We start from the raw sequence: 52,109 nt of genomic DNA, 5'->3' as shown, positions 1-52,109 counted from the left end.
TTGTTCTGCAAATTATGCCAAATTTCTCCTGCCTAAATTAAAATCTCTGATCTACTCCCCTAGTCCAAACTCTTTGAATTGATCTACATAATTTCCTTTTCTTTCTTACTTGGTTAAAGAGCTCTCTTCTTTCATTTTGCTCGTTGATCCTTTTTCTATAGAAGCCAAAAGTAGGATGTTGGTCACCATTTAAAAAAAAATTAATAATGTCGGAGATTTTTCCATGTATTGTTATCTTCCCTTCCTAGATACCTAGAACATTGGTCTCTCAGAACACTTGCAATTGTGGTTCCTCTAGTACACATCTCCTTTCTATATACTTGGACCAATCCGGGGCTTTTTCTGTCTTTGATCTCTTCAGTGACATTTCTGTTTCTATCAACAAACACATGAAAAAAATGTTAACAATAATTAATATAAATGGAAATGGAAACAGAAACAACTGAGATATTACCTTATACCCATAGAATTTGCAAAGAGTAGAGAAACTTTGGGAAAACAAGGATGCTAATTAACTGCTGGTAAGATGTATATTGATTAAACTATTCTGATAAACAAATCTGAATGATTCAAGAAAAGATACTCTTGGCTAGGAGCCCCACTACTGTGTTTAAACTCCAAAGAGGAATTGGCCTCATTCATATAAATGGAACTATCTGTAACAGTACTATTTGCAATAGCAAAAGGCTGGAAATAAACTTTGTGCCCAAAAGTTTGATTATGGCTGGACAAATTATGGTATTTTAATATAATGGGGTTTTATTGTGCAGTAAAGAATGATGACCATAAAGAATTCAGAAAAAAAGGGGAAGATTCTGATGAAGTGAAATCACGAGACTAGAAGAAATAAAAATAATTATCTGAATTTTCTATTCAGAGTAATATGCTAACAAACCAAAAATGTAAGAGGAGGAAGGAAAATCCTTCAAAAATATAAAATAGGGGCAGCTAGGTGGCGCAGTGGATAGAGCACCAGCCCGGGAGTCAGGAGTACCTGAGTTCAAATCCGGCCTCAGACATTTAACACTTACTAGCTGTGTGACCCTGGGCAAGTCACTTAACCCCAATTGCCTCACTAAAAAAAAAAAAAAAATATTATAATTAACATAAGACCAAAATCAAAACATGCATCCTTTCTTTTGTTACGTAGTAAACTGGAAAATTGGAATAAGCTATCAGATACAATCACTATCACATACCTTTATTTGATTGTTGGGGGGATGTATTTTGTAGAGGCAATGTTTTGAGCATCTGTGAGGAAATGTCTATTGAGTCAAAACAAAATATTAAAAGGAAAAATCCCCTCACCTCTAGCCGACTGCATAGTAAAATTATAGGCAGTGAGTTGCTTGTATAGTAATGCTCCAATAATAGCCAGTAAGGTCTCTATACAACCTAGATGAGTCATTTTTCTACAGTCATTAAATTTATAAAAAATTTACTTGAACTAAATCCTTCAATACTGAAAAAGGAGTAACCTCAAGCTGACTCAGAAAAAAAAAATTTTTTTCACTAGTCCCTATAATTGCTGGCTAAATAATTTCATAGACATGCAAGCCCTAGTATTGCAAACCTTTCTCTGAGCATGGAATATATCATATATATATATATATATATATATATATATATGTACACATATATATGTACACATCATACACACATACATATATGATAAAAAGGACCAATTCAGGGAGAGCTAGGAAGGCATGTAAGAGCTGATGAAGAATGAAGTAAAGACACAGGGGAAACATTATTAATACAATCATCCCAACATGGTAAAAGAAAACAAGTGAAAAGTTAAGGGGGCAGCTAGGTGGCCTCATTGCCCCACAAAAAAAAAAACAAAACACAAAAAGAAAAAGTTAAGTTAGATAAGGCAATGACCAATCAGCACTCCAAAACAATGATGAAATATGCCTCTCACCTTTTGGTAGAGAGGTGATACACCACTGTGCCACCTAGCTGCCCCCTTCTTCACTAACTTCTAATATACTTTAATAAATACTTAAAAGCCTAAACTGTTGCCGAATTTATCAGTAAATCTTAGCTAGTCCCCCTCCCCTACACTGGGGTGGGGGGAGGTAAGGTGAACACACATTAGATTTTAAACATCACAATCATCATCATTATTACTTTTGCGGGATGAGGGTTAAGTGACTTACCCAGGGTCACACAGCTCCTAAGTGTCAAGTGTCTGAGGCTGGATTTGAACTCAGATCCTCCCGAATCCAGGGCTGGTGTTTTTATCCACTGCACCACCCAGCTGCCCCATAAACATTTATTATTAAAACACATTAAATGTTAGTAAAGAATTGATGTGTGGTATTTAACAGAAGCAGAACCCCGCCCACCCCCTCAACCCCCCAGCCCCATATTGACTCTAAGAGAGCATGTGGCCTGAAGCACAGTTCAGAAGCCCTACATTACCTACTCTGGTCTAAGAGGATGGTGCTCACCAACAGACTGAGGGGCCAAACCAAAAATGAGTTCCAAGATGGCGCTTGGCCAGGAGGCTCCTGTGCTCCTTTTTTTTTTTTGGAGAGGCAATTGGGGTTAAGTGACTTGCTCAAGGTCACACAGCTAGTAAGTATCAAGTGTCTGAGTCTAGATTTGAACTCAGGTCCTCCTGAATCCAGGGCCAGTGCTCTATCCACTGCGCCACCTAGCTGCCCCCTTGTGCTCCTTTTAATAGAGGCATGTAACTACACAGTGACCAAAGCTACCTGGTCAGTGTCATTCAATTCCATTGATTGACATGACTTGAGGGTGCTCTGTATAAAATTAACTCTGCCACGATGACATCAGGGTCTAATGGGAAAGACCCAGAGAAGCAAGAGCTCATTCATATAGGTGTGGTTTTAATCCCCTCACTTCACTGGCCTAGACACAAAGAGTCTTATCTCCATCCCTTGGACAGTCTTGACCTCTATCCTAACATTTACCTCTGAAGTGGAGAGAGTTAGAGAAACTCGACTAGAACTGGGTCCCTGGGTTGCCCCCCAAAATCCATTATTAATTATTTTCTCACAATCCTCCATGAGATTCATTGAGAAATGGTGTCCTCAAAGAATCAAATTAATATTACATATAATTGGGGCAGCTAGGTGGTGCAGTGGATAGAGCACCAGCCCTGGATTCAGGAGGACCTGAGTTCAAATTCGGCCTCAAACACTTAACACTTACTAGCTGTGTGAACCTGGGCAAGTCACTTAACCCTCATTGCCCCGCAAAAACACAAAAACAAAAAAAAATTTATTACATATCATTTACAAAGGGTTCTTAACAATAGGGCTTATGATGATTAACAATGTGAAGGGGAATGAAAGGAAAAAAATGAGCAACATATTGACAAAACTAAAGGGGGCAGTCTCCTTTAGGAGGTAAACATTACAAATAACAGGGAAAAACGAAACAAAAAGGAAAATGTCAATTTAAGTCTCTGGAAGCCTCATCTCCTAAAGATGATTCTTGGGACATCCATCTTGACAGAGCTCTGTATTCCGGGCACGGTCTTAGGTGTGATTGCAGAGAAGTCTTCTCAGGCTCTTTGGATGTTCTTCCTCAGCTGGAAAATCTCTTCACCTGGAAAGTCCCCTACAAAACTGAACTTAACACAACTTTAAATAACTTTGCCAATAATCAAATTAAACAATGATGTCTAATGAAATTTGGAACCTTTTAGAGATTTTACAATTATAGATTGTAACATTATTTCAATCCCCTATGTGGAGGATGAGATTCCCACTAAGGAATTTACTCTGATACAAAAATAAAATCATAAAAGTTGTCAGATTAACTTCCGTTGTAATAACCCCTAACAAAAGCAGATGTCTCATTAAGACATTTGCAAAAGAGTCCACGTTATGCTGATATACTCTTCTTTAATACAGTACTGAGACAATTGTGATATTAACTAAGAAAAGGATTCATATCCTGGTTTCATCACTCTTTGCATCATTTGCCTAATTATCCCCATCCATTATGAGAAATTAAGGAATCTAACATAGCTGGTAACGTGTAAAGGCCAAATCCAATACTGTGTTCATCATATGACTTCTGAGATGATTGCAGGAAGTTACCAAAAAAGAATAAGGAAGCAAACTACATTAAGAGAGGATAAATCATTCCCAAACTTCATGACAGTTCCAGGCAAAAGTTCTGCAGACAGCCAGGTGTATTGGGTCAGGCTCAAAGTCAGAGAGGTGAGATGTTTCCACTCCATGTGTCACATTGGAGAAATTAAGTCGGGAGACTCCTACCTCAGCCCTTGCCAAAGTTGTTTTCCCAGCCTTTCCCATGACAGTCTGCCATCTGCTATTCATGCATGTCAAGTCTCTCAGGATTGTGGCACCATGACTCACTGGCTCAACAGTATTGTAGTATTTCTCTGATGATAATACCTGGTAGTCAGACTCAGTAATATCAACAGTCCCGAGGGGGTAGCTAGGTGGCGCAGTGGATAGAGCACCGGCCCTGGAGTCAGGAGTACCTGAATTCAAATGCGGCCTCAGACACTTAACACTTACTACCTGTGTGACCCTGGGCAAGTCACTTAACCCCAATTGCCTCACTAAAAAAACAAAAAAAAATATCAATAGTCCCATAATGTCTTAAATAGTAAGTTCCAATAATCAGAGTCTCATGTGGATTTAACTATTGAGGATAATGATGATAGCAAAGAATGTGAATTTGCCTCTTGACTCAGGATATAGTTATAATATACAATCCCAAACAATATTCCAAGTATATAACTACAATCACATAGACAGTCAATGACAAATATGAATGACAACAACATTATTCATTACTACATGATTTACATCAATATATAAATAATTAAAATCACATTACCTTGGGAATCAATGTACTCTGTCCACGAATCCCTTATGTATAAGCTAAATCTATATAATCATCAACACAGTCTTTATCTGCAGCATGCACTGGCAAAAGAACATTCCAACACAACAGTTAAAACACAATCTGAAAAGAATAACAATTGAGGCTAGGTTTCTGGTGCTGAGTAGTGCATGTGTCTCTTTTTGGATGGTCCTGTTTGTTCAGCCAAAATGAAGTTCAATCCCTTCATGACCTACGACTGCAGCAAGAACCACAAAAGACACTTCAATGCGCACTTGCACATTTGGCACAAGATCATGTCATCCCTGCTCTCCAAAGAGCTGAGGCAGAAATACAATGTCCACCCCATGCCCATCCATAAGCATGATGAGGTCCAGGTTGTTCGTGGACACTATGAAGGCCAGCAAATTGGCAAGGTAGTGCAGGTTTACAGAAAGAAATACATCATCTACATTGAGTGTGTACAGTGTGAAAAAGCTAATGGTACAACTGTCCATGTGGGAATTCACCCTAGCAAGGTAGTTATCACCAGACTAAAACTGGACGAAGATCAAAAAAAAGATTCTTGAGCATAAAGCCAAATCCCAACAAGTTGGACAGGAGGTCAAATATGAAGAACAAACCATTGAGAACATGCAAGAATAAAATGGTCTGTTGTACAGTTGTAATTAAAAATGAAAACTTAAAAAAAAATAACAATCCCTATGATAATAAAAACCCATTTAATTCATTCCAAATGTGGATGCAATAACCCAAAAGAACCTTTATGCAGCATCTGAGTTGGACATTCAGAGTCGAGTTTACTCACTAGTAGTATTCCTCTGAAGGAATCTAGAACTGTTTTGGTTTCACCCCCTGCTGGGAGCTTCTAAAGTCCCCAAATATCTCTCTAAGATCTTGCTGCCCTTTTTTAAGCTCCTGCAAAGTATGTGCTGGCCTGTGGGAGCAGTAACGAGTTCATGAGGGCTGATGGTGAGTTTCTGTCACTTAACTTAGATTTCTAGATATCTCCTGTAGAGAAGCTACAATCCTTTGGATTGTGTTTGCTTCCTCAGTGGTAGTGGTGTTTAGTACCTGTTTCTTGTCTCGCAACTCTTTATTAAGCTTAAGTCTCTCCTCTATAATCTCTTCCATCTTTTCTTTCTCCATGACTGTGCTGGTTGAACCTCCCCTAGACTCAGATCTGGATGGGGTCTCTGGGTTGCTTGTTCTGGGCAATGCTCTGACCCTTTCTACTAATGTGGGACTGGGATGTTTCACATTTGACCTTATACCTACCCAGCTTATCTCTGATCCACACTTCCCCAAGATTCCAGCAATCTTTTTTTTTTCAGGGCTATGGGGGTTAAGTGACTTGCCCAGGGTCACACAACTAGTAAGTGTCAAGTGTCTGAGTCTGGATTTGAACTCGGGTACTCCTGAATCCAGGGCCAGTGCTTTATCCACCTAGCTGCCCCCTGCAGTTCTTGACCAGATCTAGTTTATAGTGGATTTGCTTTGATCTTATCATTGTTCCTTCTGGTGTATTTTTAGAGCTTTACTGGGTGGATGGGGGTTCTGCTATCTAACCCATGCTAACACACTACCATCTTCCCAAAATCCATTATAAATTCATCTCAGACATTTTCTTTAAAAACAGAAACAACTTGAGGAAAAAAAAATCTCAGAAAGAAAACCCCTTTCACCCAATAAAAATAACCTAAATACACAAGAATCCATCCTTCTACTTTCTTGGGTGAAATTTTCTTTTATAGCTTTCCTCAAAGTAGCTTACACAAAAGTATGGCAGGCTTGCCTAAATTTCCTACTAATATCAATTAAAGTAGATGAAGAGATTACCTCCTACATACCGGTATTGATGAATTACTTTTGGGGGGGGGGCAGGGCAATGCGGGTTAAGTGACTTGCCATGGGTCACACAGCTAGTAAGTGTCAAGTGTCTGAGGCTGGAGCTGAACTCAGGTACTCCTGACTCCAGGGCTGGTGCTTTATCCACTGTGCCACCTAGCTGCCCCCGGCCCTGGAGTCATCCATGACTACATCTATTAGCATGTTCAACATCCCATGCCAACTATCTATCTTTCAAATGAAAGAAAGATTATTTATTTCTTCATCTCTTCTCCAGGGGTAAAGATTGGTCATTATAATTACACGAAGCATTAAATTTTCAATTGTTTTTGCCATTTATATTGCTGTAGTTGTATTTATTTTCTTGGATCTACTTACCTCATTTAGCATTTGTTCAGACAAATATTCCAATGTTTCTTTGCATTTGTAATCACCATTTTTACAAGGCAATAATATTCCATTACATTTATGTACCATGATCACTTAGCCATCCTCAGTCAATCTACATGTACTTCTTTGATACCCACAGTGGTGCTATAAATATTTTGGTATACATTGATCCTTTCTATTCTTGACCTCCTTAGCCTAACAGTAATAACTCTTGGTAAAAAGGTATGAACATTTAAGTCACTTTTTCACATAATTCAAAATTTGTTTTACAGAACACTTGGAACCATAGTTCCACAAACATATTATCGTGTCTCTTTTCATAGTCTCTCCAACATTGACTATTTCCATCTTTTGTCATCTTTACCAATTTGCTGAGTGTAAGGTGAAACCTCAGATTATTTTGACTTGCATTTCGACCTATATTTCTCTTATTAGTTATATGGAACATTTTTTCCACATGCTTTATAATAGTTTGCAGTTCTTTTGAGATCTTTCTCCATACCCTTTGACCACTTATCTAGTAAGGAATGGATCTCAGTCACATACTTGTGCCAATTTCCTATTTATTTAGACATCAGACCTTCATTAGTAATATAAGCAAGGGTATTTACCCCAATTGAGTTACCCTTTATAGTAGATGCATCAATTCTGTTTTCTATTTCACTTCTATGTTTCTATTTTCTACTGTTATGATTTTAGTTAGGAAAACATTTCTATTAGAAGAAAAGATATGAAATAACCACACATTACACATTTTGAAGCTGTCTCCATTTATATTATAGTAATCAACATGCATAATATTCTTTAGGTTATACTTTTTTTCTTCCAGAACTTCACAGAAGTTTTTGCATATTCTCTGAATTCATCTACATCTATATATCAATATCTACATATCTATATATACATATCTCTTTCTATCTATATATAGACAGATCTATAGACATCTATATAGATAGAAACAGATATGTAGTTTTTGCTCTTGTTAAAAGTGGCCCAAGTCTTATTCTTCATTAACTTTCTTTACGGCTAAGGGGGTCCTTCAAAAGCTACCCCCTATGCCTGCAGATATAGGCTTCTGCAGTCCTCTGGCCCAAATCCCATACAGTATAGAATTTGGAACTAGGAAAAACTAAAAAGGATGCCATAGCCCCTGTGAGGAAGCAAGAATTTCCCCATATATGAGGAAGTAACAGCAACCTTTCTTTGGGCTACTGCTTTCTCTGTGGACCTATATCACAGCGACTGGCACTAACCTGTTTCTAGATCTCGATGTAAAATCAAGAAGTCAGTTAACTGCAGCCGAAAATTTCAGCCCAGTAAACGTGGCTTAAATACATTAGTTTTGTGCATGAGCTATCCTTCATCTCTTTGTTGTGGCTGATGAGTTTTCATAAAATTACCCCTTTAGAAAGCATTTACTGCTCAATGGTGGGGAAAATGAAGATGAGACTCCTGTCCTAGCTGCAACAATATTTTTTGATGTATTGCTTATACTTTCAGGGTTACTCTACAACATGAGTTTTCTTGTACCAAATAAGGGATAAGCTTCAAATGAATGCTGTTCCACATTCAGAAATCTTCCTAGGATGAACATTTTGTTAGCATATAAATTGTGTTCTCTAGCCAAAGGCTTTCTAACACTGATTACATTCATAAGATTTCTTGCTAATATGAATTTTCTGATAGTAAATAAGGCATGTTCTACCCAAAGAAAGGCCTCTTCATATTTATTAATATTTCTCTCCAGTATGAATTTTCTGGTGGTAAATAAAGGATGAATTATATCTAAAAGCTTTGCCACATTCATTACATTCATAAGGTTTCTCTCCGGTATGAATTCTCCTGTGGGTAGTAAGTGGTGTGCTCTGGGCAAAGGTCTTCCCACATTCATTACACTCATAAGGTTTCTCTCCAGTATGAATTCTCTGATGGGAATTGAGCTGTGTTTTCGACCTGAAGGCCTTCCCACATTCACTACATGGATAAGGTTTCTCTCCTGTATGAATTTTCTGGTGGTAGGTAAGAGATGAGTTGGACCTAAAAGCTTTGCCACATTCAGCACATTCATAAGGTTTCTCTCCAGAATGAATTCTCAGGTGTGATGTAAGTTGTGCTCGGAGAATAAAGGCCTTCCCACATTCTTCACATTCAAAAGGTTTTTCTCCAGTATGAATTTTATAGTGATACCTAAGAGATGAGCTGCAGGTAAAAGATTTCCCACATTCATAACATTTATGAAATTTCTCACCGGTATAAATTCCCTGATACCTAGTAAGATGGATGAAAGCTTTCCTATATTCATCATATCCATAAGTACTCTCTATAATATCTGTTATATCATCCTGGAAAAGGTTTGAATTATAGTGAGATGACTCTCCAAATTCATTATGCTTAGAAAATTTCTTAACATCAAAATCCCAATCTTCTTCCAGTGTGGAATCCTGGTAACTATTTGTTGGGCATTTTTCCAGGGATGGTTTATTTATATCAATGTCCAGCTGTAGAACTGATTCCTTTGTTTCAAGTTTAGTTTCCCAACCTGAAATACATTTAAAAAAATCACTATTCCATTTCCCGTCAGAAGATTGTTTTGAGTATTCAATTCTAGAAGAAAGCATATTGTACACTCAAATCTATTCCTTCTTGGGGTACCTAGGTGGCACAGTGCACAGAGGACCAGCCCTGGAGTCAGGAAGACCTGAGTTAAAATCTGAGCTCAGACACTTACTAGCTGTGATCCTGGGCAAGTCACTTAACCTCAATTGCCTTAAAAAAAAAAAATCTGTTCCTTCTCACCGAATATAATTATCTTCAAACACCCCTCACACTTACAACTGTGTAGTGATTATAATTTATAAAGAACTTTCACATATTTGTTTCTTTCAAAACCGTAGTAGGCAGGGCAGGTATTATTATTAAAGTGATTTGCCAAAGACCAAAATGGTAGCATGGGAAGACTGGGACTATCACTGGGATCGTCTGACTCTTTCATCCATTACTCTTTCCATAATGGGACATTGCCTCTCAAACATCCTATGAGGAAACTTGAGTCTTGGGCTGAGAGATGGTATGATGTAACGATTGGAATGATGCCACCTGCTGGAGACTTACTGTAGAAGAGTTCCGCCCATGAAGCGAAGGTCTTTGAGGGCAAGACCAGGAGTCTTCTTTGGGCATCAGGAAGTGACGCTAGCTAGTGGGAGGAAGAAGGAAGAGACTAGCGCTCTGTCTGGCTCTTTTTCCTGGGGACTCTGGCAGAGAAGGGAGCTAGGAACGTGCTCTCCCTTTAATAGATAGATGAATGTAGGCCTTTTTCTCTCTTTACCAAATTCTTATTCTCCTTAATAAATGCTTAAAAGTCTAACTCTTGCTAAAGCTTATAATTTATTGGTGACCACTCATTAGATATTTTAGACAGAATAGCTAGAATTTTAGCCCTTAACAATGAGAATACTTAAGTAACTTTAATGAGGGCCAATATCTAGACCTCACACATATCAAACCTGTGGCCAAGTCCTGTCACTTCTACCTTCATGACATCTCAGCTCAATGTCCTTTTCTCCACTTGCTCAGTCACCGCCTCGCACAGGTCCCCAGCGCCTCATCCCTGAACTCTCGTAGTTTTTCTGGTTGGTTTCCTGGCCTCGAATCTTCCCCTCTCCAGTCCATCCTCCAATTACAGGTCAAGAGTGACCTTGCTATGGCCGCCTGGCCATGTTGAGCCCCTGCTCATACACTCCAGTGGCTCCATATGAGGTCCAGAATCAAAGGTAAAACTGTCTGGCTTTTCAAGCCCTTCTGAACCTTAAGGGCCTCCTGCCTTCTTACCCTTCTCTGTGTTCTCTCGGATCCACTTACACCGACTGACATGTGACTCCCATCCTCACGCCTGTTCACCGGCTGTCCCCCATCTCTGAAGGCCGCCCTTTGCCTCTGGCTGCCTGCGAGACTGCTAAAATTGCAGCTCCTATGAGAAGCCTCTCCCGGTCCTCCCCTTCGTCTGCCCCCTGCCCCACAGGCCTGTGACATCCCTCAGAAGTGACTTCCTATTTATCCTGCATGAACCTTATGGGTAGAGTTATGTGCCCTGTCTCAGCCAGGACTGTACATGGGCTCCCTGAGTGAATGTGGCTTTGCCTTTTCCCCCGGTATCCCCAGCACTTAGCACAGTGCCTGACACGTGGAAAGGGCTTAACAGATCCTTCCTTCCTGACTGACCAAAACGACATGACAGAATACTAATAATAGTGCTTTATACAGGGCTTATGGGGGGCAGCTGGGTGGCACAGTGGACAGAGCACTAGAAGACTCACCTTCCTGAGTTCAAATCCAGCCTCTGACACTCACTAGCTGGGTGACCCTGTTTGCCTGTTTCCTCATCTGGAAAATGAGCTGGAGAAGGAAACGGCAAATCGCTCCAGTATCCTTGCCAAGAAAACCCCAAATGGGGTCACTGAAAGTCAGACAACTGAAAACAGCTCAACAATAACAACAGCAATAATATAGCACTTTAAAGTTTGCAAAGTGCTTTATAAATAAAATTTCATTTGATTCTCAAAATGTGCCTGGGAAGCAGGTACTACTATCAGCCCCATTTTCTGATAAGAAAACAGAGGCAGGCAGAGGTTAAATGACTTGCCCAGGGTCATGCAGCTGGTGAGTATTTCTGAAGCCAGATTTGAACTCAAGCCTTCCTGATTCCAGGTCCAGCATTTTGCCTACTGTCAAGGAGAACAAGGAAGGTTCTGTAAAAAATGGTGAAAGGCAGATGGGAACTGGATTATGAAAACTACAACTGGACGGAACGTAGAACAGTGATGTAGAGAAAAGAGAGGAATGTTGGTTTGGGAATCAGACAAGAACTAGGTTTACTTTTAGTTTCTCTTTTTTTTTTCAGGGCAATGGAGGTTAAGTGACTTGCCCAGGGTCACACAGCTTACTAGCTTACTAGTGTCAAGTGTCTGAGGCCGGATTTGAACTCAGGTCCTCCTGACTCCAGGGCCAGTGCTCTATCCACTGCGCCACCTAGCTGCCCCTACTAACATATTTTTCTAAATCTTTCATGATAACCTTGATGATGAAAGATGAATGAGTTACTGGGTGTCTGATCAAACTCTTCTAGCGCAAGATTGAAGCTTAAGGGACTGATATTAACTTGGTGAGAGGTCTCTGGTGCCTTCTGTACTATGATGCCCTTGTTCCCTCTGCTTCAATATTTTTATCAGATGACTTTAGAACAGAGAGGACAATGCTTATCAAATCTGCTGATGACATCAAGCTTTGAAGGGTAGCTACTACTCTAGGAGACAGAATCAAGATCCAAAGACCTTGACTGGAAGGAATTTGGGGCCCAAAGTCATCTTCAAGTACTTCCAAGATGTGTGATTTTCTCTGCGTGGGTCCTTGTTCCAAAGATCACTATTCCCTTATAATTTAGTAGATAGACTCCTAGCTTTGCTATGGCCCAAAACTTCATCAGTCCAGGGCTACTTTGAGTATCATCCTTTCTGAACTTGCTGGGTGGGTCCATTAACAACAGATATAATGGACTAATATAATAAGGCTTTTAAGCTTGGCAATACCCGTTATAGATTATAATCAATCCACTAACATAGCCTTTGACCATCTAGGGTCCCTACTGCGTTATAAGAAAGAATGGTCATTTGCCCTTTCCTGTGTCTGACTTAAGTTTCTTTCCTTTTTTTTTTTTCAGAGTAATGAGGGTTAAGTGACTTGCCCAGGATCACACAGCTAGTAAGTGTCAAGTGTCTGAGGCCATATTTGAACTCAGGTCCTTCTGAATCCAGGGCCAGTGCTTTATCCACTGCACCACCTAGCTGTCCCCAAGTGATTTGCCCAATGTGGCGCAGCCAATAAATGTCTGAGGTCTGATTTGAACTCAGGTCTTCCTTTACTCCAAGGCTTGGGCTTTAATCCGTTGTACTACCTAGCTGCCCTCTGTCTTAAGTTTGTAACTGGACACACACACCCCCCAAAGTGTGAAAAATATTTTTTTCTTTATCTTGGATCTACAGCAAGTCCCAGGACAGTAATACAGATCTGCTAGGAATGATCAGGGAAGGAGGAGTAAGTAATGCCTGCTGTGTGATGCCACAGAAATATGAGAAAGAGATTTCTCTTGCTAAGGACACTGTTTTCTCCAATAGAGGCAAACATGAAGGAATAATTCAAGAAAAGTGGCTTGTTAACAGTCTGACATTCACTGAAGGGAGCTTGTGCCAAATGTCTTTGGCCTTTCTACAAGCCGGGGACTTGGAAAAGACTTCCCCTCCTGACTAATGACTGACATAAACAACGGCTCCTGTCCACCTAGTTCCCATGCACTTACCCATATAGGGGCTCCTGTAGTCTTCTCTCCCCAGTATCCATGGCGTTTTCCTTTGTTCCAGCTGGGAGATCACATCTAGTTTGGAAACAGGATATTCTACTCATGAAAAATGAAACAGTATCAAGTTTGGAGAATCACTTCAGATTCCATTATAGCCCACTCTTCTCCAGGAAAAGGAAGGCAATAGAGGATGACCACAGGGTGACACCAAGACCCTCTGAAGGTTGCTCCCAGGGTACAGGTCTGTTTATGTTGTGGGTTGGTTTTTTTTTGGGGGGGGGGCGTCTTTTTGGGGAATGGAAGGATGTTAGAAGGGAGGGGAACTGCTGTAAAGCTCACAATTTGAGTTTGGAATCAGAAAGAAAATAACTTCATTTGTCGTTTTTCCTATCAAAAGAACAGGATCCTCTACATGTTTAGATATCTACCCTGGGGTATTATCCTTAATCCAAGGCAACAAAAGATAAGGAAAAGGCTTTTTTCCAATTTTCTAAAGTAAAAACCTGTCAACTAAGAATAGGAAGTGGAAATATTAGGGTTCTCTGTTCTCTCCATTATATCAAACAAACATTGTTCAACACTCTAATGGATCACAGCAAACATTTTTTTGAGTCACCTAGGAAGACCAGGTTCCTGTAGTTCTCCAGCATCACGTCCCTGTATAATTCCTTCTGAGAAGGGTTCAGGTGCATCCACTCTTCCTGGGTGAAATCCACGGCCACATCCTTGAAGGTCACTGACTCCTGAAACACAGAAGACATTCCTGCTTAGCCAGAGACTGTCCCTCACACGGATGTTAGTGAAAGGTAAAACTGAAAGGAAGTTTAGAGATTGGCATTTAAGAGTATTGAGGGTTCAGGGAGAAAAGTATTTATTGAGCTTACTTATTATGTGCCTAACATTGTACTAAGGGAAAGAGAAGGGAATAAGCATTTATTAAGCACCTACTGTGTATGTGCCAGACATTGTATATGTGCTTTACAAATATTATCTCACTTGATCCTACAAGATTACTTCCCATAAGAAAAGCTCACACTGGTTTATTTGCACTTTATTTTATTTAATCTCAACTTAACAAACACCAAATAAAATGGGCATTTCCAGAGACATAGTTCAACAGAAGAAGAGGATTGTATAGGAACCTGTGCATAACTACTATGGATCTATATACAGCCTGTTTTTCTTTTAAACATATTTAGATATATGGGAATATGATAAAAATAAACAGGCATATACTTATATCCAAGTACATATAAACATATATAATAAGTTCAATACATAATTTTCCAAATTGTCCTAGTTGTTTATGATTCTTTCTGGCCCTTTTTCCCCTCCATGCATCTCTTACAACCATTTGGTTTATAAAGTATTTTCCTCACATCAATGTGGTAAGGTAGCTAAAGTACTTACAATGCCATCTTACACATGTGAAAACTGAGCCTCTGGGAAGATGAATTCTTTGCCTAAAGTTAGGTAATCAGAACAGGGATTCAATTGAAGGGTATTTTATTTTATTTTGGGGGGGTGAGGCAATTGGGGTTAAGTGACCTGCCCAAGATCACACAGCTAGTAAGTTTCAAGTATCTGAGGCCAAACTCTGGTCCTCCTGACTCCAGGGTTGGTGCTCTATCCACTGCGCCACCTAGCTGCCCCTGAAGGGTATTTTAAGTACCAACTCACTATTAGTTTTACACCACACAATTCAGAGCTCTGCCCCATGGTTCAGTCTCACCTTGCCTTTCTTTCTCCCAGAGACTCCGCTCATGTCCTTCCTTTTTAAACCCCCAAATCCACACACAATTGGTAATGAGACATACAATGAGCCAGCACCAGTGAACACCATGTAAGCAGTAACTTCCAGTCAGAGGTAACACAGTGAAACTGTTCTTAAGGAGTTAATTAGCATTCTCCCACATGATATAATTTAACATGGCTAAATCATGTAGCACCCCATAATGGCTCCTGCCACTTTACTCAAGGATCTCATCTAATCGAACCGCACTGGCCTCTGCTCAAAGCTGCTATTCCCCAGTACATTTTGGTCCGCTTTACTTTTATTCACAAAACTCTTCTCCATGTATATTTCTTTGTCCAGCTCCAAGTGCCCTCCACAACTCGCCAAAGTCTATGTTCAGGCTCTCTGCTAAGTTTTGTCTTCAGCTGACATTTCTATTTCTAAGTGGGCAGGGTACTTTACATATATTACCTCGCTTGAGCCTCCCAACAGTGAAGGGCTAATATTATCTTATTTTATAGATAATGAAAGAGGTTCGCAGAGATTAGGTGACTTATTGGGGGTCACATGGTCAACAGTAGAGGTGGGATTCTATACGTTCTCCCTTGCTCCTTTCATTTTTCTTTCTTTCTTTTTTTGGGGGGCAGGGCAATGAGGGTTAAATGACTTGCCCAGGGTCACACAGCTAGTAAGCATCAAGTGTCTGAGGCCAGATTTGAACTCAGGTCCTCCTGAATCCAGGGCCGGTGCTCTATCCACTTCGCCACCTAGCTGCCCGCCTTGCTCCTTTCTTAAGAGCTGACATTACAAATCACTGAACTTTATGTGCATTCTTTGTACTTTTCATTCACCTGTCCATTCATCTCTCATCCATTTTTTTCTGCAGGCATCCATCCCTGATGCCAAAACCTACCTCTGACTAACAAACAGGAACCCAACCCAAGAGGTAGGGAAAAAAATGTATACATGAGGGGGGAAAAAACCTAGAGATACTCGGCTGACAATGCAATATTCCACCAACGAACTTACCTGATGTGAAATGTTTCAACCAAGTTATTCTGGATATTAAAAATCAACAGCAGGGGTGGCTAGGTGGCACAGTGGATAAAGCACCGGCCCTGGAGTCAGGAGTACCTGAGTTCAAATCTGGCCTTAGACATGTAACATTTACTAGCTGTGTGACCCTAGGCAAGTCACTTAACCCCAATTACCTCACCAAACAAACAAACAAAAAAAATCAACAGTGTAACAAATATTAGAGAAATGTTATTGTTTCTGACCAAATAAACTTAAATGATCCTACCTTAAAGGCCTCTCTCCTGTTCATCTGTGTCAACTGATCACCTATCAGAGTAGATTTAGGTTTTCTGTTTTTTCTGGTTGGTCTCTCTAACCTCAAATCTCTCCCCACTCCAGTCTATCCTCCAATAAGCTATCAAAGTGATCTTCCTAAAGGGGAGGACCTTATTAACCTAAAGTCCAAAGACTCCCTATTGCCTCTACAAAGCCCTTCACAACCAGGCACTGCAGCAGACACTGAAGATACAAAGTAAAAAATGAAACATTCCACTCTCTGAGCAGGAACCATCTCTTGGGGAGATAATATGGGTGCATGTCTATATCTATGTGTATATGTGTATATACTTAAACACAACGCTTAGACAGTAATAAATCCAAAGCAAGACAGAGGAAGGCTTCATATAATAAAGGGCACTTAAAGAAAACGAGGGGTTCTAAGAAGGAGCAATGATGGGGGGCAGTGCATGCCAGGCATGGCTGTACCAAGGCTCAGGTCAGGAGATAGCCCTGTATACAAAGAACAGTCAAAAGGCCATTCTTTTATATCATGTATCTGTGTAAGAAGCAAATGGGAAATCTGACTGATTAGGCAGATGAAAGCCGTGGGGTGGAGAGGGATTCTGGGCCATCAGCCACATACCCACTGAGTGCAGCACCCAGGTGTCCTGGGTTCCCACCTGAGGGTAAGTCAGAATGTATCAGAGAACAAGAGTGCCATTTTGGGAAAGAGAAAATGCCAATGGCTGATGAGACCAGAGGGTGTGATAGAAGGACAACTGGATTTGGAGAGAGGGTCTGAACTACAGCTCAGAGTGACCCTGGGCAAAGTCACCGTCCTCTAAGCTTCAGGTCCCCCCTCTTCAAAATACGTAGGTTAGAAGAGACGATGTGGGAGATTTCTCCCAGCTCTAAGTCTATGGTCTTACCTGGTGGAGCCAGCTTGTCAGAAATACATCAGCCATTCCCTCCTCCTCCTCCGTGCTCCCCTCTTGTGGGGGAGCAGAATTGTCAAAAGGCACAGCTGGGGAAAAGAACAGAACCATTAGGGAGACCATCATAGCTTTGCAAATTCCAGATGCCTGGGCGAAAATGCTTGTGCATTTCCCAACAAGGATAGAAGTCAGAAGCAGCAAACACACAGCACCCAGTGCGCTCTGACAACGTGAGATAAGGGCTATCACTTTGGCTTGCTCTTTCCTCCAGAAAAGAGAAAGCACATGGGGTTAAACAGAGGATGCCAAAGCCTAGTCACTGAAGGCAGGCTACATTACTGGGGTTGCCCAGCTCTTCTCCTCTGGGGCCAGATCTGGGGTCCAGAGCTTCAAATTGCAAACGGTAAAAGTGAGATGCCTCCATTCAACGAACGAGTATTTACTAAGTACCTCCTATCAGCTCTATATTAGGCAGTGGAGATATCAAGAGGAAACAGAAACAGACCCCCACCCTCAATGAGGGAGAAAATATATGCACATAAAAATAAATAGAGGCACGAATAAATTCTGGGACAGGAAAAGGGCACTAGGGCTGGAGAGGATCAAGAAAAACCTGAACTTAAGCTTTGAAGGAAACTTAGGATTCTAAGAGACAGGGCTGAGGAAAGAGCCAGAGCAGTCCACAAATACAGGACAACCTGGGTAAAGGATCAGAGATGAGGCGCTGTGAGGGAGGAAAAGCAAGGCCAATTCGGCTAGATTCAGAGTACGGGAATAGATTAAAATGCCAGCCAGAGAAGTTTGTATCTTCCTTTTTTTTTTTCCTTAGAGGCAATAAGAAACCTGAGGAGAACGACAAGGTCGGATCTATATTTTAGGAAAACATTTTTGGCAGCTCTATGAAGACCAGATGGGGGAAGAGTTGATTCTAATTAAGGATGGCATTATATATAGCACTTCGTTATCTCCTCTGATCCTCACATTGTCCCCAATTTACGGATGGGGAAATTGAGGCGGAGAAGTTACCCGAGCGGCCCCGGGACCACAAAACGAGTTAACTGGGCTGTGGCCACATCCAGGCGAGAGATGCGAATGTGAAAGAGCGGTTAAGGAGATCGGGGAGATGGCAGGTTGGGGTGAGAAGTCGGCCAGGCCAGCCTCGGAAGCCTCCGGAGGCCCTGCTGCGTGCCCGGCTCCCGGGCGGCAGAACTTACGTTCCGCTGTGCAAAGACAGTTCCCTAAAAGGCACCTGAATGCGAGGGGCTGCCGATGAGAGGGGTGCTGCCCTGGGGGACGGCAGAGACAATGGAGACATGGCACGCCGGGGGTCCTCCACAAGGGGGTCCTGGGGGGCGGCGGCTGCTCAGCGGGAGGATACCGGGGCGGAGGAGTCCGAGGCAGGCGCTGGCGAGGAGAGGAGGCCCGTAATCGGGGCAAGGATGCAGGCCTGCCCGGGGCTGGAAGGCCGGGGGCCAGCAAGGCCCGGCCCCTCACCCCCGAGAGGGCCGCGCGTCTGTCCCTAGAAAGGGCCAAGGGCGCCCGGGATCAGGCCCTGGGGATCACGAGGGAAGGGGCATTCCGGAGGGGTGGGCGGACGAGACCCCGAGGATGAGGGAACGCGCCCCGATCAAGCCCAAGCCCAAAAAGGCCCCCCAAGCTGGGACCGGGGTCCTTCTCAGTCCGCCCAGCCCACTGGGAGCGCGGGGGCGGGGCCGGGGCCCTCGGAACCGCTGCTGATTGGCTGAAGCCCAAAACCTGAGCGACGGGGGCGGGGCCGAGAGCCCAGGTCTCGAGGCGGCATCACGTGGTCGCAGGGCAGCGCAGGGAGACTCACCGGGAAGAGCAAACAATCAAGAGGGTCGAGAAACAAAGAGGGAGAGGAAGCGGAAGTGTCCCCCGATGACGCACCTCCATCATTTAACACGAAGAAGGAAACGATAACATCCTTGGCCGCAGGGCCTTATGGGAATCGTAGTCCCGGGACCGGGCAGGCGTCTGCGCGTGTGCTGGGCAAAGGCTATGAATAGACAGAGCGTGGGGAAGGTGAGGGCTTCATTGCTGCGGTCCTCTACCAACAATATCTCCCTGGCGTGCCTGTATTTGAATTTCTAATGATTATCAGTGTGATGCACATAAAATGCTTGCTGGGCTGCTCCTACACGGTTCCAGTAACAGGTGACTGCTTAGAGAAATCTTCAGGGTTTGGTCTGAAAGCCGGGAGCCTGTGAAAACATTTGTTCTGTGGAATATTAAATATAGTTTTCGTACCTATCCTCCTACAAGATAAGAAAAGACAGTTATATTTATAGTATTGTCATGGGGCGCAGAGCACCCCAGAATTTCTCTGGGGCACACCGAGGAATCTTCTCCTTGAGAAACTAAACCAGAGGACAGATAACGCCTAGAGGAACCAAATCGGACTGAGCTAGCTTGGGATTCCTACCCTTCATTCCGGTCTCCCTTATCCTGGGGAGATAAGTTTGGGTGTGGCTTCGGCCTTTGTGTTCTGAGGAGGGATCCATAGCCACCCCTCACCCAATTCCTTTAGTCACTACCAGTGGGGGATGGTCCTCCACTGCTCACCCAATTCCCCCAGCTACCACCAGTGGGGGATGGTCCTCCCTCACTAAAGGAACTTTTCACGGGCAGATGGTCCACCCCCATCAGTCATCTATAAAAGTACCTTCCGTGCTCGCTTCGGCAGCACATATACTAAAATTGGAACGATACAGAGAAGATTAGCATGGCCCCTGCGCAAGGATGACACGCAAATTCGTGAAGCGTTCCATATTTTTATGTGTGTGTATATATATATCTATATGTATATGTATAGATATATATAGATATAACCTATATCAGATTACCTGCTGTCTAGGGGAGGGGGGAGGGAGGGGAGGGAGGGAGGGAGAAAAATCTGAAATTGTAAAGCATGTATAAACAAAAGTTGAGAACTATCTTTACATGTAACGGAAAAAATAAAATATCTCAAAAAAAAAAAAAAAAGTACCTTCCGGTCTCCTGTTCGAGGAGATTTGGTACCTCTGAGCCATGTGCTTTATGCCAAATCTCCCCATGAAAAGTCTAAGGATTTCTTTCATGGTTTCCCTCCCCCGACCCTTCCCTTCCCTTGCTCCTAAATAAACTATCACCTTGTTCTAACTAAGTTTTGTGTGCAAGAGGGTGTAATTCTTTAAAGAGGAATTCCCAAGAACCCCAACCCCAACTCGTACCCCATTTCCCACCATATCAGTATGGATAAATCGATTATCAGTCTCATAATAATCTCCACTTTAGGGAGGTACAGGGGTGGGCTTATCCTAATTTGGAGTTCCTGGGGGCTTCAGTCAACCCCCAAGGCGGGTACCTTTTTCCGTGGAGGTGTGTTTTGGGAGTTTACAAGCCATAAGGTGAATTTGGTGACAAATTTGGCCTTTTCTGCGCATGATTTCCATGCTTAGTTTCAAAATATTTTCATTTATCCGTTTGAATTTCTGTACCTTGTCAATGTATCATTATTATAGCTAAGGTCTCTATGACCTGCCTCTTTACGTTCTTGTTATGGGTGCTGATTAATGTGGGTAAGGAGAACCCAGGCCCTGACTTGTATTTTTTTTTTTTTAGTGAGGCAATCGGGGTTAAGTGACTTGCCCAGGGTCACACAGCTAGTAAGTGTTAAGTGTCTGAGGCAGGATTTGAACTCAGGTACTCCTGACTCCAGGGCCAGTGCTCTATCCACTGCACCACCTAGCCACCCCCCTGACTTGTATTAATGAAGACTCAAGTCTTAAGTTATCCATTAACTGGAGTCTGGATCCCTTTCAGAACTGGGGCCTGTAAGTTATAGCCCCTCTTGGAGCTGAGAACTACAAAATTTGCTGAGAACTGATTCCCCACCCTTTTCCCAGACAAATGAATTGCCTGGTGCTGACCAATCTTTGTCATTTCCAGACTCTCGATTGCTTATGGATCTCCCCCAAACAAACTATCCCCTCCCAAAGATTCCCAAGCTTACTTCCTGGACTTTAGGTTATTATGTAAAAAGATTCATTTACATTAAATAGTTTCTGTCTGTGAGAAACTTACTTTTCCCAAGGACAGTTTCATAGCTCCCTCGGTTCTGTTACCTCATAAAAACCCTGTCCTTGGTTCCTATCTTTGGGTATTTCTAGCTTCCAAAGCTTTGTGATACCACCCTATATTGATTGTTTCCTTAATTTCCAGGTTAACATAGCTCAGATCTAAATTAGAGCTTGGGTCTTAGTTTTTTCTGTTAACCCCTTTTTTTGCCTCCTACATTATGCATATTCTTACCAGAAGTAGGTACCCTCCCCAAACCAGATCAGAGAATGGATAGGAAAAACATAATATCAATTTAATATTTCGTCCCAAGAAGAAATATATAACACATGATCATGTGGAGACTCCCCTCCTAAGAAGAGAGCTCAGAGACCCTCTCCTTCTAAGGGTTTTTAAGGTTTCTTTGCCCATGGGTTACAGGGCATTGTCAGCTTCAATAGAATGATACAAAAATCAACCCAGAAGCAAAAAAGCAATTTAGCAACTTCAGTTATAACAAGTATGGAGGAAATACAGACGCATCATAAGATTACAGGATTCCAAAAAAGGGTTTGGCAAGGATGAGGATGCCCAGATGTTACCATAAGATAGGGACTTACTATCCTGAGGAAAAGGAGTCACTAGGTAGGGTCTTTTATCAGCTAGCTATCTGGGTTTAGTTTTGATGTGGGCTGGAATTTGGGGTCAAAATTGATTGTGAGTTGTCCCAAAAGAATTACATGACTCAGTGCATCAGTTTCCAAGTTTTATTGCAATACTGTGGTGGACCACAGGGAGAGAACCAGAATATTGGAAAGGTATCTCTCGAATAAGGAAAGGAAATACAATTATATTTATAGTATGGATAAATTGATTATCAGTCTCATTATAATAATCTCCACCTTGGGGAGGTACACGGGAGGGCCTGTCCTTCTCATTATAATATTCTCCACCTAGGGGTGTTTCAGGGAGGGCTTATCCTAATTTGGAGTTCCTGGGGTCCTAAGCCAACCCCCTAGGCAGGTACCTTTTTCAGTGGGAGGTGTGTTTTGGGGAGAAATTTGGCCTTTTTCTGCGCATGCCTCTTTCTGATTTCCCGTGGCTAGTTTCAAAAGATAATCATTTTTCATTAGAATTTCTATAGGTTGTTTTTTTCCTTTATTGTTATTTTGACCTGACCTGTTCTGGTCCGTTATGGATGTTGATCACTATGGATATGAGAACCTAACATAAATTATCCATTAACTGGGATCTGACTCCCTTTTAGAGCTAATATCTGAATGTGACATTAAAATATTAATTTACATCAACAAAAGGAAAAGGCCATTTCAGTGACTATAAAGAGGTAGATTTACTTTAAAAGGTTCCCTGGCTTGTGTTAGGAAGAAAAAAAAATCATCAAAAAGGTCAGTGAATTTGATTGGGCCATCGGGTTAAGAAATTTGGGGATTTGTACAAACTGAAGTCGAGTAAAATCTGTTACATACTGCCATTTAAAATATGCATATATACATATATACAATATTGGAAAGCTTTAAGAAACACAACAGGAAACTATGAAATGCTTGGAATAAATGGTATCTTGGGTGAATTAAAAAAAATTTTTTTTTTAATTTTTAGGAGGAGGAAATTAGGGTATAAGTGACTTGCCAGGGTCACACAGCTAGGAAGTGTTAAGTGTCTGAGGCCCGATTTGAACTCAGGTCCTCCTGACTCCAGGGCCGGTGCTCTATCCACTGTGCCACCTAGCTGCCCCCTTGGGTGTATTAATACTAAAATGAAATTATCAATTGAGGTTCTATATAATATCATTTGGAAAATAGAACCAGGTGTTATTGAATCAATTCTGATCTCATTCTAAGTGAAATTTATTATGATACTCTATCGGGAAATTTGTATAGTTTACACTGCTACTTCAGTTATGTGATTTGTAATATGTAAAATGTGAGAAGCCCCATTATTAAAAATGTCTGGAACTCAGTTATTGGAGAAGTAACAAAGGTCTTTATTTATACATTCCCTCAGGAAAATGACGCCAGGCTTCCTACTGGAAATGGCAGCTCCAGTGGGGCTCAGTGAGCCTTTTATCTCAACACGGCTGGCTCCACCCTTCTTCCCCAGCCACAATCTGCTCGCCAAGACACTTTCGCCAACGATAGCCAGTTGGAATGCAGTACAGTCAAAGGGGCCAGCCCTCTAAACTCCTCCCCCACCTGACCAGCCCTAGGTCACTCTCATCTTGTGATCCTGATTGCTGGGGAGGGGGAAAGGAAAGGAGCCATTAGTAAGCACTCTTCTCCCAGCTGAAATTCACCTCCCAGACATTATTCTCCAGACAACTTCAATCAGCTTTTGAGGGGGGGGGGCCCATATTTTCCCACATAAAAGAAAGTGCCCCAACAGTTTAATAGTTCATTGTATTAGAGAATATGTCACGAATGTGAATTCCTTAAATTCTTTTTTGGGTTATGAATTTAATTGACTATAATAGTGGATTTCTGTGCATAGTAAGAACCTTTTAGAATATCCTTAGCTATATTTTAAGGCTTTAAAATCTAACCACATGCTCAGTAAAGTACAGTGATTTAGTTTGTTAGAAGCTAAGGGGGAAAAAAAAAAATCAGTCTCTAACCACTGGCCCATACTGTCTTCTTTTTTTTTTTCAGGGCAATGGGGTTAAGTGACTTGTCCAGGGTCACACAGCTAGTAAGTGTCAAGTGTCTGAGGCCGGATTTGAACTCAGGTACTCCTGAATCTAGGGCTGGTGCTTTATCCACTGCACCAACTAGCCACCCCCCAGACCCATACTATCTTAAACTTGACTTTCAAACTCTGTCTTCAGTGTCCAACTAGTAAGATTAGACAATCAACTACTTAATGGCGTCTAGCCACCTTTTAGGATAAATCTCTAAAAAGACATGAAATATGTTTTAGAAGTATTGGATATGGTAAAAATATTGGTTAATGTGCTTATTATATGGAATTTTAAATATCTCTTTGTGCTATCCAAATTGAAAACGGGCCACACCCTGTTATCATTCAGCCAAATTCTTTATCTGCAGGCCACAAAAGTCTGGGGACAGAAAAAGCCAGTACATTTTAACTTTAACTTGTTATTTGATAAGTTTCCAAATTATATGGGGGAAAATGGGGTTTGAGGGAGGGGTTGGGGTTCTTAGGAATTCCTCTTTAAAGAATTACACCCTCTTGCACACAAAAGCAGTTAGAATAAGGTGGTAGTTTATTTAGGGGCAAGGGAAGGGAATGGGGGGGGGAGGGAAACATGAAAGAAATCCTTGGACTTCTCATGGGGAGACAGGCACAAAGCATGTGGCTTCAGAGGTAGACCGATGTCCTCGAGCAGGAGACTGGCAGGTACTTTTATAGGGAGCCGATGGGGTGACCCATCTGCCCGTGAAAAGTTCCTTTAGTGAGAGAGGACCATCCCCCACTGGTGGTAGCTGGGGGAATTGGGTGAGGAGTGGAGGACCATCCCCCACTGGTAGTGACTAGAGGAATTGGGTGAGGGGTGGCTACGGATCTCTCTCTCTCTCTCTCTCTCTCTCTCTCTCTCTCTCTCTCTCTCTCTCTCTCTCTCTCGATTGGAACCCTTGAGTAATTGGACCATTGATGAAAAAGGGGAAGGTCCATTTGAATCAGGGACTAAGGTATAAAACAGGGCCTGCGAGCCCCCTTTCTGGGCACCCACTAGCTGCACACTAGGGTGCCTCCTTCTCATGAGAAGAAAATAAAGCCTTTGTCACTTCGCTGCTGAGTTCCTGAGAATTATTGAGAAGAGGATGGCTTTTTCCCTTACACTTTCTCAAGGAGAAGATTCCTTGATGTACCCCAGAGAACTTCTGGGGTGCCCTGCACCCCATGACACAATGTAGCTGCAGAGGTCTTAGTAGCTCCTTAGAAAAAGGAGGAAACAAATTTTTACATAGCAGGGGGATCAGTTGCCACTATGTATCATTCACAAAGGTATTATGTGAATTTATAAATGATAAATTTTCTTTTATAAATGCAGAGTACTAGGCCATAGAATTAAAATGTTACCATTAGTTATTATAAATCCACAGTTGATTTGATTTAAAACAAAATCTGCCTTAAAAGAAATAACGTGGGGGCAGATAGGTGGCACAGTGGATAGAGCACCGGCCCTGGAGTCAGGAGTACCTGAGTTCAAATCCGGCCTCAGACACTTGACACTTAGTAGCTGTGTGACCCTGGGCAAGTCACTTAAGCCCCATTGCTCCGGAAAAAAAAAAAAAGAAAGAAAAGAAACCTACTAGCCATGTGACCCAAGAAAAGTTCTATCTGTCTCAGTTTACTTTTCTGTAATAGAGCTTACCTCCCAGGGTTGTAAGGATCACATGATTGTAAAGTGCTTAGCACAGGGCAAATGTGATATGAATGATTCTCTGTGTAAAGTATAGAGCAAAAGTACATGTAATTAAATTAAGAACTCCTGATCGTTGGTAATTAATTGGGGTTGTTTCAAGCTTTAAATATATATATATTTTATATAATACAATATATAATATATATTTAAAGCTTGAAACATATATATTCCTAATGTTTTAAGGTATTATGTATTTCTAAAGGTATTATGTGTTTCTAAAACTTTCTTATAGTGTATAATTTGGTATCAGCTATGGTGAAAAAGCAATTTCTACCAGGGTAGAGAATGCGGAAGGTTGTTATTGCAATATTGAATTAATTGGTTATTAACCTAATACTAAAGTATCTAAATAACTAGTAAGCTGTGAGAAAGATCTTGCTGTTTTGACCTGAAATTTTTGGTAATAAGCAATAGTTAAATTAGTGTCTGAATTTGATGTGTATAAGATATACTAATGAACCATCTTCTATCACCTTAATAGGAAATAGAAGTTTACCTATGATTGTTATTTGGAATTAGAACACATGTAGAGTTGAGCCATCTCAAGGTTTATAGGAACTCTGAGGGCAGTACCCTCTATGGTTGAGTAGGACATTTTCTAGTTTGGTCCCAGTATGCAATTTGGGATTGTTTACACTCATTTCAAGTATTTCTTGTTATTGAGCATCTCAAGACAGATTCATTTGTATAGTGTTAACTCAGGGATGAAAAGCATCAATTTAACATGGGCACAAGCATAGTTAATGTTTGCTACAGAGGGTATGTGATCCTTGAGAAATTACTTCATTTTTAGTATTGATTATTGGAACTTGCTCTTTAAAACATCGAAGGGAGGGGATATATTATTCCCTCAGAGCTTTGTTCCTCTTCTTTTATGGCAAATTCCTATAATCGTGTCACTTGATCAGCAAGAACACAATATTGGCTCTTCATCCCTAGGTTAATACTGTAAGACTCAAGCTATTTGATCTAGAAATTCTAGTCCCTTTTTAGAATGATTAAAGTGCATAGGCATCTAGCTTTGCCATCTGTTATTGGTTAAGCATTTTAAAACTGAATTAGAAATATCTCAAGTTTGTTTTGAAGAAAAGAATTTTAATGCAACCAGTTTTATGCAACCAGTTTTCTTAGAGTGGGCAACATAGAATATTTTGTTACACCTATGGAGAAATCAACTTTAAGTTTATTATGTAATGTGGAAATAATACCTGTCTGTGAAGCATATCCTATAATACAAACATGGTCTATTATGGATAACTTATTTGACATACACTTTTCTGAAACTAAGTGTTATCCTAAGTCTTTACTACAATTGAAGTTATTAATTTTAATTTAAGGGGGAATGTGAAATTCTCATAGAGAGGGATGTATGGTTATGTCAATCTTTTTCTAAGGGTTTAAGTAAACTTTCTTATAGTCACTATCTTTTTTTTCTTTTGGTGAGGCAATTGGGGTTAAGTGACTTGCCCAGGGTCACACAGCTAGTAAGTGGCAGGTGTCTGAATCCGGATTTGAACTCAGATCCTCCTGAATCCAGGGCTGGTGCTCTGTGCCACCTAGCTGCCCCCTATAGTCACTATCTTTTTTTCTTTTTTTCTTTTTTTTTAGTGAGGCAATTGGGGTTAAGTGACTTGCCCAGGGTCACACAGCTAGTAAGTGTTAAGTGTCTGAGGCCGGATTTGAACTCAGGTACTCCTGACTCCAGGGCCGGTGCTCTATCCACTGCATCATCTAGCTGCCCCCCCTATAGTCACTATCAATGTGGGATTCCAGAATGCAATCAATTGTAGGAGAGACATTAATTGAACTCTACAAAAAGACTGGTCCATAAAGACTCTCTTAAGACTGTTCCTGAGAACTGAGTCCTGGTTACATAGCTCACACTTTGAAATCTTTAATTCTGGCTCTCCTGAGGCCCTAAGCAGAGAAAAGCTGCCACACATAGTCGACCTCAGGACCTCAAGGACAAGTGCCAGGATGAGAAGAAGACCACAGCTGGAGGAGACAACACCCCAGAACTGGACTGGACTAGGGCTGAGAATACCCAGCATCCCAAAGACTCTGTGCCTTTCCCTGTGTCCTATCCATCTTGTCAGGTCACCCTATGGTTTTGAATTCTACTACAGGTGAGATTAATTTTGGTAGTTGTGGGGGCCTTCTTTGTGGCCAGCTCTGCCCCCCATTTGACAATGATCAGTCCTTCTCATGTGACCCCACACCCTCTCAGACCCCTAGTTAAATAGGCTACAACCTTTCTGAATCTATCCACCTGCTTGGCTCTGTATACCTACTCAGATTTAATCAGACCACTCTGATTTATGGATCAATACCCCTATAGCAGGGATCCCTCATGTGTCATTACAGTGAACCTCCATGCTGGTTTTTTTCAGGATTTACAGGCCTTCCTATCTCCCTGACTCCTCACCTTGATTAAATGGTGTTCCTGTAAAAGTTAGGTTCCAAACAAAAGCTCCTTGGTCTAAGGGGTCAGTGATACTGATCCCCTTGACCAAAAGGCAGGATTGTTAATTTGAATATATGGATCACCTGGAGTTGATGGAGGTACCTTATTATCCAAAAGTATTTTTGTGAAACCCTAGATTAATGGGATTAATAGGAGCAAAATGTCCTTCAACTGAACCCCAAATTAAACCCAGATAGCTAGCAGATAAAAGACCCTACCTAGTGACTTCTGGGCATCCTCATTCTTACCAAACCCCTGTTTTGGAATCCTGTAATCTTATCATGATGCTTCTGTATTTCCTCTGTGGGGACCAATTTTTAATTGGGGAGTGCTAGCTAAGCGGCTCGCCGCAATATTGGGGCAAGGAAGGAGACCGGCAGCCTCTCTCAAAACAGAACAAGATTTATTTTAACAAGAACAAACTTTAAAAAACCCAAAACACAAACAGGATCAGTAGGATCAAGGGAAAGGAAATAAAATGGGGAAAGGGAAATTATACAACCTGAAAAAATACCACTGTCCAGGAATCGGCTGAAAATACGCAGCAGAACGCCTGTCGCTTTCCAGCTCCCACCTCGAATGCCCAATTCTCCTCCCCCAAACCTAGAAACACCCCACACAGCCCCAGCCAATGGGATGGCCACTCTGACAGTCACATGACTGCCCTCACTAGGTTTCCAATCATTATAATTTTGCCAGGCCCATGTAGGCATGGGCGAGTGGTGATGATGTGAGGTGCCAGAGCCCTGGCAATGGTTACAACCAGTGGGTGGAGCACCGTGCGGTTTGTGGAGCCCTAGGCCAGTGTGCACTGAGGCATAAAAACCTCAAATAACAATTCTTTGCACCTCCATACTTGTTTTAACTGAAATTGTTAAACTGCTTTTTCCTTCTGGGTTTATTTCTGTATCATACTATTGAAATTTACAATACCTGTAATCAGTGGACAAAAATACCATATATACCCTGAGAAATGGGGAGTCTCCACATGATCATGTGTTATATATTTCTTCTTGGGACAAAATATCAAATTGATATGATGTTTTTCCTATCTATTCTCTGATCTGGTTTCGTGAGGTACCTACTTCTGGTAAGAGAGGCAGAAATAGACTTCTCTGATCTGGGTGAACAAATTGTAGGAGATATTGATGTCTCTGACCTGTTTATTATCTTGTAGGAGAATGCCTATGAAAACTATATTTAATATTCAACAACCTCCTAGTCCCTACCCCCAGCCTTTCCTTCCCCAGTAAAAATCTTGCAGATCAGGAATCTTTGCCTTATGCTGAAATAGATCATCTGTTTTTGGAAAGGTGCCCTGGGATCTGGGAATTGTGTGTTTTTAAACATACAGAAATCACCACAGATCTTTGAAGTCCAATTTTCTCTACTACTCCATATTTTCCTACTTGTTCATATTTTTGCTGGATTTCTCCAACTGGGAGAGGAATTTTTAGAATTTGATTTTTATTAGTATCTTTTGATTTTACATCATCTACATTTCATTTTGTTTTCTGTCAAATTTTGTTTTCATACCTATCCTCCTACAAAAACAAACAAACAAACAAAAAAAACAGATCAGAGAACGGCTAGGGAAAAACATAGTACCAGTTTATTTGTCCCAAGAACAAGCAGGCATGAATCATGCAGAGACCCCTTCCAAAGAAGGAGCTCAAAGACTCCCTCTTTGTGAGGGTATATAAGGTTTCTTTGCTCACTGGTTACAGGGTGTTATCAGCTTCATTAGTATGGTACAAATCAACCTAAAACCAAATGCTATATCAAGAATGGATGCAATACAAATCAGTTTAATGATCTCAGTTATAATAAGAATATAGGAAATGCCAATCAATTTGATAGTTTGACTTAACAGAAACACTATGATAAGATTATATGATTCCAAAAAAGGGGGTTTGGCAAGGCCTAGAATTCCTAGATGTTTTAACAAGATAGGGACTTACTATTTTGGGGAAAGAAGTCAGCAGCTAGGGACTTATGTGCTAGCTATCTGGGCTCAGTTTGGAGTCCAGTCAAAGGAAATTTTCCTCCTATTAATCCAGGGTTTCATAAAATTCTTTTGGATAATAAGGCAGCCCCATCAAATCCAGGTGGTCCATACATTCATCATAACAATCCCTACCTTTAATCCCCTTCCAGAGAGCCTTCCCTTATACCAAAGAAAGGGGGACAAGAAAAATATTTTAGTAAAACCAATCAATACATCAAAAAAGCTTAATGTTATATGTAGTGCTTCACACCTGTGGGAAACCCTTCTCCCTGCCCTTCCCCAAAGAAGCATATCTCTTTAGGGCTAAATTCTGAGAGGGATATTTAAATTTCCTAATATTATTGGGTTTTTTCCTTTTGCAATTTAAGAACATAGATGCTATGCCACTTGGTGCAGATGTAATTAATAAATGCTATTTTTAGGGGCAGCTAGGTGGTGCAGTGGATAAAGCACCGGCCCTGGATTCAGGAGGACATGAGTTCAAATCTGACCTCAGATACTTGACACTTACTATCTGTGTGACCCTGGGCAAGTCACTTAACCCTCATTGCCCCACCAAAAAAAAAAAAATTAAATGCTATTTTTCATTGTCAATGGAGACTTTGTTTCTTAGTTTGCCACAGTCCAACAGTATGTACATCTGATACAGTATATTATGAACAATGAGTGAGCACAGAGTTGAAAAGGAGGAGACTGAATTGAATGATTTTCAGGGAATTGCAAAGCTCTTTTGTTGGCTCCAAACTTACCAGGAAAGGCAATTTTCCTATTGTGCATGACAGTGAGGTGCAGAACACCCTTGCGTCCAAGGAACTAAAGGTGAGTATCATACAAAGGAAAAGGGGATAGGCTGTATCCCTTAAAGGAGGAACTCCAAGGAGCAGGAAGAGGAAAGAGCACCCTTAAGTAATTGTATAATAGGAAGAGAAGCTGCTCTGATCACGTGTCAAGAAAGATGACAGATGGGCCCCTAGGGTACTTCACCAGTACCCTTCCTTATGATGTTCAAAGGCCTCCTGGCACACTGGGTGTCAATCTCCTCTGATCTTTTTTTTTTTTTTTTGCAGGGCCATGAGGGTTAAGTGACTTGCCCAGGGTCACACAACTAGGAAGTGTCAAGTGTCTGAGGCTGGATTTGAACTCAGGTCCTCCTGAATCCAGGGCTGGTGCTTTATCCACTGTGCCACCTAGCTGCCCCCTCCCCTGATCTCTTTATGAGGTATAAACACCTTTCTCTGCATTCTGGAGCTGTGAGTTGTCCTGACCTATATTCCTTACATACAGACACGCCTCACTACCACACTGTATTCTCTGCCCCCTCTTCTCAGAGATGCTGTGTTGTTTGTGAGAGTGCACCCCAGGTTATGGATGTGCACGATTCCAGTTGCACAAGTTATGGGAATTTGTACTCTCTTGCAAAGAGCTGGTTGTGTCTACTAGAAAAAAAGGGAAGTATACTCATGGGGTCTCCTGAGCTACAGTGTTAGGAGTGTAGACCCACAGGATTGCCCCTTGAGGGGAATCAGTCATTACCGTACCACCCTCCCCACCCACATTTCCAGGGACCCAGTGTGCAAACCTATAACTGCTGAGGGGGATTATGTTACTTTCTTTACTCACTTGGAAACATGTAGTTTCCTAGTAAAGGGTAAATTACTTGAGAGTGGGGACTCTTTCACTTTTGTGTGCACAATAACAGTACCTAGCACAAAGCCTGTCTGGAAACTAATAGGCATTTAATATGTGAGCTTTTTTTTCTGCTTTCTTCCTCCATTCTTTTTCTTTTAATTGGAGAATTAAACATTCATTCACATTTCAGGTTATAATGATTTGTGTTTTCTTCAGTTAAGCTCTGATTCCTCCCCCCACCCCCACCCCTACTCCTGCCCTTTTAAGTCAGCACTGTGTTTGTAGTTTGTTGGGTTTACATTCATTTAAACCTGGTCACTTTCCATTGATGCATTCTCACCACTATCCTGTTACTCTGCTCAATTCTAGAATTCCTAAATTTATTTATTTTGCTTTTATTCTTCCTATTTTCCACTCAGATGAGTGTGCTGCCAACCCTTGTCTCCTCATCCATTCACTCCCTTAATGTTAGGTGGTATTTGTAAATGCCTTCCCATGAAACATTTTTATTCTGCTCCCCTTCCTTCTTTTATTTTTTTTTCTTTTATTTGTTTTGTGGGGCAATGGAGGTTAAGTGACTTGCCCAGGGTCACACAGCTAGTGTTAACTGTCTGAGGCCGGATTTGAACTCAGGTCCTCCTGACTCCAGGGCTGGTGCTTTATCCACTACGCCACCTAGCTGCCCCTCTTTTATTTTTTAGTATATTCTAGAATCTAATATCTCCTTCATAGGTTGTGTTGTCATATAAGGTATCTGCTATCACAAATATCTCACCTAGAAAACAGCGCAAAGAAGGAAATAATTCAACAGTCACTAGACTCCCTAAAAACTATGACCAAACAAAAAATGGACATCATAGTACAATAAATCATAAAACAAAATTCCCCAGAATTATTAGAACCAAAGAATAAACCGGAAATAGAATCCACTGTTCAACTACTGAAAGAAAACTCATGTTGAAAACACTCAGAAATGTCATGACCCAAATCCAGAGCTTCTAGATAAAAGAAAAATCCTGCAGGCAGCTAGAGAGAGTTCAAGTACTAAGGAGTTCTTGCAACATGATGTCCCAAAAGGCAAAAGAAAAAACTTATACCATGAATATTTTCTCCTTCAAAGTAGCATAATCGTACAAGGGATGAGGCAGAGAATGAACATAATAGAAGACTTTCAAGGATTCATTATGAAAAGATTAGACCTGGGTAGAACCTTTGGAATGCCGCACAGAGTAGGCCAGAGACAGGTGTCAGGAATTAGAGAGAAAGTTTATTTTCTAAGTGAGAAAAAAGGCTTGTGAGCAAGGAGAGTGCCGGGGCCCCACCCCTAGTGTGGGGGGGGTGCCTGAGGTAGTGTGGGGAGACTCAATATTTATACTAGTATCTGCTCAGTGAGTTGTAGCCCTAACAATGAGGGAGCAGCAAACATGTGACAAGTTTGATTCATTGCAGGACGTTCTGACTTTGCCAACTGTTTGTCTTTGATCAGAGAACACCTGGTGAATTGTGTTACTAGCCAAGAGGGTGATCACAAAAGATTGTAATCCTGCCAAACTCAGGGCACAACTTGCTTGCTGGGCCTTAGCTCTGGAAAACAGGGGGTCTAAGTTTTACTTTGTCACAAACAAAGGATCCAGGGGCAGCTAGATGGCGAAGTGGATAGAGCACCAGCCCTGGAGTCAGGAGGACCTGAATTCGGATTTGGCCTCAGACACTTAACACTTACTAGCTGTGTGACCTTAGGCAAGTCACTTAATCCCAATTGCCTCACCAAAAAAAAAAAAAAAAAGAAAGAAATAACAAAGGATCCAAGAGAAACTTACAAAGGGAAATATATTTGAGCAATTTGGAAGGAGCTAAACAATGGTCATGTGCTTCAATTCTAATGGAGGAGAAGAGAGAAGTGTTCTTTTCAGAATCCTACTATCTTTAAGGGTCACAGGGACAGTAGAGAAAAACAAGGGACTGGGTGTGGTTTTGTTCTATTTCAATGGTTTTAAGAGGGGAAAGAATGAGAAGGAAAAAGGGATCCATTATGGAAAAAAAAAGGAAGAAGAGGGATGAATTTACTATTGCTTGTCATTGAGGTGTGGAAGAAGATTATATAAAAATGAAAGTGAGGTGGAAGAACTGGGCACCTCACAAACTTCACACTTATCTAAACCAGGCAAGGGAGTGTTGAACATTGTGTCGAGTAAAACTATAGGTGGTGGCCCTATTACTGTCCTGAGTGTAGGGAAAATTAGCTGGGGTTTATGATATATTTGTTACTTAGAAATTAGAGACTACTGTACCAGTTTGGGGCATTAAGCATTTATTAAAGTATATTAAATATTAGTAAAGAGAGCACGCATGGCTCTGAACGATAGGAAAGCCTAGAGAAGAGAGAAAATGGGGAACCCTAGAGGGTTGCATCTGCTCTCCCGCACCAAAAAGAGCTAGTCTCTCTGCAAGCTTGCTGAGGGCAGAATCAGAGCCTACCCATAAACATTGTTCAAAGCTAATTGGCTGGCATCACTCAAATCTATTGGTTCACTGGATATGCAGTTGTGCTGAGGTCAGAGAACAGATCCTCTGGTGGGAACAAGGCTTTCAGGTAGGTGTGATTTTGAGTGAGGTACCTTCCTGACTCTGGGCTGACCTTAAGAAAGTTCAGACCTGGCTCTCTCAGAAACCCCTATTATTTTTTTTTCTTTCTTTCTTTTTTTGGTGGGGCAATGGGGGTTAAGTGACTTGCCCAGGGTCACACAGCTAGAATGTGTCAAGTGTCTGAGGCTGGATTTGAACTCAGGTACTCCTGAATCCAGGGCCAGTGCTTTATCCACTGTGCCACCTAGCTGCCCCCAGCAACCCCTATTATTAATAATTTTCTCCCAACATACACATACCCCAATTTTGTCATAGACATACATTCTATTCTACAGGGAAATAGGGACAGGTAGAGAGGGTTGAGGGAAGTTTAAATGGGAGGATTAGAAATGGGGAGGTAAATGTTACAAACAAAATAAATTTAAACTGTGAAGGGTGAATCATAAAAGAGAGAGCAGGTGATAAAAAGGAAAATTTAAAAGAGGATATGATGGAGAAATTTTAATCATGAATGTGAATGAGATGAACTCACCCATAAAAGAGGAGGTTAGCAGAATGGACTAGAAAGCAGAATTTAAAACTTTCTGCAAGAAGCACACATGAAATAGAAATTTTCATAAAGAATCAAAATGAGAGGACAGATCTGAATTTAATGTGCCTCAGGAAAATCTGAAAAAGCAGGAGTGATAATCATGATCTCAGACAAAGCAACAGTAGCAATGACATGGTTAAAGGAAATTATCAAGGCAAATATATTATGCTATATAATGCACCATAAATATGGAATATGTTAGTATTCAATATATCCACACTGAATGGCAAAGGTACTTAAAGGAAAAGATAATCAAACTATAGAGAGAAATAGACATCAAAACTATAATAGTTAAGAATTTCAATGTACTCCTTTCAGATCTAGACCTAATAAAGAGATAAACAAGAAAAAAGCTAATGAGCTAACTAGAATTTTGAAAAGTTAGTTGACATAGATCTCTGACAAATTGCTGAAAGTGAATCAAAAGGAGTACATTTATTTTTTAGTTTTGTATAGTGCCTTTGAAAAATCTGACTTTGTCCTAGGGCATAAAAACTCAAACCAACATAGGAAATTAGAGATATTAACACAACCTTTACTGGCCATTGAGCAATAAAAATTTTAATGAATAAAGGGAATCTGAAGAAAGGATTCAAACTTAAATAAAAACTAAGTAAAATAACCCCAAAGAATGTATAGATGAAAATTTTTTAAAATCATAGAAACAATAATTAATTTTATTAAAGAAAATTATAATAAGACAACATACTACAATTTTTAGGATATGTTCAAATGTTATCTCTAAAAACTCTCAATGCAAAAGAGAGAGTTTGACGAAACAGGCATTACACTAAAACTGTGAAACTAGAACAACATAACCTGTGTCGAAGTTCAGTATTATTGTACTATGGACCACATGTCTTTTTCTAATATTTCTGTTTTTTTATTTTGATTAACTGCCCTTTTCATCCTGCATTTTTACATTCCAATTCTGTTTTCCTATTTTTCAGAGAATCTACTGTATTGAAAAGCGGTAAATCTTGTTCTAATTTTTTTGTTCTTGTGCTAGACACTTCTTCCTACAAAGTTCAAATTTCTGCTCATCTTTGACGTACTCACTTATTTTTTTTTACTGCTTTTCTGAAATATTCTGGAAGCTCTTGGGGTTGGTCCGCTGTCATTTCCAGGAGTTGTGCCTTTTTTCTGCTTCCTATGCCATGAAATACTTGCTCACTGTAATGACTCACTTACCTGTCACTGCTGATTTTTCTATGGTGTCCTTGCTATAATTGTGGGTCTCTTCTGTACCGTAACTATGAGACATGCCCAGAACTGTTGTGTTCCCTCCCCCTGTCTGGGAGGAGGACTGATAACTTGGGACAGAACACCAGGATGAATCCAAGAGGTTAATATAGCTGGGCCTATTCTCCAATTCTTTCAGTCCTTTTTTTCTGACTCTACCCACTTCTTGACATAATGAAGTTGATTCCAAAAGCAAGGGAAAGAGGCAAGAAAGAAATAAACATATATGTCAACTTCAGTGGATTCATCCTATACACACACACACACACACACACATGTGTCTGTCTGTGTATATATAGATATATATGCATATATATTGTGAGAAAATAATGGGATTTGGCAGACACCCAGGGGACCCACCTGAAGATTGATTTGGAATTGATTGAATTGGGTGAGACTGACTGAGAACCTACTTAAGCTTGATTAAATTGAGACCACACCTGGCCGGCCCTGGGTGGGATGTTCTCAGAAGCTGAGAACTTTGAACTTAGCAACCAGACCATCTGGAGGTCCAGTGAACTAATCTAGTGAATCTGCTTAAAGGACAGCCCCTTCTGAGGCAGGGAGACAGGAAGTAGGAAGTGAGGCTGGCTCCCTGGCTCTGTCTCTTTCATGCCAGAACCTCGGGTTGGTGGCTGAGGGAAGGAGAAGAAGGAGTCCAATCTGAACCCTATGGAAGATAAGTTTCTTTTCTTAATTTTTTGAACTCTATGTGTTCTCTCTTTACTAACCTCTAATATACTTTAATAAATGCTTACTGCCTAAACTGTTGCTGAAGCTTCTAATTTATAAGTAAATCCTAGCTAGTTCCCCCCACACACACTGGGGGCAGAAAAAGGTGACCACACATTAGATTTTAAACAATATATGTATGTATGTATGTATGTATGTATGTATAATATGCACTAGTACGTGCCAGGCACTGTTAAGCACTGTTACAAATATCTTACTTGGTCTTAACAGCCCTGCAAGTTAGGTGTTATTATTATCCCCATTTTATAAATAAAGAAAACCAAGGCCAAACAGTGTTTATTCATTGCCAAAAAAAAGGGGGGAAGGGGAATAAAATTTGAAATATTAGAAAGCAACCATGGGCAGCTAGATGGTGCAGTGATAGAGCACTGGCCCTGGATTCAGGATTACCTGAGTTCAAATCCGGCCTCAGATACTTGACACTTACTAGCGTGTGACCCCTGGGCAAGTCACTTAACCCCAATTGCCTCACCAAAAAAAAAAAAAAAAGAAAGCAACCAGCATAGTTATTTCAAAGCCCAAACAGCCCTTACCCAGTCTCTGGGCCTGAACCAACCCCAAGTTCTTGGGAAATCTGTTCAGGTATTTGGACCCAAACCTCCCCAAACAAAACTCATCATACCTTGATCCCCAACACTGGCACACTCTTCATTTGCTTTCCTGTGCATGGCTTTCCAAAGAATATATGATCAGTCTGTGGCAGTAACTCATGAACCCTCCTCTGTCCTAACTTCACCTTGTTCATGTCTCTGTCACTGGCTGCAGCCTTCCTGGGACAAGATATTCCTCAGCTGGGTTTATATAAGATGTAACCTACTCCCTGCAACTTGTTGATTGCTGAAGTTTCCATTCTTTGCCTTATTTTGAACCCTTCAAATATTCATGTTGGTCAACTTCATGACCCCAAGATCCTCATGCATGCCCAATCTTATGCTTGCTTGCTCCCAACTACACACCAGGCCAAGGGGAAGGAACTGAAGAGTGAGGTGGTTATAGTAACATGATTTTTTTTTTGGGGGGGGAGGCAGGGCAATGAGGGTTAAGTGACTTGCCCAGAGTCACACAGCTAATAAGTGTCAAGTGTCTGAGGCCGGATTTGAACTCAGGTCCTCCTGAATCCAGGGCCAGTGCTTTTATCCACTGGGCCACCTAGCTGCCCCCATAGTAACATGGTTGAATATAAAACAAATATAAAAAAGACATTTCACATCCTTCAAATTCTCTGGAGAGAATCATATACTAGGTGTTCCCCACTTGACCTTTTCTAAGTCTATACTGATGAGGACCCTAAATAATGAACATTTATTAATTTGTTATTTATTAAAACATTCCAGGTATGATTCTACAAACAGTAAATCACAATAATCATAACTATAAAGAGGTCCTTCAGACACATGACCAGATCAATTTAATCTCCAATAGTTGTGCCCTTGGTAATTGTCTTCTGATACTAATGTTTCCTGTAGTCATTCTCCATATTTATGTCATCTTTATGACGTTTCCCCATTATTTCTCAGAAGTACTTTTTTTTTCAAAGTTTAAGCAGACTTTTAAAAATTCCATAAGCCAGTTGTGAGAGAAAACAGTAAAAAAACAAAAACAAAAACAAGACTTCAGATTAAGGAATTGTCAAAGAGGAAAAGAAAAAAAAATTTTTTTTAAATGTGTTTCCATCTGTTTTCAGATTCTATTCAAAAAGTAAAAAAAAAAATCCATAAGCCAAACCCCATATAAAAACCAATTTGTTTTTAAAAACAATAAACAGTAACAAATTTTAGAATCAAAGTAACTATCGTGTGCCTTTCCAAGAATACATATTCCTCAAACCCTTTACATATCCAAAAACAATGTATATTCTTACTTTGGCTTACAATTGAATTCCACTGTATCCATTGTAGTCAAATCTGAACCTCTTCTAAGACTATTCACTACTTAAATATTGTTTATTTGGTAATATTGTCTTGGGGCTGTTCTGCTGTCATTTCTGGGGGCTTGCCTTTTTTCTGCTTCCTATGCCACAAAATACTGGTTCAGTGTGATGATTCACTTGTTATCTGTCACTGCTGATTTTTCTTTGGTGTCCTTGCTATAATTGTGTGTCTTTTTATATATCCCTTCTCTTCTGTACTACATAACTATGGGACAGGCCCAGAACTGTTGTTCCCTCTTCCCTGGCTAGGAGTAGGATAGCACACCAGGGAGACTCCAAGAGGTCCAGAAATCTAGAAGGATTCAGATATCAAAAGAATAGTAATAGCATATATCTCTGTTCTATGATCTATGTCAGAAATAATTACCTAAAACCTGTAATATTGCTAATTAATACATCTATCATAGTACTCAGTCCTCAGAGAGGATCCCGAATTTAATATATGTGGACCATACTTTGCCACAAATAAATAAAAATCCTTCTCAACCATGAAAGTCATAGCTTTATAAAAATTTCTACAACTATAATCCCAAGTAACTAGCACATGGCATACAGCACAATACATGGTACACAAACATAAAACCAAATTAAAATAGTATCCATCCAATGCATTCCAAATTATTGACATGGATAAAAATCACCAGTTGGAGCAAAATGAGCCTGTAAATTATGTCACAGCTACAAATGTATGATACCATTATCTATCAATTAGTGCCTCTAACAAACGCAGTACCATGAATATACCATGAATCAAAATTATCCCCAATTAGATACACTTCTAAATAATATAATGAATTTATAGTTAGATTTACATTAAAAACAAGCTTCCATTCTTCTATAATTACATAATCTTCTATCATTATAATTTCATTCATCTATAATTCACCAAACATAGACAACATTAGCCTATAAAGAGTTGATAACATTAACCTATAAATAATTTCTATCAATAAAGAATTTTAAAATATGGCAAAAAGTTTAGAGTTTAATGGCTTTTTTTTTTCTATGTCATCCTTTTATCTGAAGGTAGGATCCAATATCCCATTGTCACTGTGAGGTATAAAGTTATCGACATGAACATATTTATCAGAACATTTAATCAAACAATCAGCACCCATCTGTTAAAGCACCTACTAAGTTCCAGGCACTGGGATACAAAGAAAGGCAAAACCCAAAACAAAACACCAGTCCCTGCTCTAGAGGAACTCACAGTACAAGAAGGGATACATAGAAACAACTATGTAGAAGCAAACTATATACAGGATAAATTTGGAGTATTCTCAAAGGGAAAGCACTAAGATTAAGGAACACTGGGAAGAGCTTCTTGCAGAAGGTAAGATTTTAGCTGGGTCTTGAAAGAATCCAGAGAGTGCAGAAGATGGAGATAAAGAGTGAGATAATTATTGGCATGGCTGGGCTGGGAAGTGGGGGGAGAGGGGAGACAGTCAGTGAAAATGCCTGGATTCAGGAGATGAAGTATCTCCTGGGAGAAAGAGCAAGGTTAGTGAGCAATGAGGTCATTGTCACTAGATGGAAGAGTACGTGGTGGGGTGTAAGGTCTAAGAAAAGGTAGGAAGGCTTTGAATGCTAAACAGAGGATTTTAATATTTGGTTCTGGAGTTTATTGAATGAGAAGATGGGATGGTCAGTTCTGTGCTTTAGAGAGATCCCTTTGGCAGTCAAGTGGAGGACAGTGTGATGTTTAAAATCTATATTGTGTGATTGCCTTAAATTAGAAGCTTTAGCACCAGTCTTTAGGCATTAAACATTTATTAAAGCATACAGGTATTCACATGGAGTTCAGAAAGTTAAGAAAAGTCCTATCTAGCCTTGAGTTCCAGCCTGGTCGAGTTCTTCAAGTCCTCTGCCACAAACCTGCTTCAATCAGGAACTCTCCAGCAAGCTGATTGTGGAAGCTTTTTATAGGTCTGGAACAGAGGCGGTCTAGATTAATCTCCAGGTGGGTCTTTGAGTATCTGCGAAATCCCATTATTTCATCACATTCTCCCCTTTGTTTCTTCTAGGAACAGGTGTTCCTTGATGAAACAATAGACTGGTGTGGGGAGAGATTTGAGGCAGGGTGACAAAGCGGAAGGCTGCTGTGGTAGTACTGACAGGTGATGAGGACCTGCACCAGGGTGGTAACAGTGTGAGAGAAAGGGGGATATATATAGAAGATGTTATGGGAGACTCAGGCCTTGGCAACAGATCATATATGGGGAGTGAGAAAGGGAAGAATCAAAGATGATGCTTTGGTTACAAGCCTGGGCGACTAAGAGGACAGTGGTACACTCAACAGTGATAGGACAATTAGGAGGAGTACAGAACTTGAGGAGAAAGATGGTGAGTTCGATTTTGGATATGCTGGGCTTAAGATAGCTCCAGGACATCTGGGTCAAGATGCCCAATAGGCAATTGGAGATGTGAGACTAGAGGCCAGAAGAGAGGTTAAGCCTAGATTAGGGGGCAGCGAGGTGGTGCAGTGGATAGAGCACCAGCCCTGGATTCAGGAGGACCTGAGTTCAAATCCAGCCTCAGACACTTGACACTAACTGTGTGACCCTGGGCAAGTCACTTAACCCCAATTGCCTCACCAAAAAAAAAAAAAAGACTAGATGAGTAGATTTGAGAATCATGATTATAGAGATGATAACTGAATCCATGGAAGCCAATTAGATCACCAAAAGAAATGGTATAGAGGAAGAAGAGGGTCCAAAACAAAGGCCTGGACACACCACAGTTAATAGTTTTGACCTAGGTGAAGATCCAGCAACAGACTGAAAAGGAATGGTCAGTAATGTCATGAAAACCTGGAAAGAAGAGACTGCCTAGGAGAAGAGGGCGGTCAACTGTGTCAGAAGCTACAAAGGGGCCCAGAAGGATGAGGATTGAGAAAAGGTGATTAGGAGATCACTGGCAACTTTATAGAAAACCATTCCTTTGGAATGATGACGTAAGAAGCCAGAATTCAGAGTTCAGAAGAGAATGAGAGGAAAGGAAGTGGAAGCACCAATTAGAGATGACCTTATCAAGGAATTTAGCCACAAAAAGAAGAAGAGATGAAACAATAGGGGAGTGGATGGATCAAGTCGGGGCGGGGAGACATGGGCATGTCTGGAGGCAGTTAGGGAAGCATTCAGTAGGCAGAGAGATAGTGAAGAGAAGCAAGAACATAGGTGTGATAGAAAGACAATTTGCCGGAGAAGAGGAGATAGAATGGGACCATCTGTGGATGAAGAGGGTTTCTCTTTGCCAAGCAAAAGGGCCACCTCTTCATGTGAGGCAAGGATGAAGGAAGAGATAGTGGCAGAAGTCATGAGAGATATTGAGTTAAGAGCAGAATGTTTTGCATGACTGCATATGTATAACATATTGGATTGCTTTGAGGTAAGGGAGGCACAGGGAGGAAGGATGAAAATTTGGAACACAAAGTTTTAAAAATCAATGTTACGGGGGCAGCTAGGTGGCGCAGTGGATAAAGCACCAGCCCTGGATTCAGGAGGACCTGAATTCAAATCCGGCCTCAAGACACTTGACACTTACTAGCTGTGTTGTGACCCTGGGCAAGTCACTTAACCCCCATTGCCCCACAAAACCAAAACAAAACAAAACAAAAAATCAATGTTACAACTTGTTTTTACATGTAAAGTGGGGAAAATTCTAAATAAAACAAATTTTTTTTAAAAAAAAGAAGAAAGGAGCAAAGAAGAGGAAGTTCTTGATGAATGACCACAATTTTTTTTTTTTTTTTACCAAACTGAGACAAAATTCTCAGCTGAGCAGGCAGGAGGAAGGGGACATGAGGAAGATTTAAGTATTCTGAAGCACTGGCCAGTTCTGAGATCATGAAACACCTGGTTCTTCTAGCCTATAAACCAATTCTCTAAATTCAAAGGATACCCACTCCAACCCTGGTGTCTTCCCTTCCCTGCACTCACTTTTGCTTGCTGAACTACTGTGGTGAGAAAGTGATAAATCAGGGTAGCTAGGTGACACAGTGGATAAAGCATTGACCCTGGATTCAGGAGGACCTGAGTTCAAATTTGACCTCAGGCACTTAACTCTTACTAGTAGTGTGACCTTGGGCAAGTCGCTTAACCCTCATTGCCCTACCCCCACTCCCAAAAAAGTGCTAAATCAACCCATTTCTACTCCCATTTATTATGCCATTCCATAGTGGTATCTGTGGCTCTTTCCCAGTCTTCCTCCTTCATGATGCATTCATATTCAGTTCCAAAAATTACCAATGAGAACCATAATATAGCCAAATTTAGTTGGGTGGCTGGTGGCTGGGGTGTTCTGTATGAAGATATGGTCTGAAATCTACCAAGTTGGATGGCTTTATTTAATCTTGATCCAACTTAGGACCTATTGTCCAAGGTAAGACAATGAGGTAGTGGAATATGCAGTTTAAAAATACATTTTCTAGTAGCAAGAGGCTGCAACAGTTATAAGACCAAATCAATCAGTATTTAGGGTTTATGAAGCAAAGGAAACCACAGAGAAGAGAAAGCTCAATTTACTTGAAAAAATATGAAGCAAATCTGTTGAGTAAGTGGGGAGGATTGGAGAGGAGATAACAGATTTGGAGTTTGTGCTGTGAGGAGTGCTATAGGATGGCTGTGCCACAGCAATGGGCCGGTTAAGAAGATAACATAAGGGGGGCAGCTAGGTAGAGCAGTGGATAAAGCACTGGCCCTGGATTCAGGAGGACCTGAGTTCAGATCCGGCCTCAGACACTTGACACTTACTAGCTGTGTGACCCTGGGCAAGTCACTTATCCCTCATTGCCTCGTAAAAAAAAGAAAAAGAATCTCTTGATCTAGGGAATCAAAGGCCTGCTGCTTGGCCCTAAGGACACTCTAAAGTTAAATCTATATTTATTATTAATCATGCTAGTAGATGTTAGTAGCATTTATATAATGGCTTACGGTTTACAAAGCACTTTCCATGTTATTATTATTATTTTTTGCGGGGCAATGGGGGTTAAGTGACTTGCCCAGGGTCACACAGCTAGTGTCAAGTGTCTGAGGCTGGATCTGAACTCAGGTCCTCCTGAATCCAGGGCCAGTGCTTTATCCACTGTGCCACCTAGCTGGCCCTCATGTTTATGTGTCCAGCATGCTGCTAAGCATTCAGCAGCATATAATAAAATAAGCATATAATAAAAGGTCTTGGCTCTCAAGACATTTATAATCAATCTACAGTATTGTAGTTCATAAAATGGAGAGATTGGTGCAGTCCAGAGTAATAATAAAGGCTTCATAAAGGAAGTAGCTTTGAGGAATGGTTAAGCAGAGGAAAAGCTGAGTAGAGAGGAAGGGGGACCTACATTACAAGGGAGCTGAAAAAAGATGAGTAGAAACTTGGAAGGGAATTAATTAGTCATTAATTAGTGTCTATATTTTTCTGGGCTATTTCAGTAGCTTCTTCTTCTTGTTTTTTTTTTTTTAGTGAGGCAATTGGGGTTAAGTGACTTGCCCAGGGTCACACAGCCAGTAAGTGTCAAGTGTCTGAGGCCAGATTTTAACTCAGGTACTCCTGACTCCAGGGCCGGTGCTTTATCCACTGCTCTACCTAGCTGCCCCTCAATAGCTTCCCCCAGCAATAGCCTTTTCCACTCCCCAAACCATCCTTCAAACTGCCAAATGGACCTTCTTAAAGCACAGGTCTGTCTGTCACTAGCATGCTTAAGAAGCTCCAGTGGTTTCCTCGTGCCACTAGGATACAATAAAAATTCCTGTGCTTGGCTTCTAAAGCCTTTGACAAACACCTCGGCCCATCTTTTCAGGCATACTGCATGTTATTCTTCACATCCTGCCGTACAACCCATCAGGCCTGCTCACTGTGCCCTATTCTATTCTAGCTCCTGTTAACCAGTCTATATACCCATCAAGCTGTGGTCTATGCCTGGCATGTGTTCCTGCCCCCAAGTTCCTTCAGGAAGCCTATCTAATGCCTCCCAATTGCTAGTCTCCTTCCCTGGAAATTAGATATTATGAATATAAATATTTCATATTCACTTATCTGCATTCGCATCACCTCCTGCCCTACATGTTAAGGGCAAGGGTTATTGTTTTTTATTTTATATTCATAGTGCCTAGCACAATAATTATCATTTGCTGAATAAACCTGGGTACTCCGCATCGCGGCCCCTCTTTTTTTATTTTATTACTTTTTTTTGCAGGGCGATTGGGGTTAAGTGACTTGCCCAGGGTCACACAGCTAGTTAAAGTGTTAAGTGTCTGAGGCTGGATTTGAACTCAGGTACTCCTGACTCCAGGGCCAGTGCTCTATCCACTGTGCCACCTAGCTGCCCCTTGAGGCCCCTCTTTACAGAGGAATTGAGAAGGGCATTGGTGACCAAAATCACACATCTATTGAGGTGTGTGAAACTGGGAAATAAAGGCAGTATATCACAGAAGAAACAGGAAAAAGAAGTTTATCCGTGCATACTTCCTTCAAAACTAAGCTGGAACAAACACAATTTACCAATCGTCTTTTTATTTTTGTTACGTATTGCCCTCATACACGGGTCTACAACCTCCAGAATTAGCCTTTCCATAGATTTTGTTTTTACCAACTTGCTGAATCTATCTTGACTGCAGTTTAGGGAATTTTACATTATACATTTATATACTGGGAGTAAGCTTAATGGTGACAACTTAATGGCAGAAGGGTATAAATGTGGAGTATTTATATATCAGTTTTGTTTTGGAGGGGATCTGTAATTGTAGTGCTGGTGCATATATGGGGTGCTAAACAAAGGTAGGGAAGTTAGAGGGCAGTTGGTGGATAGAATGCCAGGCCTGCAGTCAGGAAGACCCGAGTTCAAATCTGGCCTCACTTACTAGCTGTATGACCCTGGGCACGTTACTTAACCCTGTTTGCCTCAGTTTCCTCATGCTATAAAATGAACTAGAGAAGGAAATGGCAAACCACTCCAGTATCTTTGCCAAGAAAACCCCAACAAGAAGAGGGGAAGTTAGAACAAAAACTTATTTGGGGAGCTGAGATACTTTTAAATAAGGAAAGCCCTTATGGTTTGGCAGAGGAAGGACTTTTGAAAAGCATGTGAGTTTAATGCAAGTAGGAGTGGAAGGTGGGAGATTGAGGAGAAAGGGATGAGTGCTAATATTCTAAAACTTTATTTCAGTGGAACAAATTTGTTTTCTGTGCATTTGCAAATACAGAGATGCTCATGTCACTGGGATTAACATGTGGGCAAAAACACATCTTCAAGTCCACCAAATTTGTTCCACCATAGTGTCAAGACCACTTCCAGCCATTCTGGGGGTTGCAGTAAAATGGCTCCCTACAACTCTACCTTATATTCTCCCAAAGAAGCCACTCCCAAGTCTCTTAGACTTTTTTTACTTCTCAGAATGGGTCATCCTAAATTTCTGGTCTTTCCCTTATAAGAAACAGAATCCCCAAATACCATCCTTGTTGTTCCCTCACCCCCAACCCCAAGATTCTTTAGTCACATAGAGGAGGGGGACAATGTGATCTTTGAGGTACCTTTTCAATTCTAACACTATCAACCAGGACAGGACAATAGTTATGATGGAACCCATTTAATAATAGAAAGTAGTGCAAGTACAATTACTTGGGCTCTTGAGAGGTAAGTTTAGGGTTACATACATACTAAGTTATAGCCCAGGGATTCCAACCCAGGTCTCCTGATTCCAAATAGAGTACACTTCCCACTACATCATGCTGCCCATGTCAAGCTTAGAGATGGGCCCAATTTATTTTTTAAAATGACAAAACAATATCAGACATTAACACCACCAATTCAACTTGCTTTGCAACTATTTACATTTAAATAAATGAATTTCAATGCAAATAATGTCCTAACTTTTCAGTCATTCTCTAAGTCTCCCTCAGGACCCTCACTGCCCATCCTTTTTACACAGTCAAGTGTACTCCATTCTGGTTCTGCTTTTTCCAGTTTCAATTACTTCATAAAGGTCTTTTCAGACTTCTATTTTGCTCATACTTGTCCGGCTTAATAACATCATAATATTTCATTACATTAACATTAATGTAATCGAATATATTCAACCATTTTCCCTATTGTTGAACTTTAGGTTGCTTCCATTTTTTTAAACAATTTAAAATAATCCTGCTATGAAAATCTTTGACAATTTTAGATAACATTTTTAGGGTATATTCCCAACCACAGAATTATGAGTCAAAGGTATGATTACTTTTATAACTTTTCATGTGAACTGCCAGACTGCTTTCCCCCAAAAAAGATTCTACTAGGTGAATAATCTGAATCCAGATAGGCAGTCTCCATTTTAAGTAATTACCCAACTTAAGAAAGTCACCTTAGGTCATTCCTCTATAACCCTTTGTTTGCAATAGGAAGTTTCTGAGGCTTATTTCATTAAATAACATTTTGAGTGGGTTTACTAGAGAGGCAGCGAATAATAGTGGAAAATGTTAAACCTGGAGTGAGGAAGACCTGGATTCAGATTCTGCCCCCCCCTTTATTGCTTTGTAATGATGGAAAAGTTGGTTATTTAATCTCTATGTCTCAGCTTCCTTATCTGTAACATAAGAATATCTGTAGTAGCTGCCTCCCAGGTTTGTTTTGAAGCTCAAATGAAATCATATATTTAAAGTGCATTAAAAGCTTTAAAACCCTGTAAGTCAGCTATTAAACAGATTTTATTAAAAATCTCAAAGGTCTGACAAAGAATGGCTGACATGGCAAAAAACTTCCCTTTGTCATTGCACTGACAGGGCTTATCTGTAATATAATTTATCTAAAGGTTAAACTTATGCTGTAAATCTTTCCTAAATTCACTGCATTCATGGGATTTCTTTTTCCTTTCCCAGAGAGCTTTTTTCATAGCTAAATATCTGGAATGAATCTCAGTGGTTATCTCTATACCTCTTGTAGGGGTTGTAAAAAACAAAACAAAACAGAACAAAACAGACTCAACCAACCCTTTTTTTTACGGATGAAAGAAGTAAAGCCTAGAGTGGCTGATATTTGCCCAAGTCTCATAGACAGCAAGCAGCAAAGCCAGAATGTGAACCCACATCTTCTGACTCCAAATTCAGCCATCTTTCTACTACATTCTACATTCATTTCTTTTGTGTAGTTTCTCTCCATTATGCAGTCTCTGATGATGAATGAAAGATGACCCATGAGTGAAGGCTTTCCCACATTCACTACACTCAAAGCACTTCTCTCCAGTGTGAATCCTCTTATGTTCGGTAAGGTTTCCCCTCTGGCTGAATGCCTTCCCACATTCGTTACATTCATAGGGTTTCTCTCCAGTATGAATTCTCTGATGATTAATAAAGGTGGTTTTGTGGCTAAAGGCTCTCCCACATTCATTACACTTGTAGGGTTTTTCTCCAGCATGAATTCTCTGATGTTCAGTAAGGTGACCCTTCTTGCTAAAGGCTTTCCCACACTCACTACACTCATAGGGTTTTTCTCCAGTGTGAATTCTCTGATGCAGAGATAAGGTTGGAATTTTTGCTAAAGGCCTTACCACACTGACTACATTTATAGGGTTTCTTTCCAGCATGAATCCTCTGATGTTCGTTAAAATGCCCTCTCTGGCTGAAGGCTTTTCCACATTCATTACATTTATAAGGTTTCTCTCCAGTATGAATTCTCTGATGGAGAGTAAGATTTGAGTTCTTGCTAAAGGTTTTTCCACATTCATTACACTCATAGGGCTTTTCTCCTGTATGAATTCTCTGATGATAAATAAAGGATGTCCTATGGCTAAACTCTTTCCCACATTCAATACATTTATAGGGTTTATCACCATCATGCATTATCTGATGTTCAGTAAGGTGTCCCCTCTGGCTGAAAGCTTTCCCACATTCGTTACATTCAAAGGGCTTTTCTCCAGTATGAATTCTTTTATGTTCATTAAGGTTTCCCCTCTGGCTGAAGGTTTTCCCACAGTCATTACATTTATAAGGTTTTTCTCCAGCATGAATCCTCTGATGTTCGATAAGGTGTCCTTTCTGGCTAAAAGTTTTCCCACATTCATTACACTCAAAGGGTTTCTCTCCAGTATGAATTCTCTTATGTAGAGTAAGGTTTGATTTCTGGCTAAATGCTTTTCCACATTCATTACATTCAAAGGGTTTTTCTCCAGTATGAATTCTCTGATGAAGAGTAAGGCATGAATTGTTGCTGAAGGTTTTCCCACATTCGTTACATTCAAAGCGTTTCTCTCCAGCATGAACTGTTTTATTAAGGTTTACATTCTGGTTGAAAGCTTTCCCATATTCACTATAAACAAAAGGTTTCTCTTTAGTATTTATCAACTGATATTGAATAAGACCTGAGTGGTAACCAAGAGGCTTAGAAAGATTCTTCCCTAAGATAGTTTTGTTACATTTAATTAGATCTGAAAATTCTTTAATGCTCTTTCCAAGGATATCATAATTGTGAAAACTTCTTCCTATATGAACTCTCTGTTGTGGAACAAGGATTGGCCCAAGTTGAAAGCTTCTCCCAAATGTATTATATTCAAGGACACTTGCCTCATTAAGGGTTTTTTTGACAGCCATCGTTACTTGTTTGGATTGTCTCTCCTGGTTGTCTTTCTGATTCTTTAACATTACATCATGTTCCCAAACTCTTCCCATATCAGAATTCCAGCTACCCCCAGCCTTTGCCATCCTTTGTTTAGATGACATTCCCATGAAAATGCCTCTCTTTGGAGCTGGGTTCCTGGTTTTACATATGATGGAATCTGAAAAACAAAAAGACAGCGCCAATAGCAACTGTTACCTTAGCTAGGAGAAAGGTATTTTGTTGTTGAGTTTTAGACTATTTCTCCATCAAGGAGAAAGATGACCAATCTGAAAGGGCAAAGCACTGGGGCTTTTTGGATTTTAAAATTCAGTTTATTTTGTGTTTCGGTCTCCATCCTCCTACTCTCTCCTCCACAGGCTGGGTGATACAGTATCTGTGTGGATTTGTAGTAAGTTGCACAGCCTTACTTGAAAAGTCTTAGTTAATGGATTAAAGTCAACTTGGAGGCTGGTCTTTAGTGTTGTGCTTCACACACTCTGGCCCTGTCCTATTCAAAACTGCCATCCACACCTCATAAAAACATGAGATGTAGCCACCCTTGTCCATTTCCTGCTGAAGTGTATGTGTGAGAGACAGCCAGCACTGGGTGATTTAAAACTACTCAAGTGGGGGCAGCTAGATGGTGCAGTGGATAGAGGTGAAATTTAATAAGGATAAAATGTCAAATTCTGTGGTCATGTTCAAAATATCAATTATAATCTCTAATGATTAGAGAGATGCAAATTAAAACAACTCTGAGGTACCACCTGACACCTATCAGATTGGCTAAAATGACAAAAAAGGAAGATAATAAATGTTGGAGAGGCTGTGGGAAAATTGGAACACTAATGCATTGTTGGTGGAGCTGTGAGCTGATCCAACCATTCTGGAGAGCAATTTGGAATTATGCCCAAAGGGCGATAAAGCTGTGCATACCCTTTGACCCAGCAATCCCACTTTTAGGTCTTTTGCCCAAAGAAATCATGGAAGCGGGAAAGGGACCCACATGTACAAAAATATTTATAGCTGCTCTTTACGTGGTAGCAAGGAATTGGAAGTTGAGGGGGTGCCCATCAATGGGGAATGGCTGGACAAGTTGTGGTATATGAATACAATGGAATACTATTGTGCTGTAAGAAATGATGAGCAGGAAGAGTTCAGAGAAACCTGGAGGGTCTTACGTGAGCTGATGATGAGTGAGATGAGCAGAACCAGAAGAACATTGTACACAGTATCATGAACATTGAGTGTTGACCTACTGTGATGGACTATATTCTTCTCACCAATGCAATGGTACAGAAGAGTTCCAGGGAACTCGTGATAGAAGAGGATCTCCAAATCCAAGGAAAAAAAAGAAAGAAAGAACTGTGGAGTATAGATGCTGATTGAACAATATTATTTCTTTTGTTTTGGGTGCTGTTGTTTTTTTTTTTTCTATTTTGAGGTTTTGCATCACTGCTCTGATTCTTTCTCTTGTAACAGGATTAATGCAGAAATAGGATTAATGTTATTATGTGTATATATATGTGTGTGTGTGTGTGTGTATATATATATATGTATATGCATAGAGATATATAGATATAACCTATATCAGATTACCTGCTGTCTAGGGGAGGGGGGAGGGAGGGGAGGGAGGGAGAAAAATCTGAAATGGTAAAGCTTGTATAAACAAAAGTTGAGAACTATCTTTACATGTAACGGAAAAATAAAATACCTTATACATAAAAAAAAAATATCAATTATATAAGTACATGCCTGGGGATATCTATTTTAATCTTCAAAAGACATGGGGTTTTACTTTAACACAGATGAATGTCATCAAAAAAATGCTGTGGAATAGGGCAGCTAGGTGGTGCAGTGGATACAGCACCAGCCCTGGAGTCAGGAGGACCTGAGTTCAAATCCGGCCTCAGACACTTAACACTTACTAGCTGTGTGACCCTGGGAAAGTCACTTAACCCCAATTGCCTCACTAAAAAAAAAAAATGGTGTGGGGCTCTCCCAAAATGAACAAAATTCTTCGTCTGCATTAATAGATGTGTAGTGTCCAGAGCATAAAGTACTAGCCTCACTGTATTCTGCTGATATATTCTACAATGGGCCACATTGAGAGACCTGTATCAGATACTCGTAAAACAATTTTAGAGGGACATTAATAAGCTGTAGTATTTCCAAAGAGATTCTATCAAAATGGTGAATGATGTGGAAACAACATATTCGATATTATAAAGAACGGTCAAAAGGATTGGAGTGGACTTGGAGAACAAAAGATTTGAGGGGCTGGTCAAAATGATGAAAGGCTAGGAAAAGTTGAAGGAAATTAAGATTTGAAGGAAAAAAAAACCTGGATCTGAATTGAGGGAAGGGAGGCAGCATGCTCCCCCCCCCCCCCCCGCAAAAAAGATTTTAAAAAATAAAGGTGCAGGTCATAAAAGCGCAGACTTAAGAGGCAGAAAACCACAGTCTGAAA

The 52,109-nt window shown here is 40.6% G+C and overlaps 1 protein-coding gene, 1 non-coding gene and 2 pseudogenes across 5 annotated transcripts; 2 read left to right on the top strand and 2 right to left on the bottom strand.

Moving 5' to 3' along the window:
* Positions 1–4,731: 4,731 nt before the first annotated feature.
* LOC122750922 lies at positions 4,732–6,589 on the top strand (annotated as a pseudogene).
* A 1,259-nt stretch (positions 6,590–7,848) lies between these two features.
* On the bottom strand, positions 7,849–19,653 carry LOC122750921 (zinc finger protein 454-like). Of its 4 annotated transcripts, none has more exons than XM_043997802.1 (5): positions 19,245–19,653; positions 17,405–17,499; positions 14,061–14,187; positions 13,445–13,519; positions 7,849–9,634 (listed from the first exon to the last, which is right to left on the bottom strand). In XM_043997802.1, the coding sequence occupies exons 2-5, from the start codon at positions 17,438–17,440 to the stop codon at positions 8,826–8,828; spliced, it is 1,047 nt and encodes a 348-aa protein (XP_043853737.1). In that variant the 5' UTR covers positions 17,441–17,499; positions 19,245–19,653; the 3' UTR covers positions 7,849–8,825. The 4 variants fall into 4 exon arrangements, with proteins under 4 accessions (XP_043853737.1, XP_043853736.1, XP_043853739.1 ...); XM_043997801.1 differs by lacking the exon at positions 19,245–19,653 and adding an exon at positions 19,166–19,230; XM_043997804.1 differs by lacking the exon at positions 19,245–19,653 and adding an exon at positions 18,625–19,137.
* Positions 19,654–20,098: 445 nt separating this feature from the next.
* Positions 20,099–20,205, top strand: LOC122752035. Its single transcript, XR_006355840.1, has one exon. It is a non-coding gene; the product is annotated as a U6 spliceosomal RNA (small nuclear RNA).
* A 25,721-nt stretch (positions 20,206–45,926) lies between these two features.
* The window catches only part of LOC122750933, a 19,629-nt pseudogene continuing 13,446 nt past the window's right edge, over positions 45,927–52,109 (bottom strand).

This window comes from Dromiciops gliroides, chromosome 3, assembly GCF_019393635.1.
Source record: "Dromiciops gliroides isolate mDroGli1 chromosome 3, mDroGli1.pri, whole genome shotgun sequence".
Lineage (NCBI taxonomy): Eukaryota > Metazoa > Chordata > Mammalia > Microbiotheria > Microbiotheriidae > Dromiciops > Dromiciops gliroides.
This window is presented reverse-complemented; position numbering and strand designations above follow the sequence as displayed.

What these genes read in the sequence shown, in the direction of transcription:
- LOC122750921 (XM_043997801.1), bottom strand. Translation starts at nt 19,211, where the DNA reads ATGCCGCCTCGAGACCTGGGCTCTCGGCCCCGCCCCCGTCGCTCAG. An exon ending in CAGGAACCTGGTCTTCCTAG is followed by an intron (nt 13,520 to 14,060) that starts GTGACTCAAAAA and finishes TTTCCAAACTAG; the next exon opens with ATGTGATCTCCCAGCTGGAA. An exon ending in CTACAGGAGCCCCTATATGG is followed by an intron (nt 9,635 to 13,444) that starts GTAAGTGCATGG and finishes AATGTATTTCAG; the next exon opens with GTTGGGAAACTAAACTTGAA.